This window comes from Netta rufina (assembly GCF_964035555.1).
Source record: "Netta rufina genome assembly, chromosome: 1".
NCBI classification, from domain to species: domain Eukaryota; kingdom Metazoa; phylum Chordata; class Aves; order Anseriformes; family Anatidae; genus Netta; species Netta rufina.
The window spans coordinates 172,734,717-172,806,805 of record NC_140123.1 but is presented as its reverse complement, the minus strand read 5'-3'; positions in this window follow the sequence as shown (position 1 = coordinate 172,806,805).

The following is a 72,089-nucleotide window of genomic DNA, read 5'->3' as shown; positions in this document are numbered from 1 at the left end:
TCAAAGCACTGCCCTTGGGCAGTGTTCAAAAGGAAATAGAAAAAGTGTTTGTTTATTCTCACTCTGTTGCTCTCAGTTTTTTCTCTTGTCAAAAGGTTTCTCTTTCCTCTTTATATCTTTTGCTGACTAGCACTCTCTGCTCTTCTTTGCTTTTGTTTTCTCCCCTCTTCCAACCCCAAAGAATTTCTGCTTTGCTCCTGACATCATTCCAAAGCCCTTCTGCAGCTTAAAATCCTTGTCAGAGGTTTAGACTTTGACACTGATGTAGTAACACTGCTGAACTCTGCTAGATGTTTAAAAGGAAATATAAATTTACAGCATGGAAAAAGGAAAAAAAAAAATGATTTAAAGGTGCGCCATTGATATGGTTTTGGCTGGGATGGAATTAATTTTCTTTGTAGAGGTTCACACACTGCTTTGCATTTTTGATGAATATAGTGGTGATAACACACCATGGCTTAGGTTGTTGCAGAGAAGGGCTTATACAGAACCAAGGGTATTTCAACTTCTCGTGCTATTGTGCTAGCAAGAAAGTTTTGTGTGCACAAGGAGCTGGGAGGGGACTTAGCCAGGACAGCAGATCCAGACTGACCAAAGATTCTATGCTGCATGTCATCATTCTCAGCAACAAAAACTGAGGTAAAGAAGGAGGGAGGGTTGATAGGGAACAGCATATATTTGGAGCAATGGCTTTTATCTTCCCAAGAAACCTACACGTGATGAGCCCTGCTTTCCTAGAAGTGGCTGAACACCTGCCTGCTGATAGGAAGTAATGGATGAATTCCTCATTTTGCTTTTCTTGTGTGCATGGCTTTTGCTTTACCTAGTGAGCTGTCCTTACCTCAACCCATGAGTTTTTGCAGTTTATCTTTTTGATTGTCTCCCCCATCCCACCTGTGCTAAGCAAGCGAGCAGCGGTATGGTACTTGGTTACCTGTTGAGTTAAACCACAACAGCTATGGATGTCTCCAGGAAACAAAGAAAGATATTTAAATAGGCAGTGAAAATAAATAAATAAATAAATAAATAAAATATTTAAGCTCGAGAAGTGAAAACATCATAGTCAAAAGATTTCTTTGAGGTCTGATGTCAACCAAACACAACTAATCTGGTGGTTGCTCCATTATAATGATTTTATAATGCTCTATTGAAATGGGAATGTATGAATGACATTAAAGAACCTTAGTGTCCACTTTCTGTGGTTCAGAGTCCTGTACAGCTTTGACCTAGACAGATAATGATTCATTTATGTTTCATATTTGGAAACTGATGTTGTGAGGATGGATACTGATAGTCTACATTTTTTTAGCTTTGGGAAAATGTCATTCTCTTAATATTTATTTTGAAGTTGATGTATGTTTATACACATGCTCAAATCTATGTGTTTTATCAAATTGCTGCACTGCAGCTGAAGTTGACTAATAAGAGGCATACAAGCTTTTGCCTAGTGCAAATAAAACCTTATTTTACCTGGAGAGAAAATATTTTGTATTAGATACTTATTCTCTTTTCTCCTAACAGTCATATTCTTGTAACTAAATTTTAAACCCCTGATTTTTCAAGTTGTATAACTATTTTCTTTTACCACATCTCCACCCATAAGCCTCTTACAGTAAATCTTTTATTTATCATAATAATTAAAACTGGAAGCAAGGATAATTCAATTCTAGTTTTCTTTTTCTTTTTTTTTTTTTTTTTCCAAGTTATTCCCATTATGATTCCTAAATCAATCTTTCTACCTCACTGTTAACAGGATGTCTTTAGTTGTCTCTGTCAACTTCCATACAGAACTGAACAATTCCAGCTGGAACATCTTATTCTGCCATTAACTTTTTTAGAGGTTCTTTGTATATATTGTCATTTCTTAAGGAAAATAATTATTTATATTCCTTGTAGCTTAAAACAGGTGATGGCACATCATTCAGATAAGTGGCCATGGGAAAAATAAAAAACAGAAAGAAGATCAGGACATTTCAAATTGAATCTCTCAAAAAGGCACATACAAATCCTTTTCCTAGCATCAATGGCCCATACATATAACCACATTAGTGAGTACCTTGCTGATGATTGTAATAGAAGTGCATGTGGTTCTCATCATTGAGATGGGTCTGGTGCACTGATAGGGCCTCTCTGAATTAATAACAGATTCTCAAATGAACATTTTGATGAATGTATAAGTGAATTGTTGTTGCAATCATATATTTTAACAACTCTCAAGTTGTGTGAGAATTGTTTTCTGGAAATGTTCTTTGTTCTAAAGTAAGAAAGCTGATTGTCAAAGTGTAATTTGAATGTGAATCTTGTATTAATATTTTCCTTTTTCTTTTACTCATGTGCAAAGTACATGAGATAAAAAAGGGAGAAGAGAGCCCTAAACAGTTTTGGATCTTTACCCTATGACAATTCATGCTGCAGTCCAACAAACGAGACATTAGACCATTATACCATGGGTAATAAATAAGAGTATTTTAGGTCCGTTGAACACTGTGAATATTTCACAATTGATTAGATTAAACTGCTGAAACCTAGGTGTTTTTGCATGCTATGAAAATCCAGTGTTTACTGGTCCTCAAATTCTTACTTTCGCCTGTGCAGGGTGCTCATTTAGTAACACAAAACACAACAGTTAACATATGACCTGCTAATATTATAAAACATAACTGATGTTTATGTTATTTTGTTTATAAAAGAATAGTTACAAAATAACACATTTTAAATAGCTTGGATAGACAGCATTTAATTTGGAGACTCCCATACCACACATGCAAACAAAGAAAATGTGTAACATAGCAACAGTGATTGTGTGGAAGTAAGGAATACATTTAAGGAATAAACTGAGTAAATCAGCACAAATTCTTCACAGTCAGTTCACGGAACTATCAGGAAAGAAGCAAACTCTCCAAATCTGCTTGAAGCAAACATAAATCTCTGAGAAAACAAGCCACAGACAAACTCGCTCTTTTATGTTGCAGTTTTTAGAGATGTTCTACTGTGCTTTTGCATCTCCTGTTTCTAATTAGGTCAGCAACATGACATGAGAAAAATATCCTTTTCCATCTGGTATTTTGAGATTGTTGGGATAGTTTTTCATAGTCCAATGCACAGAAATAATTGAAGTAGTTTGAAGTAGTTTGGGTATCCAACACAATGTCATCTTCTCCTGGAAGAAGATTCTGTACTTATAAATCTAAGACCAAAAGAATCAGAAGGTAAGCTACTGAAACTGTTTTAGGAGAAAAACAACTAAGCCTCCAGCATATAGCCAACAGGTCAAGGGAGGTGATCCTTCTCCTCTACTAAGCACTGCTGAGACCACACCTGGAGTGCTGTGTCCAGCTCTGGGCTCCCCCAGTACAATGGAGACATGGAGCTACTGGAGAGAGTCCAACAAAAGATCAGAATGATGATGAAAGGACTAGAGCATCTCTCCTATAAGGAGAGGCTGAGAGAGCTGGAACTGCCTAGCCTGGAGAAGAGAAGGCTCAGGGGGATCTCATCAGTGTCCTGAAGGAAGGTTGCAAAGAGGCTTGAGGCAGGCTCTTTTCAGTCACACCCAGTTCGAGAGGTCCCTTCCAACCTCAATTATTCTGTGATTCTAGATGCTACCATGGGAAATATATAAACATTTTGGGAGATTATTGGATGATGAAAACAGGACAACAACAACAATAACAACAGCAACAAAACATATTTCTTCAAAGGGAACCTTTGTTTTGATTGCTTATAATAATTTGCTTTAACCATCAGCCAGAATCAAGCTTATTTTGCTTGCTTTTTTGACTTCTGCATTTTAATCCTCACAGCAAACAATCCCTGTTTCGGAGTCTGTTAGTGTCTGCAGTTAACCCCTCAGCCAGCTTTCAGGACAAGAAAGTGGAAAGTTGAGCTCTGTAGAAGAATGAGTGGTTAGAAGTGTTGTGAATGTCAGTGGAGGGTTTATGTGATTTTAGATTTAGACAGCCTCGGGACTTATTGTTTTCTGTTATGGGGTGAAAAAGTGGGTGAATATCACTGATCTGAAAGACGGATAAGAAGATGCATAAGAACGTATATTTTTAAAAAGTAAAGAAATATATTATAAAAGACAAGAAACTTTCCGAATAGTCTCAGATGCACTTTTCAGTAACATTACTTAGTATTATAAATACATAAAAAATCATAATGGATCAGCATCTTTATTCTGAATCATTCTAGACTTGTTACTTAATAAGTTGCTTAAGCCTATTGGTCTGACCTCAGTGCCAGGGAAGATCATGAAGCAGATAATCCTCAGTGCCATCACATGACATGTACAGGACAGCCAGGTACTCAGACCTGGTCATTAAAGGTTTATGGAAGGCATGTCCTGCCCTTCTACAACAAGATGACATACTGGATGAGGAAAAGGCTGTGAATGTTGTTTACTTAGACTTCAGGAATGCATTTGACACTGTTTCCCACAGCCTTCTCCTGGAAAAACTGGATGCTCGTGTCTTGGACAGATGTACTGTTTATTGGGTAAAATGTTGGCTGAAGATCATTGCAAACAGAGTTAAATCTATGCAGCAAATGGTCATAAGTGGTGTTTTGGTTAGTATCTTTACCTATTATATTGATGAGGGGATTGAGTTTGCCCTCAGTATATTTGCAGATGACACCAAGTCAGGTGGGAGCGTTGATCTGCTTGAGGGTAAAAGGGGTTCCGTAGAGGAATCTGAATAGGCTCGATTGATGGACTTCATTGAATCACATGACATTCAACAACTTGAATGCTGGGTCTTGCGCTTGGGTCATAACAGCCCCATGCTGTTATGTATAGGCTTGGGGAAGAGTGGCTGGAAAGTTGCTTGGCAGAAGAAGTCCTGGGGGTGCTCATCAAAAGCCAGAAGAACACAAGCCAGAATTGTGCCCAGGTGGCCAAGAAGACCAAGGGCACCTGGTGTGTATCAGAAATAATGTGGCCAGCAGGACTAGGGAAGTGATTGTCCCTCTGTACTTGGCACTGGTGAGAACACACCCATGTTCTGTTTTTGTGTTCCTCACTATAAGAAGGATATTGAGTTGCTTGAGCATGTTCAGAGAAGAGCAACAAGCCTGGTGAAGAAACTAGAAAACAAGACATGAGGAGTGGTTGAGAGAATTAGTGCTGTTTATTCTAGAGAAAAAGAGGCTGAGGAGATGTAGTGGGTTTACGTGGCAAGGTTTTGGCAGCAGGGGGCCATAGGGGTGGTTTCTGTGAGAAGGATCTAGAAGCTGCCCCATGTTTGGTAAGGGCCCCATTGTTGACCTGAGCTGAGCCAATAAGCGATGTTGTTTTGTGCCTCTGTGAGAGCATATTTAAGACAGGGAAAAAAAACGCTGTGCCACACAGCAGCTGGGAGAGTGAGAGGAGTGAGGAACGGCCTTGCAGGCGCCAAGGTCAGTGCAAAAGGAGGCGTTCCAGGTGCCGGAACAGAAGTCCCCTGCGGCCTGCGGTGAGGACCATGGTGAAGCAGGATGTCCCCCTGCAGCCCATGGAGTACCACGGTGGAGCAGGGTTCCACGCTGCAGACCATGGAGGAGACCACAGTGGAGCAGGTGGCCCTGCACTGACAGAGGCTGCTGCCTGTGGAAGACCCTTGCCGGAGCAGATTCTGGGCCGGACCTGTAGCCCGTGGAGAGGAGACCACGCAGGAGCAGGTGACCTGGCAGGAGCTGCTGCCCGTGGGGGAGCCAGGTTGGAGCAGTTTTCTCCTGAGGGATGGACCCCGTGGTACAGACCCATAATGGAGCAGCTCTGGAAGAGCTGCTGCCTGTGGAAAGCCCACGCCGGATCAGTTCATCAAGGACTGCATCCCGTGGGTGGGACCCCAGAGCACAGGGGACAAGAGTGACCGAGAAGGAGCGGCAGAGAAGAAGCGCTGTAGACTGACGATAACCCCCATTCCCCCGTTCCCCTGCACCACTCGGGGGAGGAGGTGGAAGAGGGTGGATGGGGGGGAAGGTGTTTTTGGTTTCTTTCCTTTGTTTCTCACTTCTCTAGCTTGTTAGTTGTAGGCAATAAATCTTACTATCTCCTTATGCTGAGTTTGTTTTGCCCGCTACAATAATTACTGAGTGATTTTCTCGTCCTTATCTCAACCTTTGAGCCCTTTTCACATATTTTCTCCCCATTGCTCTTTGAGGAGGGGCAGTGAGAGAGCGGCTGTGGTGGAGGTCGGCTGCCCACTCAAGCGGAACCACAACATATTAATCTCTATAACTACCTGAAAGGATATTGCATCAAGGAGAGTGCCAGTCTCTTTTCTCAAATGATAAGTGATATGACATGAAGCAATGGGCTTCAAGTTGCACCAGGGGAAGTTTAGATTGGATATTGGGAAGAATTTCTTGTTGGAAAGAGTGGTTAAGTGTTGGATTAGGCCCCCCAGGGAGGTGGTGGAGTTGCCATCTGTCATGGTTTTGGTTGGGATTGAGTTGATTTTCCTCCAAGCAGTAGTGTTGTGTTTTGGATTTAGGATGAGAATAGTGGTGATAAACACCAATGTTTTAATTGGTGCAGAGCAGTGCTTATACTAAGTCAAGGGCTTTTCAATTTCTCATGCTGCCCTGCCAGTGAGGAGGGAATGGAACGAGGACCCAGACTGGCCAAAAGTCTGGGTCCTGAATCCATACCACATGATTTCAAGAATAAATATGGGATGTCTGGCTAGGGTAGAAAGGGTGGTCTGCTGGGGGATGGGATGAGCATTGGTCAGCAGGTGGTGAGCAATTACATTGTGCATCACTTGCTTTGTATATTCTTTTATTATTATTATCATCATTATTTATCACTATTATTTATCACATCAATTATTATCACTATTATCATTATTATTATTTCCCCTTCCTTTTCTGTCTTATTAAACTTTCTTTATCTCAACCCACAGGTTTTTAGCTTTTTCTTTTCTTTTCTTTTTTTTTTTTTCCAATACTCTTCCCCATCTCACTGTCAAGGGTAGTGGGGTGTTGGGGTGGGGACAGAAGGATGAGCAAACTGCTGTGTAGTACTTAGCTGCCTGACAAGTTAAACCACAGCACCATCCATGAAGGTATTTAAGAGATGAGTGAATGTGGTGCTTAGGGTCATGGTTTAGTGGTGGACTTGTAGTGTTAGGTATATTGTTGGACTTGATGACCTTAAAGGTCTTTCCCAACCTAAATGATTCTATGATTCCATGATTCCGTATCTAGGACAATTTTGCTTAGTATGAATGAGAAAGATATTTCACAAGGAAAATTTTATTTATTTATTTATTTTCATTCAAAATTTCTAAACAATATCAATTACAGTCAGAGTTATCATTTTTAGTGGAAGATTCTCAAAAATGGTTTTGACATGATGGAGACCAATATGTTATTTACAAACATATGTAAATAATTCTTCCTGATATTTTTTAGACATTATTACTAAATGGCATGGAAGGCCTAATTACTTTTCTGTAAAATATGTCAGTGCCCAAACGTCAATAAAGTTCAATAAAGTCAAGAGACTCTTTCAGTAGATAAACTACTTTTTCTTCAGTTAGGTCACTAGCCTTGAACTACAGGCCACAGTTCAATCTGTTTTATTTTTGGATCAAAGAATGAAGATAATAAATCATATAGTTTTACTTCACACAGTACTTGGACCCCATAGGGTTTAGAACTTACATTCAACTTTTGCATTAACTCAAAATACTGCATTCACTATTCGTTACTGTAGTGGTTTCATTTTGTACCTGATCTATACTCAGGATATTCTATGATTCTATGATTCTATACGATTGTGCTATTGCCACTTAGGGATTTATTTATTTCATTATTCATTGTTGTTGTTGTTTGGTTTTTGTTTTTAATAACTTGAAGTCACTCTTAATATTCCCAGAGGACTGCAATTTATACCCAGGAGCTTGCTGTTAGCAAGTTATGCCTTGAGGAAAAATGAATATCTAAATTGGGCTTTTCAATTATTTCACTCTTGAAAGCACAGAGATTCACTTGAAATTTTGGAAGTAGAATTTGGGGGAAGAGATGCTACCTCTGTGCCAGAATATGCATTTTTCTTTGCTCCTAGGGAAAAGAACATAAGGTATGAAGAACAAATTAAAGCAACTAATCTCATGGAGAGGTTTAAAAATAAAATGATCTTAAAAATGCAATTCTTTTTGCATAAATATACCAATCAAATGAGCCCAGGCTGTTACTGGGTGAGACAGAATATTATGTTTATCCAGGTAATTAATTTCCATTATTCACCTCTACTGCTCAGAAACAAACAAGCAAGCAAAACTCATTAATTCCCAAAAGAAACAAACAAAAACAAGAACAAAAATATCTTATTGCTTAGCACCTAAGTGTCTAAATGCTTTATAATAATCCTTGCTCTAAACAAGCAAGGATTAAAATCTGGGAATGGGACACAAGAAACCAAGCAACAAGAGAGAAATAAAAATAGGAGGGTTGGGTTTGAGGATGTTAGAGGAGGTTTGGCAGAAGTTTGTTGCAGGAGTTGGTGCCACTCACATGGGCATTTGAGAACAGCTTCCTCTGTCAGAAGCAATTGCAACTGGGGAGGAAGATGATGAGCAAGATGCACATCAGTTCTGGCTTTCTTTGAAAAAGGCCCTGTTACATCCTCTCTGGAGTCTCTGCTAGAAGGCCTTGATGCTAGCTATGATGTTGACTCAAAGCTTTTCAGACATTGCTTGTCCTTTATAGACCACTATTCTAACAACTTCATCATGGTCAAATACATGTTGTACTGTACTTGTCTTTGTGGGGGATGTCTCACATTTGTCCAAACAAATTTAAATTTTGTGTTTCAAAACTTAATTTTTTGGGACCAGGCAAAATGCTACAAATATTGTATCTTTTCATGATATGAAAAACAGTTTTCTGAACAGCTTTTCTAACAGGATATGGAGATACTTTTAGATATATGTGGATATGTGTGTACTTCAGAAACATTCTTTTGCTCCTACAACCTTTGATACCATTCAAAATCACCATTTGAAATGAGATGTGTGAATTATGGTAAACCTCCAAAGAGGACAAGGTGTTAAAAATGTTTTGTGAGTGTTTGTGTTATGAATGATGTGGCTATTTATAGCAGATATTTTCCAGTTTATTTAAGATAAGTCTCCCTCCAGCTGGCACTTGTCATAAGACATGGAACAAACTTGTGAAATTGCTGCTTACAATTGACAATTGTGAAGATGTACATATAATTTTAGCTATTCCTTGGCATATCTGGGCATGTAAATCATGACAACTTTCTAACAGATGATCCAAGAGTAAAATAAGCTTAGCCATGGATGTTTGAGTCAATCTAACTCAGTTCTACTGAAACTCTGTCCTCTATGCAGCCCCCAGATAGACATCATGCAGCTCAGCTCCCTGAAATGTTTCATTTCACATCTGAATGAGCACCAAGACAGTTCTTGCAAGTGCTATCACAAGTGAGTGACAGGATAACCCAGCTGAAGGAGAGCTGAAAGAGCAGCAAAGAAATTCCAGGGCAGCTTTTAGAATTTGCTGAGGAAAAATTATTTTAACTGATCATTGTAAGGGGAATTGAAATGTGGAACGTTTAGAAAATCAAATCAAAATGTTTTGATTTGAATCCTTAAAAAAAAAAAAAAAAAGTATACATTTAATTTGAAAAGACATATCAAACCAGAGAATTCAGATACTCCTCTTCCAAAATGTTCAAATAGGCTGGGGAAACTGAAACATGAAGAGGTGAGAAATAAAAGAGAAATGAAAAATAGATAATTTTTCCTCAGTTCCTTGGTATGAAATCAGTTGCCTGTCCTTTTCAAATGGTACCTCCTTACAATACTAACTTCAACAATTCCAACCTTCGATGTTCCAGTTACCAAATTATCCAACCTATGTAATAGGTGATTTTAAAACACACAGTTTCTGACAGGAAGATCTCAATGACTGATAAATAACATCTTTTATCTACTTCTATTCATCATAGCAAAGATGAATCCCAGAACAGTGCTTACACCATCCTTGCAAATGACAATGTACTATTAATCAGGTTTCCCTTGTAAAATTCGATCCTTTATTTTAACATTATGGATGAGAATTATGTTGAAGCCAAAGACTGGTAACTTCAAAGAAAGAAGTTACTTGAAGGAATATTCTTGCTACTTCCTTTTGAATTTATAGCTAGATTATTTGGTAGAGTTACATATGCATATATATATATATATAATTAACATAATATAATTAACTATTTATATTAATATATCAATTATTTAATATAATTAATTTATGTATTCTTTCACTTCTTCAACACAAATAGTACTAACACAATAAGAAATAGCACTGGCATCTAATTTTATTTTAAATGGAAAATGGTCACTTTTTTTTAAGTGACTTTAAAAATGTAAGCCAAAATTTTTACTAATATCTGTTGCAGGAAGCACGGCCGAAAGCACGACAGACACCATTAGAGTCAGGTCATGCTCCATTTTATTGCCTGAATAGCCTAACTTTTATAGTGAACTTAACAGGGGCGGATAGTGTCTCACACAAGATTATTGGTCAAAAGCACTCAGACAAACTACAAGAAAACAACCCCACCTGCAAGAAAATAACCCCCTTGTGATTAGCAGTCATGTAGACATTGTTCTTGAAGCCAGATGCTGGTAACAATATTTTTCTAAATTTCTCAATTGGGCGATGTGGGAACACTGTCATGGGAACTTCTCATAGTTGCCCTGGTAGCTTGGTTTGCTCAGCTGCAGCAAGCCATGGGATTTTTCTGTTTCAAAAAATCCCTCAACAAATATCTATATTTCATAAAGAGAATAAATATGTTCTTGTTTTTATTAAAAGACTAATTCATCATAAATCTATGAGGGATGTAATTTCTGCATCAACAGCAGTTATTAGTCTACTAGTGAATACATAAATTTAAAAAGTCAGTTCTATTTTTATTTTTATTTTTATTTTTATTTTTTTATTTTTATTTTTATTTTTATTTTTATTTTTATTTTTATTTTTATTTTTATTTTTTTATTTTGTTGTTGTTGTTTGTTCTTAAAAGAGGAAGGAATTAAAATGAACAGTGATCATTCACTGAAGCACTATGGTACTTCCATAACAAAAAGTTCCTTTTTTGACAGGATTTTGACATTTTATTTTATTATTTCATTTCATTTATTTATTTTTGGCACAGGTGGGATAGAATTTTTGTAGTTCATTCTTATGACTAACTAAACCATGGTAGTACTAAAGTTTAATAAAGTAAAAGTGACTGGCAGTACATGTTGAGCTTTATATATAAAGCAATCCCTTGCAATCTGATTCATTATCTTCTTATTGCAATGGCTGAATATCTATTGTCACTTAATATGAGCTCAAACTTCCACTTAAATCCAGACTGCCAACATACTATTTGAAAAATGGTTCAAATTGCTCTCCCTCCCCCCCCCCCCCGCTTTTATTCTTCTTTTTTCTTTTTTTTCTATTCTTCTGAGCTATGAGTTGATAAAATCACTTGTGAATTTGAAACTAGAATGAGTTCATCTCTTGTTCTATCTAAAAGAAGAGTTCTATCTCTTCTTTTTCATAATCTTGTCTATAATTGAGGAAAATGAAAGTCAACAGGACTCCATTGGCCCAGAGAACAGGCAAACACATTTCCAGTTTAAGTAGGACTTCAGGGTACAGAAACTATGTCCAGACTATCACTATTAAATATGAGGAAAAATAGAGAACTGTAGCAAAACACTGATTATTGGTTTCATAAACAATTAAATGAGATAGAAGAATACTGTGGAAAAAGAAGCAATGGTTGAGTGTCTTTGACTAAAATGTAGTGAATTAGAAATCAGTAGTATCTTGTCTTTTTGTGCTGTAGGCTTATGCAGAGTTATGAGTTATGCTGTTCAGAACTGTGTATCCTTAAAACTTTACTTTCAAACAAATGGTAATTTAAAAAAAAAAAAAAAAGTTTTGAAGATCATGATCTCACATAGGATCTCAGACAGGGAGATTTTTGAAGAGCTAATCCGAAAAAGTTGCATTAGGGACAGGAGGCTGTTCTAGATTGTTCTGTGGCTTATGTTACCCCTAAACTAATGTCATATTCTTCTGTAAATAGCCCAGAATGAAACAAAACTGAACATTTATTTTATTTTTCAGTAATATTAACTTACCTAATGGAAGATTTTTAAATATAATTAATTTGTACTATAATAAAGGAGAAGGTTAATGTGGCCAGAAAGCACAGTATTTGATATTTAAAGGGAAATTGAAAGCAATTAGCAACAGCCTTGGATTTGAACGAAACATTTTTTCCCTTTAAATTGAACACTTGTGAACTCTTATATTATTTTCCTCCGTGTAGAAATGTACTAAATTACACTACAGACGGTATTTAGGATTTTTTTTGTATTAATTTATTTTCTTGGTGTGGTGGCATTTCCATGCAACATGTATCATAATAATAGAAACAATAGAAATATGATCATTCTACCACTTAACATATTTTGTTTGAAAGTCACAAGCCTAATATTTCTGTTATTTTTCACTGTTTCCAACAGCTGTTGTTATATTAAAATGCTTGACAGAAATGTTTGTATTAATCAGTCATCTGTTTTTTAAATATCAATTAACCACTGAATTTGATAGGACATAACAGATTCCTAAGTTCAAGACCTACTCAATGTACTGTAAAGTACTTGGAGTTGAGATCTTGACAAGTACAGGCATTGTTGCCCCAGTTAAAATAAAACCAATATAAATATTTGTTTTGTCCATTACTGCTGAGCTGAGTCTGAAAATAAAGATGTAACCACACAAATAGTTAGAATTTATTTTTATTTTTGACTGCAACTTGATGAGAGTCTCATTATCTTTATGTATATAACAAAATACTGCTTATCAGATACACACAGAAAGTTCTCTTTTCAATATTTTTCACAAAAGATTATTTTGTTACTATATATATGTATATAAATATTCATTCTAGTTCTATTTTACATCTGGTTCCTTTGTTATAAGACATTATTTTAATATTCATTTTAAAGAATGATTCAGCAGTTCAGTCTTTTGGCAGTGATTTGAAAAGCTTGCTACTTGCAGAGTTTCCAAAGGAAAGCACTTGTTGTGTAGGAATTGTATGAGGGTGAGCCTTTGGACTGTTAAATTGAATCTTTTCAAACCCACTTTGGGTAGTTCATTTCAGAATTGGAAACATAATCTGTAAAATAGATTTTTAAGGGATTTCCTAGTTATGGTAAGTTTATAACTATAAAAGCAATTTACAAAACTAAACTTATTCAGCTATTCCCCCTGGCTGTGTAAGAACTGTTTCTGAACTGTGTAATAACAATTCTTTTGATGTAACGATTTGCAGTGAATGAGTCTGAAAAAGCAAGACTACTTTTGGACCTCTTTTAATACAAAAAAAAAAAAAAAAAAGGCATTGAAGATTCAGTGTCAAAAAAAGCAAGTAGAGTACTGGCCCACTCATATCAGCCTAACCATTTCTGACTGACAGTCAAAGAACACCTCACCTTGTTGCAAAAATCTAGCTGATCTCACTGTACCTGATGAATTTCTGTTACATAGTGATTGGTATAAGATGCAAAGTAAAGATGAAATCTTGTAATGATACAGGAATCATAATATAATATTAACATGATACAAAATGGAGCCTGTTGTGAAACATACAATTTCCAATCTTCTATGTCTGCACAGGAAATCAGATGTAAAGACATATTTTTTGGGAGCAGGTGACACACAAAAAAATAAATATTTAAGATGTCTGCATGTAGTCAAAAATCTGTGAGAGTGAAGGAATGGCATGATGTAAGACATACTTGTTGAGATCTAATTCTTTAAGAGAGAATATCATGTATTAAAAATGATTATAGTGAGTGCAATAACATGCAACTAGAATATTTTCATATGTTCTTATGAGCTCTGTAAGTCTGGAAGGACTGTTGAACAACTGTTTGGGAAATCAAAACAAATAAACCTAAGGTACCAACCTGACATCTTGGATCACATTTAAGCTAGGACTAATACAGAGTAAAATATGATTGATATACTTTCCCTCCCCTCCTAGTAATGTGTCTGGCTTAGTTTTCACTCTGCACTGGAGATAATCTGAGATCTGATTATTATTTTTGTTTGTTTGTTTGTTTGTTTGTTCACACTGCCATTTATAAAAGGTATAAGAGACAGGCATTCCTTTAAAAAATAGTTAAAATGACAGTCACTCAAGATAAGGGAGATCTTGATTCAAGTGTTTGTCCTCTTTCACGAAGGGATTCGAACCATTAACTACTCTAAAAATTGCATATTGCAGTTTTCAGCCTCTGAGACATTCCCAAATGGGAGTGTCACACCCATTTTCTGTACTTCAAACCAATCTATGGAGTGAACTCTGTGTTTAGCAACCAGTATTATCCTTCTGAGTCTTCTCATGCTTTTTCAACAAAAGTTTATGTTGGAGCTGAATTTTCTCAAGACTCACTACTCAATCCAAATTGCAAAATTGAATCACACAGAATCACAGAATTTCTAGGTTGGAAGAGACCTCAAGATCATCGAGTCCAACCTCTGACCTAACGCTAGCAGTTCCCACTAAACCATATCCCTAAGCTCTACATCTAAACGTCTTTTGAAGACTTCCAGGGATGGTGACTCCACCACTTCCCTGGGCAGCCTGTTCCAATGCCTCACAACCCTTTCAGTGAAGTTCTTCCTAACATCTAACCTAAAACTCCCCTGGCTCAACTTAAGCCCATTCCCCCTCATCCTGTCACCAGGCACATGGGAGAACAGACCAACCCCCACCTCGCTACAGCCTCCCTTGAGGTACCTATAGAGAGCGATAAGGTCACCCCTGAGCCTCCTCTTCTCCAGGCTGAACAAGCCCAGCTCCCTCAGCCGCTCCTCGTAGGACTTGTTCTCCAGGCCCCTCACCAGCTTCAACGCCCTTCTCTGCTCAAGCACCTCGATGTCCTTCTTGTAGTGAGGGGCCCAAAACTGAACACAGTACTCGAGGTGCGGCCTCACCAGAGCTGAGTACAGGGGGACGATCACCTCCCTAGCCCTGCTGGTCACACTGTTCCTGATACAAGCCAGGATGCCGTTGGCCTTCTTGGCCACCTGAGCACACTGCTGGCTCATATTCAGTCGACTATCCACCATCACTCCCAGGTCCTTCTCTGCCTGGCAGCTTTCCAACCACTCATCTCCCAGCCTATAGCTCTGCTTGGGGTTATTGCGCCCCAGGTGCAGGACCCGGCACTTGGCCTTGTTGAACTTCATGCAGGGGACCTCAGCCCATCGGTGCAGCCTATCCAGATCCTCCTGCAGAGCTTTCCTACCCTCAAGCAGATCGACACACGCACCTAACTTGGTGTCATCTGCAAACTTACTGAGGGTGCACTCAATGCCCTCATCCAGATCATCGATGAAGATATTAAAGAGGACTGGCCCCAGCACCGAGCCCTGGGGGACGTCACTAGTGACTGGCCTCCAACTGGACTTGGCTCCATTCACCATGACTCTTTGGGCCCGGCTATCCAGCCAGTTTCTAACCCAATGAAGCGTGCGCCAGTCCAAGCCTAGGGCAGCCAGTTTCTTGAGGAGAATGCTTTGGGAGACGGTGTCAAAAGCCTTGCTGAAGTCAAGGTAGACCACATCCACAGCCTTTCCCTCATCCACCCAGCGCGTCACTTTGTCATAGAAGGAGATCAGGTTCGTCAAGCAGGACCTGCCTTTCGTAAAGCCATGCTGACTGGGCCTGATTGCCTGCTTGCCCTGCAAGTGCTGCGTGATGACTCTCAGGAAGATCTGTTCCATGAGCTTCCCTGGCACTGAGGTCAAACTGACAGGCCTGTAGTTTCCCGGGTCTGCCCTCCGGCCCTTCTTGTAGATGGGCGTCACATTTGCTAGCCGCCAGTCAACTGGGACCTCCCCCGATATCCAGGACTGCTGATAAATGACGGATAGTGGCTTGGCCAGCTCCTCTGCCAGTTCTCTCAGTACCCTTGGGTGGATCCCATCCGGCCCCATCGACTTGTGCACATCCAAGTGCCGTAGCAGGTCACCAACCAGTCTTTCATGGATAGTGAGGACCACATCCTGCTCCCCATCCCCTTCCACCAGCTCAGGGTACTGAGTATCCAGAGAACAACCAGTATTGCCGCTAAAGACTGAGGCAAAGAAGGCATTGAGCACCTCCGCCTTTTCCTCATCTCTTGTAACTAAGTTTCCCCCCGCATCCAGTAAAGGATGGAGATTCTCCTTAGTCCTCCTTTTTGTGTTGATGTATTTATGGAAACGTTTTTTGTTATCTTTAACGGCAGTAGCCAGATTGAGCTCCAGATGAGCTTTGGCCTTCCTAATTTTGTCCCTGCACAGCCTCGCTACATCCTTAAAGTCCTCCCTAGTGGTCTGCCCACTTTTCCAAAGATTATAAACCCTCTTTTTTCTGCTAAGATCAAGCCACAATTCTCTGTTGAGCCAGGCCGGTCTTCTTCCCCGCCAGCTCGTCTTTGGGCACGTGGGGACAGACCGTTCCTGCGCCATTAAGATTTTCCTCTTGAAGAGCGCCCAGCCTTCCTGGACTCCTCTGCCCTTCAGAACTGCCTCCCAAGTGACTCCACCAACTAGTGTCCTGAGCAGCTCAAAGTCAGCCCTCCGAAAGTCCAATACAGCGGTTTTACTGGTCCCCTTCATGGCCTAGCCAAGAATAGTGAACTCCACCATTGCGTGGTCACTCTGCCCAAGACAGCTCCCGACAATCACATCCTCCACCAGTCCTTCTCTGTTTGTGAAGAGAAGGTCTAGCGGGGCACCACCCCTGGTAGGTTCACTAACCAGCTGCGTCAGGAAGCTATCTTCCACGCTCTCCAGAAACCTCCTAGACTGCTTTCTCTGGGCTGTGTTGTGCTTCCAGGATATGTCAGGGAAGTTGAAGTCCCCCACGAGTACAAGAGCTGACGATTTTGCAACTTCTGTCAGCTGCCTGTAGAGTTCCTCATCCGTCTTCTCATCCTGGTTCGGCGGTCTATAGCAGACCCCGACCAGGACACTAGCCTTGTTGTCCCTGCCGATCCTAACCCAAAGGGACTCGACCTTGTCATTCCCAGCCTCGAGTTCTACAACCTCGAAAGACTCTCTAATATAGAGAGCCACACCACCACCCCTTCTGTGCTGCCTGTCCCTTCTAAAGAGCTTATAGCCAGGCATTGCAGTACTCCAGTCATGAGACTGGTCCCACCACGTCTCTGTGATGGCAACCAAGTCGTAGCCTGCCTGCTGCACGATGGCTTCCAGCTCCTCCTGTTTACTACCCATGCTTCGTCCATTGGTGTAGATGCACTTCAGCTGGGCCATTGCCTTATCCTTCGGCCTTGCCATCGTTCCCCCTGGCACAGCCCCAACAATCCTAGCTTCAGCCCCATCCCCTTTCCTACCTAGTTTAAAGCCTTCTCAATGAGCCCTCATTGAGAATTCTCAATGAAGCAACAAAATTTTCAGTCATCGTCCCAGTCAGTGGTCAGTGACTGTGCATCATTATATTTGCTATTAATTTTGTTAAATATTATATGTTTGAAATATTTTTATGGCAGGTTACTCAGTTCAACCTCTTTTCCAATAAACATACACTTTACATACCTCCTTTGGACATTACAGTTCTGCAAAAGGTGAAGAATTTCCTGTATGCTATTGTCTTCTCACTTCTCTGCACTTCTCAGGGGCTGGTGAAACAAATCCCTTTTTCTTTACTAGACTGTCTTACTATAGTCTATCTATAGTCTGAAATGCCTCTAGGGAGCAAGAAAAAGGAGTAGGCCAGTGGTTAATTGTACTTCTGGTACAATTAACGTCTGTACTTTTTATTGGATGAGATTAGACATTATGATTGGGATAACTGCAAGAATATCCATTAACCATTTCCCTGTGTTTTACTTCCTTTTCTTTTCATACAGCAGTTACTTTCAATCTTATAAAAGCTCTTAGTAACATTTTCATAAGTGAAAAACAAATGGGCAACTGTTAGAACTTAAAACCAAGAAAAAAAGAGGTTGGCAATGATTTGCAGTATAGGTCATTAAATTAATGTTTGGTTTTTTTTGACTGTAAAATGAGGTTAGAGTATCTCTAACAATTTAGCTGCTCTCCTTTGAGCTATTCTCTGACAAACAGTACAAGTTGCTAAATACACAAGGTAAAGATAGAGAGGAAAATAGAAAACCAAAATATTCCTCATCATTTTTATCCATAGACAGAAGCATTTTATTTTTATTTTTTTTTCCCCCAATAAAACTAAAAGCTCATGTCAAAACAAAAACCCCTCTAATTTCCACTGGGTAATGTGAAGTCTAATATTCATGTATTCTGAAACAAGTCATAGCCACTTGAAATATTTTGCTTACTGTGCTCTGCTAATATGTCTGTTTTGAAAAGTTTGACTACAGGCCAAGTTAGTCTGCTCTGTGGCAGCACCCCACAGAGAGCAGTAAAACTTCTGCATGCTTGCATTCTCAATTACATATCAGACTTGTTGTTTGGTCTACTCTTTCACTGATTATATCTTGCTGTCTCCCATCTTGCCAGCCTTGGTGTTACATTTAACACAGAAGTGACATGACAGCAATAAACCACCAGTGTCAGAACACAGAAAAAATGGTGCTCAGTGCAATACAAACACAGCTTTTCAGGAGGGACTGTGGGTGTTAAAGGATAAAACTAAATAATGTTCTGAAAAAAAAATTCCCTTGAATCACAATTTTATTTTTTGAATTTAATATTTAAAATGAAAAAAAAAATCAGTTCTATATTTCTCATATACACAAATTCCTAAAGATGGCAGAAGAATTTCAGACAAGAAAAGACTACTAGAATGTTTTGCTTCTTTTAACAACTATGTTTTGCTGCACAAAAAATAATGTACATACAGCACGGCTGAAATTGCTTTAAACTTTTGAATGTTTCCATGAAGGAAGTAAATTTTGTCACACAAAAGCAATATTTCTTGCCTTTTTTTTATTTATTTTTTTTGGATAACATCTTCTCAACATCTTAAGTAAATGAATGTATTGTGGAACTACAGCCCTGGCCCAGGCTCCAGAAAGCAAAGGCAGGGACTAGAAGAATAATGAAGCACTGAGGGTAGGAGAAGATCAGGTCCAAGACCATCTAAGGAACCTGAGCGTGCACAAGTCCATGGGACCTGATGTGATACATCCACAAGTGCTGAGGGAATTGGGGAATGTCATTGCTAAGATGCAGGGAACTACAGACCAGTCAGTCTCACCTCTGTGCCTGGCAAGATCATGGAGCAGATCCTCCTGGAAACTCCGCTAAGGCACATGGAAAATAAGGGAGTGATGACAGCCAACATGGTTTCATTAAAGGCAGATTGTGCCTGATGAATCTGGTGTCCTTCTACAATGTGGTTACAGCATTGGTAGATAGGGGAAGAGCAGCTGACATCATCTACCTGGACTTGTGTAAAGCATTTGACACTGTCCCCCATGATATCCTTGTCTCTAAGCTTTGAACAACCCAGTCTACTGAAAGGTGTCCCTCCCCATGGTGGGGGGTGGGAGCGGGGAGTGGGGAGAATTAGATTATCTTTATGGTTCCTTCCAAGCCAAATCATTCTATGATTTTATGATTTCCTGAAAATGCTTATTCTACATCAGATAAATTCATCTCTTTCATGCCTGTATTAAAATCTGACTAGCTTGTCACTCTATCAGAACAAAATAAACAAAACCAAAGAGAAAAAAACTTCAGACTAAGCAGGAATCTGGTGAAGATGATTCTTACACTGGTTATAAGATGTTCCTATTCTGTATCCTACTCCATCTCCCATATCCTGCAGAAGACTTGAGCAGTCTCTCTTCTGGAATTTCTCTTTTGTCTGTGAATTCCATTTTGGGCTTCAGAAATGAAGTTTAAATGAGCTTGTTTGGTTGTTGCAATGAAGTTTAGGTTTTAATAAATTCAGATTTTAAAGCAAAATTCCTATCATATTTCTCCTTAGGACAAGGTATTATGCCACACTTCTTCAGAGATGAAAACATGAAATGGCAGGTAGAATATCAAGAAGTGAATGCTTAGCATTTTGAGAGTGTTAATTAGATGCCTTCATGCTTTCTTTGTGATGAATATTTTGCCAATGGTTGCTAATTATTATAGCAATTAGGTTTAATAAGTTGGGAATTTCACAAGCTTAGGTCTTCTGGGTTACACTTTAGCCAATAGGGAATGGGTGTTAATTAAGGACAAAGAAGAGAAGAATTAAGAAGATTTGATGGGTTTAAGGAAACAGCAATTAAACAAAGTGTTAGAGTGATTTGCATATTTTAATAAGTCAAGAACTCTTGGATGTTTAGGAAAAAGAGTTGTGTTTTCATTATTCACTGCATTTTTTTCCAAAAGGTCTTTTCAGATTTTAACACTTTGTCTCCAGAAACATGAGCTTTTGGGTACTGAATGTTATTGTAAAGTCCTTATTATTAGTGTTTGGAATTTGGTTCTAGACTTTAAAAAAGTAGTATTGGTACAAATATGAGCAATTGTAAAGCTTTCTCTTATTTACAGAGAACCACTGTGTTCTTCCAAGTATTGCATTTTACATAGAGAGATCATCCAGAATACCTCATCTGCATCTATGACACACTATGAAGCACTCAGAAACTTTATGTCCTGTCTCAAGCAGATATATGAACATAAGAAAATAATATTTCTGGTGAAAGTTACAACAGAAGGGGCTTGTGGGAGAATAAACTTATCTCTTCCAATAATTAAAGAGTTAGATCATTATATTCATCAATGTTTAGAAGTAGGACCGTCAAACATTAATATTGTCTTTATTCATGGTATAAGAAATAAACACCCCTGTTGATGTTAGGGAAACCCATCTAAAATTAGTTCCATATAGCTATGCACTGGCTAAAAAGCATGCTGATGTGATCAAAAGTAGTTTTACTTAGAAATCAGCTTTATTGTTCCAACAAATAGTTCATTATACAGGCATTTTAATTGTTAAAGAGTTTGCAGCCTAGGAAAAGATCTTACAAGGCTTGTTGTAATGAAAACTCAAGTAGCACATTCCACTAATAGTGAATGTTCAGAACTAGCTGATCAACACTGAATCAGTGTTCCAAAATGTTAGCAAGTAGAAGCTGATCTGGATGCAATTCATGTCAGAAGCACTGACATAATCTTAATGATGGTGTTCTTTTATGGCAATTAAACATTAATGACATTAGATATACCTGAGCCAAGAACAGTGTAAACTGTTGTGCTATGCTAGCAAGGAGCTGATGTGAGGAGCTGAACTTTTGTGTGCCAAGAATTACAGGACTATTGAAACCCACTAAAATATCAAACTTTAAATTGCTCAAAATATCACATATATAGGTGGGGACAAGAACATCCATGGAGCTCAATATAAGCCAGTTTTTGAAGTGGGTGTCAGGCTAATTCATGAAGAAGTGAGAGGAATATGATGAGGAAGAAGAGATGAAGAAGGACAGAAGGTAGACATAAAGAAATTTCCATTTCAGAGAAAGAAGCCTGGTACAGTAGACAGCAATACACACTGTCGAGTGTGCAGGATGAGAATGAAGATGTCTGCCTGTACCTCTTCCTCCCTCCCCCCCCCCCTCCCTCCCACCCCCAAAACCCAACAGTAGTTTTGTTACCAAAATTTAGCAAAAATGTAATTGTGTGGGGGATTATGCTTGTAGTCATAATAACATAATAATCTTCATTTTTAGGAATAACTCAGGCAGAAATACCTTGCCTTCTAGTGCTGTAGCCATTAATTTGCCACTTCTCACAGAACAGACTGTCACAGGAAGTTTTAATGTGGGAGCACAATAAGAATAGGTATAACCAAAATAGTACTCCATAAAGTTGAAAGTTATCTGATAGAAATAATAGTACCAACCCATTGCTAGTCATACAGGTTTAGCCATCTGCTGCTACAGTTACCATTTTTTTGTTGATTTGTCTGTATGTGTTTGTGTGTGTGTGTGCAGCTTTAGCTCTAGGAAATATAATAAAGCATTTGTTCCATTTAGAAAGATGCAGTTGCAGTAATTTTGCTACAGGCAAAATAATAATAAAATCACCTTCTATTTCTCCAGTTGCTCTTTAGCTAACCACAAAGTGATTTCTCTGCATGCCTTGCCATTTCAAAATCAGACTCCTGCTGAAGTCTTCTTCATTTCTGAATCACATTTATCATAAATAATAATTTATAAATAATAATTTATGCAGAAATGATCCCATTTCAGATACAGCAAGTGAAAACATCTTCTGCTGACCTAGCTGATCAACAGGGAGATGCTCAATCAAAGAGAGATGTAAAAGAAATAATGTGTCCTTTTCCACTGTAGATGGTGTGAAATAGAAATGTGCTGCCTAATCAGATAAAACTTAGAGATCTATAAGTAGGGTTTATATAAAACAAACTTTTTTTTTTTATTATTTTTTTTATTTTCAGTAAAATCTTTTCATTATGAAAATTTGATCAAGTAAAAAGTTATCCTTTAAGAACACTTTATAATACCTGATTTCAGGCTTTGGATATCACTGATATTTGGCATTTCCCTTTCACAGAACTTCTGTGAAGAGTTCATTGTCCCTTCCCAGTAATGAGAATTGAGGATGCCTTACCAGTATCATCTCATCTCACTCTCCTGTTTCTCTGTGCAGTCTCCCATCTCCTTATAGCTGAAGGCACTGATACAGATTCCGTCTTGTGAGGTGGAAAGGAGGTGCATCAGAACACCTCAGTACTCAGTGAATGCAGTGTCTCTTTATCAGCGAGACACTTCGAATAAGAAAAGGAAAAGACTTCTCTTTCTTTCATAACTATTCAAAATAAACCCCCAAAGTATTGTTCCATTGAGTTGACAGTGTTTAAAAAAAAATGAACACAAGCATACAAATATATGTAAGGGAAACGGGCAGAGAACAGTGTCAGAACAGTGAAGTCCCTTAAAAAGAAATATTTACTATTCAGTTTTTTTATGACTTTGAAAGGGTATTAGCTGTTACAGTTAAATACCATCATATGAACAACATTGTTACTAATACTGCACTTACATGATTATATGAACTGAATTATTGATCTAATGTAAGAATTCTGTGAAACCAGGGAAATTTTGGATGGAATCTGATGGTATGGTCAAGGCAAAACTATACATAGTGCTTAAGGACAGGGAACAAGGGGACATTCTCTCAGTAAATAATTAGGTATCTGCTTGTAAGCCGTAAAAATCAGCTTCCACTCTGATCCACTCAAATGTCACTCTAATTTACCTATAGCACAGATCACTTAAACAATGTCTACCTTGTGTTTGATAACACAATGCCAAATTTTATCTATGTGATTATTAAATATCTGTTGTACATTGTATGATAAATTATTTTCCTATTGTCTGTGATATTGGGTAGACAGAAAGTGATTTTTAGTGACACAGTTGCTCAGACCATTAAAATTATTTGGTGATAATTAATGAGCTCATGACTTCAGGCTGAGGACTTCATACTTATGACTACGTCCTGCTTGATATTATAAATTGTTAGAGAAATGACCTTTAGTGACCTATGATAAAAATGTCAAATGTCATGTTTCTTCTATTCTGCAGTCAACAGTCCATACTTAATGAATGTTCTAAATTTCAAGACGGCAGCTCAAAAGGGTACTTGAATGGTGGAAATATAATAAGGGACACTGAAGACCTCTTGATAACCTCTCATGGAAAGGTCAAATGCAGGAACCGCTCATTTCTGTGTAGTGGTTCATAATGGCTGGTAGTTTTGCTGTGCAAGGGTTATCTGTGTAAGGAAATTGCATTGGTTCATTTAGTGATTTACAGTCTTTCCAAATGAGAGCACATAATTCCTGTCAAGAAAGACAATCTACATCCTCTCTCATTACACGTTTAACTTTTTAAAATCTGCAATTTCCCTTGGTCATCTGTCTTTCTGACAAATGCCTCATGAACCTACTCTGATATTAAAGGCAGGCTTGAATTAAGAGATAGAGGTTGTGTTTTAAAGATAAGATTTGGGCTATGATCACCAAGGAAAGAACTTAGTCAGAAACCTTCAGATACTTTATCATTCAAATCTGAGAAGTGCCTCTAATGGAGGAGGTGGAGTTGCTGAATTTTTTTGTGTGAATACTCTAGTACAAATAACAACTCTGCAAGGAACTGTTTCACTGTTGTTATCTTTATAATTTCACTCTAATACAACTCACATTCAACTGGACCTCTCAGTTTATGTGTTAAATGGCACTTGTCAGATAAAGTCATTTGGGCTTTCTTTTCCAAGAATGACAGAACAAACAAAGGTTATTGGAGAATCTGAAATTATAGTAGGGAGGAGGTAGAAAAGACACCTTTGTTTTGTCCATTAAGAGATCAAATTATCAAAGTGCAGATAGTGAAGTTCAGCTGTTAAATCTTTCCTCTGAGTTCCCTATTCTTGACATCCAGAGTGTGTGCTCATGACAGGATAGAACAGACAACTCCATTTGTATCCAATGTCTTTAAATTACAAACATGCCACCTGGAAATACCCTGAGTGCTCCAAAGCCCCCCAGACCACTTATTTCTATATCAGTCCATCAAACTCTTATTATCTACAGCATTCATGTTTACATCACTTATTTGTCAGTCTTTCTGAAATTTGAGGCACTGACTCAACAGTCAGACTTTGCTTATTTTGTATTTCGCTTTCAGAAAGTTGCCATGTATGTGGTTTGGTATTTTATCGACCAAGAAAATATATTCATTACATCAGTGATAAATCTGAACTCAGTCACATCATTTAAGCAGTGTCTGATGAGTAAAACTGCATAGGAGGAGAAGATGAATAGAAAAAAAAATAATAAAAAATCATAAATATGTATTAAATCTGTGACAATACTGAAATATTGTTGTGACAAAAGAAAATTAAAAATTTATCCAACTAAATCAAAGTATAGAGTTTCCAAAAGAACAGAATTGTGTAAGGTAAAATATTGAATTTCAAATGATCTCTTGAAATAACATAATTTCCTTTTTGCTTCTAAAGAATATAATGATGTCACAAACCAGTATGTGTTGTGGAGGTAAAAGATTAATCTATCCACTACTAAAATAGAGCAACTCAGCTGTGTGTACAAAGAAAAAGTTTATTTAGTATAAAAAATGCATCTCCTCATTACTGAATACAGTGGCAATGGGTGAAGAGCTCACTGGTATGCATAACCAGTCAGTGGCTCTGTATTATCCCTGACATGACCACATCATCTAGCAGACTCTATCACCTCACAGTACATCCTACCATTACAGACACTGCTTAAGTGCTATTATTCACAAGGGATAAGATAAATGAGAATGTTGGGTCAGAGCCTTCCTCTCCAGTATAACAGACTTTCAAATTTATTCTTCACCATCTGTTTGTATGCAGAATTGCATTTCTGTACACTGAGAGGAAACTAAACCAGCGACAGCAAGTAGTGATAACACATGGAGAATAATTTATATATTAATAAAGATAAATTTTCTTTGACATTTCTGTGCTTATACACCTCAATTTTCAGTGCTACTGCCTATTTAAAAATTATGCATCTGTAGAGGCCAGCTTTTGCTATGTGCACATACACAGACTTGATGTAGCTTGTTCCTTGGACTGCCTGGCAATTTCTGTCTCACTTAGCTTGTAGCTGAAGGACAAGGGCCTATGATGTATGGAAATAACAGCAAACAGAGATAAGTGCTAGAGGACCTGTAGCCATTGCCTTACACTTGGGAAGCTCTCCATTTGTTTACATGAATACAAGACACTCCTGTTTTACTGGCACTTAATGCTGCTGTAGCATCCCTAGCTGTAGCATCCCAAGTGGGTTGAAATGCCTAGTATATAAAATAGAATGACAAAGAAAAAAAAAAGAGGTATTCTATTAAATATTTTAATAAATATTTTTATATTATTAAATATATATTATATACTAAATATATGTACTAAATACTATAAGTATATATACATATATAATATATATATGAAATACTATATAAATATAAATATAAGTAACATATATATAATATATATGTATTTATATTACTAAATATTGTTTTATTTATTTACTCATTATTATTATTTATGAGTTCTAAGATAACTTATTACAAAAAGCATAAGTGAAATAAGTAGAACTACCATGCAGTAACTGTGTTCACTGTTCTCAAACAGGTCTTTCTGGATGTAGCTATCTTGTTATGTCAGTTTGTAGTCACAGACTCCTTCATCACTGAAAATAGACTGATTTTAGCTCATGCTCTGTCTCTGTGTTGAAGTCAGCCAAGAAACCTAGGCCTGAGAATTGATGTATCACTTCTAATTCCTCTGGTTACAGACTATATACTTGTCTCACAGGCTCGTTAGTCTTCAGCTGAAGAACCTACGCTTGAGATAAGACAAGCCAAGAGAGACTAGGACCCCTTAGAATCCATAGGAGATGACAAACCCATCTCCAATAACCCCTCAGAACAGAAACCCAGGAGAAAAGACATCATACTTTATTTCAGATTCATGTGTTTTGTGAATGTTAATTGAAAAAGAACCACCAAAAACTATGTAAGCACAGTGCTAATGATCAAACATCATCTTGCATAAAATATATGAAGAGATCAGAGACTACAGTTTTTGCAGTTCTAAGTTCTTGATTTACACATGTCAAGCCTGTTTCACTAACTTTTAATAGTGTCCATAACAATTATTTGCATTTATATTAATGTATTTTTATTCAATATAAACAATTCTAAATGTCCATTAGACATGCACTGAATGGTCACATCTAAAATGCAAAAAGAATCTACCTTTACTATTGTTTAATATTTTCTGTCTTCACTAGAGAAGATTCTGTCTTCTTCAGTCAAAATATATTTATTTCAGTAGAGAAGCTCTTTTACACGTAAGAATTCTGAAATCAGACTGTGTCTTTACATGCACTTTTTACATTGGTATATTTTTGTCTTTTGCAGTCAAACTTTCAGTTCGACCATGGCTGGGAACCTCATTCCTAACATCCAGAAGAACTTCAAAGTCTTCCATCCCTAGAAAATTTTCAGATTGTGATGGGAGTTTTCATTTTATGTGTGTACAAATAAATAAATAAATAAATAAATAAAATAAAATTCTTCTAACAACACAGCATGCCTCCCAACAACAATATATATTCAGAAAGGTAAAAAAGGTATTAATTACTTACAGAAGTCAGAACAGTGTTGAAGGGTACACATGTACCTTTGTTGAAAGTGAACTGATATGTCTTGACTAATATATATATTTTTAAATAATATATTATTTTAACCTTTAACCTCACTAATCCTCTCTTACATGGAGTTGTCAGCTTAATCCAAAAGAATCTTTCTGTTTTTTGTGTATCAACCTAACATTGTGAGAGGGTAGCAGGGTGGATATGCATGAGATAAGGATTTAAAACCACATCAAAGGTGTCCAACTTTGATCTCGTAGTACGCCTTAATTAAAAATGTTTCAGTGTAGCTAACATTCTGTCCACCAAATGCATTGCAACATCTTTATTAATCATTAAGGTGAAATTATCAGGCTAAAATAAACACTATGGTCAATTATATATACTACTGTGATCTCATCAGTTTTTAGAGGAGTGACACACATTCAATAATTATGTTGTTTCTGAAACCTCAATGCACAGCTGAATGCAGTTTCATACTGGGAATATGATGCTAGACAGTTGAGATATTGCTAAATAATGGGCTTGATTTCTCATTTTTACATTTCTGCTTTACTGAAAATTCCATAGGTAGTAATACTGGAATATTAGCTGGGTGTGACAAAAAGGGTGTTTAATCCTTAATGAGGCTGTCTTCACAGGGAAACAATCTTTCAAGTGGAGCAAACAAATTTTTCAAATCTACTAAATTTAATTCTACTGTAGAAGGCAATTGAGAAACCAACATATAGAATACGTTTTTTGCCATCATAGTAGAGAGAAAAACAATTATTTTAAAATTTTTTTTGTGATGTCTAAGCTCTCAGGGAGGGCTGATACACAGAAGATCTACATTCCTATGCTGTACCTAAAAGCTAGCAGCTTTAATTATTGTTTGGAAATTTCAAGGAGACTAGACAGCCATTTGTGGCCTAATCACAACTTCCACTGGCATATACAAGGGAAAAAGTACCTATAGTTCAACATTATTCAGCCAAGCATTCCATCTGTCTGTGTCAAGAGTCTATAAATATAATGTGTTTTGAAAGTTTTGAAAATTTTATAATGTGTTTTGAAAGTTTAGGAGAACAAAAATAAATTTTCCAATTTAGTAAATCCTCTCCACGTATAATAGAGCATAATTACATAATCATACTACTTATGTTAATGAAATCTTAGTGTATCATGGAAAAATTGAAGCATTTAATAAATCTTTTTATTTTTTATTTTTTATTTATTTTTTTTTGGTTATCACATAAGAATTAAAACATTTCAAAGTTATCAAATATGCATGATCCTATCAGTGACCTATTAAAACAAAGACAGCATGTAAGACAGTTTCACAAGATAAGTTATTTAGGAGTTTTGCTGGGACGGAAAAGTTCACGAATCCAAATAATCCTAGAATTAAATCCATCTATTTCTCTGTCCTAGCCAAGGTTAGGTCATATCTGCTCTTGGGTGATACATGGTCTAACAGTTAGACATTTTGTATTCTGACTTGATTTAACATCCTAGTATTGTAGGGAAATAACGGAAGGAACTATATAACATAATCATTTAGTAATGTTTCTTAGAAGCTGTCAGTTGCTGTCAATAAGCTGTCACACAACAAACTGTTTCTTCAGCTTTATTATTTAAAGAGATAGGGAAACAACATATAAAACTGTACCGACAGAACAATTTTATGGTTGGAAAATAAAATGCTTAAAATTATAGATATACCTGTATAAAGATGTCTTATACAACACAATTAGTGAAGCGATATTGTGGATAGGCTACAGAATTGATCATATACTTCTTTCCCTACAGAACTTCTTCTGTGCTCAAGGACATTAGGTGATATTGGATATTTTCTCTAGTAGCTTGTCACAGAAGTTAAGGAACGAGGTGAGAACTGCAAGGATCTAGGGCTACCACACTAACATGGAAATTCAAGGAAGAATCTAGGCTCTTTCCTTTATAATATAATCTCATTTAGCCTATGGAATCTAAATCCATTTTTTGCTGCATTGCAAACACTCACAGTAGCTGATCCAGAAGATACAGACATCTATACTGCCTATGTCTCCACTGCCATCTAAACAATGCAGACAGTCATCTGAATGCTGTCATCATGTTCTCCCAGACTGAAAGGAAAATCCAGTTTCTAACCACTCAGCCTGTGGCTGACACACTGAAAACCCAGCAGAGTTCCTGATCTACAGTTTATGCAGGTATTTGACAAAAGAACACACTCTCCAACTCCTGAACATAGAGTTGAACTGCTGTACTGAATTATTTTCAGTAATCGAAGAGGACTTGTAAAAAAAAGATGGAGAGCAGCTTGTTGCTTGGGCAAACAATGGGGAAGAACAAGAGGGGGTTTTAAGCTGAAAAGAGGTGAGATTTAGATTAGATGTTAGGAAGAAATTTTTTGTTCAGAGGGTGGTGAGGCCCTGGAACTGGTTGCCCAGAGAAGCTGTGGATGCCCCATCCCTGGAGGTGTTCAAGGCCATATTGGATGGGGTCCCGGGTAACCTGATCTAGTGGGTGGTGTCCCTGCCCATGGCAGGGGGGTTGAAATTAGATGTTCTTTATGTTCTTTATGTTCCTTTCCAACCCAAACCATGATTCTATATGTACTTCATACATGTCATAGGTAACTGCTGGTAATTCCTATCTTGCCTCTGTCTTGCCTTCTTTTTTCTAAACTGGAAAAACATTCGTTTTCAGCCTCAATTTAGTAATTGATTAAAATTAAACTTTACCTATCTAGTGAGAGAGTGTTTTCTAACCACAGACAACAAAAATATTTTTCCTTGAAATTTGAACAAAGATGTACTAAGTGATCTATCTTATATTTTATTTTTATGTTGAGTCATCCAAGTTTATCCTTTATTTTGGAATTAAACTATCATTTTTTGCCTTTATTGAAGAACAGGCAGGAGGGAAATAAAAACAAAAAAAATAAAAAATAAAAAAAGAGAACGCATTCTGCCATCAAGCTGAAAGAATAATTTAATATATTTCATCAAAATTAAAGGGGAGTAGAATTCAAGAAAGGGAAGAATCTGGAAGAAAGTGATCTCTAATGAGCAAGGTTGGTTACTGCATGCTAGTATGGTATGTTAGTATTTTTGAAAGAGCTGGTGATAAGATTAATAAGCAAAACTTTATTAATGTCTATGTAAATGTATGCATACACTAATTGGAATACTACAGTAAAGTTCAACTTCATTAATCGAGAGTTTCAAATAATATTGCAGTTACTTTGAATTCCCCATCTTCTTCCAAACAGCCAGTTGTCCTGAGACTATCTATGCCTAATGACTTTGGGAGAGCACTAAAGCTTTCACATTATTCACAAATTAATTGTGTAATCATTTGTGATTATTTTCAAAGTGTATGACATACTTGGATATAAGAAGGTCCAAGAAGAGAGTTTCTTGTGCTCCTGAATAAAGGTTTTTTTGGGTGTCTGTTGGGGGTAGGGTTGGAAGGAGGGAAGGAAGGTGGAAGGGGGTGTTGCCCAGTCTCCCGTTAACAAAGTGGCTGGGATTCCAGTAGGTGATGAGACAACGGTGTGTAACAGTGAGTCTCAGCAAAGCACCTGAAAATAAGAGGTCATTCTTCTTGAAAGAAGCTATTCTGAATTACATAATATTGCAAGAGAAATAAAGGGAATTTCAGTTCTTAAAATGGAAAAATGGTGATGGGAATATTGTTATTACATGTATTTTTACCTACTTCAGTTCTACCTGTCTGGGACAGGTTCTACCTGTTATCTCCAGCTGCTGGAAGCTAATAATGAGCAGAGATTTTGAAATGGTGAAGCTGGGCTGTCATCTGGGATTGGATGATGGTTTTTCTGCAGTCCTTATTCTCATCTGAGTACCTGATGAAGCAATCACAGGGGTTAAGAGTATAGGGCAGATGAATGTCTTATGACTCGTCTAAGAGCTATTCTTATTCTCTAATCAATGACTACGTAAGTATTTTATACAAAGTAGAACAGCTTCAACAGGAGGAATAAAGAATACACCCACAATCAGTCTTAACTCAGTATTAAGGTACTTTGCCATCAAATAGCAGATTTCCTTACAGAAAGAAAAAAAGCAATAAGGTTCATTCTGAGCTTTCTGAACTGCTAAAGCCAAGCTGCAGTTTCTGCCAATATATCCTCTCATTTTTCTTTCCATCCAAACTTTTTGTGTACTTTAAATTTATAATAGCTTAAGGATGATAAAAAAAAAAAGTATGATGAAACCCTGAAAAAAAAGCAAAATCACTTCTTATAGACCCATACCCCTGCCTTCTGTAAAAAGTATGATAAAAATATAATATTTTACAACTGCACTTTTTCATCTGCTTGAAATGACTGAAATGTATAATGACTACATAGACAATCCCCTCCATTTTATGGGCCTTAACTTCCTAGCAGAAATAGTAGGGAACCCTCATAGAGAAAAGAATGGTGATTTACAAAAAATCTGTAGATAGCTTATCTCATTCCATTGGTAGAAGCATATAGTCAATAAGTAGAGACATCAGTAAACTGGGGTGAAAAAATGAAGAAACTTAAATTAAAATATTAATTAATTTAAATAAATTAAATTAAATTAAATTATTTTTAATTCAGATATGAAAGGAAGAAACATATAAGAATGACTTTTTTTCTACAAAGAATGAAATCATTATATGTTGGACACAGAATGATCTTCACTAATTATTAAAATAAGAGAATAAACTAATTAGACTGTTAAGTGATGAAGAATACCATATCAGATTAAATATGGATCCACCTTTTAAACACAAGAGGAAAAATCAGTGGTTCAATTTTGAATTAATGCAGATATTTGGTACACAAATATTCCTAGTTAAAACCTATGTTTTATGCTTGTCTGAAAGGATTATCAGGTAGTTTGAAAGAGTGAATAAACTGTGACCCACAAGTTTATTTCAGTGAGTGTTCTGATAGATATAATTTAGTGTGAGACATTATATAGAGTTGATGCATTCAGTGTCTCTGCTGAAACTTTGCACGTGACAATCAACATGAAGTAGTCATGAACTGGCTTGCAGCTAATGCAAGACTAGGAAATCCTTTCCTTTTAATGTGAGGAAAGGAGAATGGACATCAGTTTCCAAGTTATTTGGGAACTGATACATTCACTTACAATTCCCCTTTTTGGAAGCTGTGATCCACTAGATCTTGGCTACTCAGGCTACTACATCAGGCTACTGAATTTGTGCCCAGAGCAGAAATGGAGACACAAAGGGATTCAGATACTTATTCTGAAGTTAAGAGAAGAGTTACAAATGCTTAAATGTTGAAATTTCTTGTCTAAGTTCTTCCACTTTCTTTCTTTCTTTCTTTCTTTCTTTCTTTCTTTCTTTCTTTCTTTCTTTCTTTCTTTCTTTCTTTCTTTCTTTCTTTCTTTCTTTCTTTCTTTCTTTCTTTCTTTCTTTCCTTTGTCTGATGTATAAGTAGAAGACTTGTTGCAGTCAGTCTAATTTATTTGGAATCGAATCTGAAAGTTTGTGTTTCAGATTTTGATAATGCAGGCTAACATTTATTTTGGAGTTTAACTTAAAGTGAGTAGCTGAGAATCATATGATGCAGCTGGAGGAAAGTGAGGAACTTGATTGTTCAATGAATGTAATGCTCTGGAATATTATAGTTAGAGAAAAGTTGTCTAAATAGCTGAGCATAAAATCAACTTAGGTTTTCCAGATTTGGACTAGAATTACACAACTGGAGAAGAGAGAGAAGCATGTGCTTTTTGCAGCATACTATTTGTTGTATTAGGATTTTGCTTGTTAAGATGCTATTGATCTGAGTTGTCTGCTGGATTAGAAGCATTGTGTACAATTACAATTAATCAGGAAAAAAAAATATTCTTTCTGGTGGCTGAGGCCCAGTAGAAGTATAACTGTATTTTCCATATGGTAAACTTTCACTGAGGAAATTAGTATAAATCTCTTATAAATCCACAAATATGAATGATGGAAAATATTAAAAATCCAGGGCCCTGCTCTGAACAAATGGGCTATGCCCTGACATCTGTCCTTCAATGTATTTCTCCCTGAGGGTTCAGAACCACAAAGTTGTGCCATAAATAAAAGTGATGTGCAAATGCTAGCAGAATATTACTTCTATAATATTAATTTCATCTCATCCTGGTGGTGTAGGCTGTGTGAAGCAAACAAACAGCTCTCCATTGATAGAAATATCAGTATCAGCTCTACCACTCTCTATTATTTCTCTTCCTGGAAAGAAAGTGTTCATGCAGAGGCCATATCAACACAAGCATATGTAATGTATAGAATACTGCTTATAACTTCTCCATGTAAAACCTTCACTGAAATTCCATTTTTCTTCCTAACATTTTTTTTTTTTTTTTTCTAACAGTTAACAGCTGTGCAGGGTCTGTGCTTACAGCACAGCAAAGCAGACGATTATTGCTCTCTACTACATCAGGTGCATCCATATGAAATATGGAAATGCTCAGGTATGACAGTCAGATTTAAGACAGTATTTTGAAAGAACGTGTTCCTCCATCATGGTATTGACTTACAGTAAGTATGCAATAGGCTTAGGAGCTAATGATCCTTTTGTAAACCTAAAAGAGAATAAATTTCAAGGGTTACAGACTGGGAAAAGATGATAGAAATACCAACTCCAAGGTGAAAGACAAATGAAAAATATTTGACATAACTATTTATTTATTTAGTATTATTAATTATTTTTTTTCCCCAATAGAATGGTGGAACAAATTTTCAGGTTTAGCAAGGATCAGATAGATGTCATAACCCTGTTATGTCATCTTTTAAAAATCACAGTAAGTTAATAATACCAAACACATTAACATATGAAAACAAATTAAAACTGTTATTATAATTTAGGAAATCAATTTCCTTATGAAAGATGTATTTTATACATGATATTATGACTTCCTCTTTTCCTCTTTTTTTTTTTTTTTTTTCTACTTCATACTCCTAGGAAGGTTATTTTTATTTTGAAGCAAATAGATTTAGACTTTGATATCTGCCCATACTTTTTGTTGTACATGGGTATTCCTAATACATAGCAGCAACAAAGTCATAAAATTAATGATAAGGGTGTGTTCCCTCAGTGTCACAGAGGCTCAGGGTGCATGCATCCAGAGTTCTGGCAAGGCATTCAGAACTTGTTAACAGAATATCATGCTGAGGAACTGCTGAAAATCAAGTACTCATGGGCTTTCTATAATCTAGGTAACAATGTAAATTAGAAATTGATCATTATCTAAAGCATGGAGTACCTAACTCAAACTTGTATGCCTGGAAATCCTAAATGTAGTATAAAAAAGGTAGATGCCATACTTTATGATAGAAAATTATTACTCAAAAGATTTTATTGTAGTCTTCTGCACAATTAGCCTAAAGATTTTCCCTGGATGAATTTTGTTCAAATTCATGAATTTCTTCCTCTCTTCGATCTTGAATATAAGTCTTTGGATGCTCTACCTTTTCTTAGAATATAGAGGCTCCCTAAAAGGTCTGTTTGAACACCCCAACAGTAAAACAGTAATTTACACTTTTTTTTTTTTTTTTTTTTTCATACAGAAACACATCTAATATTTGGTGAGCTACAGTTGGGCAAAAAACAAACAAAAACAAAAACAAAACAAAACAAAACAGCAACAAGGGAATTGAATCCAGTGCCTATTTAGATGGGCACACACACACACACACAAAAAAAAAAAAAAAAAAGATGAATCTAATAGATAGACATGTTTTACTTCCTAAGTTATTAATTATTTTCAACATTACTGATGCTATTACAGAATAAAAAAATTTGCCTCAGCATGGTGCAATCATACATTTTTCCATTTGAAGTACTAAAACCTCAATGCATCACAGTGTATTGTTAATTTGAGTGTCAAATGGTCACAACATGAATAATTTTCACTTATTTATATGAGAATTTGTTTTTTGATGAATTACAAACCTTTCTGTGGACAAGAAGCAAGAGCACAGAGGTAGAGTATAGGGATTTGGATCCATCTTATACCAGTCCCATGAAAGATGCCTTTACTGAGGACAGATTTTTCTCCATGTGCCAAGAGTGTGCCAGTCCTAACATAGCTGAGCAATTGATTTCTGCCTGGATCTGGAGTAGTGTAGTCTGTTGTGTCTTTTCAGAGGGAACATAGTGCTTTTCTACATACCATGGTAATGGCTGCAGCCTTATTGTTTTAACTTTGAGAGAATATAGTACAGTGTTCTTTTCTGCCTGCAGAATAATCAGAATTCCTCTACCTGAGGAATTTTAAAGCCATGCCTTTTACATTTAGTCATATAACCAAAGAAAGGTGCTGTTGCTTCTCACTTTATATTTTATTTAATTTTAATTTAATTTAATTTTATTTTTGTGGCTGCATGTGGTCATCTGGCCACAGTCTGTAGGACTCTTTGGTCAAAAGAAGGAGGCTATGAATAGTTTTACTGGTGGTCATCTGAGGAGAGATCTCCTAGTCCAGCAAACATTTGTTCCTGCTCTTGCTCTTTAACATCTCTCTTGCTCTTTGTCCAGTGTCCATTTAGATAAAATACAACCAAAACAGGGGAGGATCCAAATGCCAACAGCATCCTGGCTTGTATCAGAAATAGTATAGCCAGCAGAACCAGGGAGGTGATCGTCCCCCTTTACTCTACTCTTATGAGGCTGCACCTCAAGTACTGTTTTGGGCCTCTCACTACAAGAAGGACAATGAGGCCTGGAGTGTGTCCAGAGAAGGGCAACAAAACTAGTGAAGGGTCTAGAACACAATTCTTATGAGGAGAGGCTGAGGGAACTGGGGTTGTTTATTGTGGAGGAGACTCAGGGGAGACCTTATTGCTTTCTACAACTACCCAAAAGGAAGTTGTGGGGAGCTGGGGGTTGGCCTCTTCTTTCAGAAAACTAGCAATAGTACGAGAGGGAATGGCCTCATGTTGAGACTAGGGAGTTTTAGGTTGGAGATTACAAGAATTTTTTATCAGAAAGAGTAGTCAGGCATTGGATGGGGTTGCTAAGGGAGGTGGTGGGTCTTCACTGTCCCTGGGGTTGTTCAAGAAAAAGTTGGACATGTTGCCTAGGAACATGATTTAGTGGGTAACATTGGGGGGGGGAGGATAGTTGGACCAGATGATTTTGGAAGTCTTATACAACCTTTATGATTCTATGATTCTATGGTGGGGGAACAACTACAAACTGCAATGAGACAAAAAAAAATGAAATAAAAGACACAGGATATATGAAAGGCTTTTTTGTTTGCTTGTTTGTTTTGTTTTATTTTCTGTTTTAAATCTTTTCAGTTTTAAAAGCTATTTCTTAAGTTGACAAAAGTTTCCCCAATGCAAAAAAAATTGCTACTAAATAGTTTTATAAACAATATTTCTCCCTAAGGTGTTCTTTAAACAGAAATGTGTTTGAAAGAAGATTTTAAAGGGTATTCTTTAAAGCATGGGTCACTGATCATCCATGTCTTCAGCACTTACACTGTTTTGTAGCTCCATGTTCTCAATTTACTTTTTGCTTAGGGTGCAAAGCACACCTTATTCTTTCAACAATGAGTTACTTGAAAATCAGGGGTATCTCACTCAAGGTTCCCAGAGGATTTTCAGGCACATAAGGCTGACTCTGAATCATTAGTTCATCGTTCTGGTAAGTAGAAGTACATTCAGCTAAGTGCAAAGTGTTCAGCTGCCTGTCTTTCAGTGGGAAATGCACAGATGCACTCCTGGACATTAGCCCAATAATATACCCATGGGAATCTGAATTTTCCATTACCACTTGTATCTTTTCAGCTTGCTTTTCCATTACCACTTGTATCTTTTCAGCTTGCTTTTGCACTTTGCAGCACCAAAGACTTTAGAAGCAAATTGATGGACCAACTGTAGAGTCAGCCTAGGTAAATACCACGCTTACTGTCACTTCTAACAGTATAATTAAACACGAGTTAGAATTTGCAATGTGTTGACATTTTATCAGTTAAGGATAGGCAGGGGAGAGAGAGGAAAAAAAAAAAGGAAATAAAGCTTCTGTGATATTATTTAATTCCATGAGGTCACTCAGAATTATGGTTTTTTGTTATGTTTGATATATAAGAAAATCAGTTTATTATTATTATTAATTATTAATAATCTCTTATGCATTTCTTTTGTTACTGTTGGTCTTGGTTGTGTTTTTTTTTGTTGTTGTTTTGTTCTTTTTTTTGTTTGTTTGTTTTTTGTGGGGATATAATGTAAGAAGTTCAATAGATTTTTATTTTTTTTTTCATTGTGAATTTTCATTTTATATTTTGCTTCACAGCTATGCTTTTCCAGCTGTTGCTGGAAAGTAATTACAATTCAGTCAATTCAGCTTATGCATGGTATCTGCAGTTTGGTAAATTCTCTAGTGCATCTTCTGAAAAAAAGATTTTCAGCTTACTTAGACAAGATTAGATTCTCCACCTGCTCTACTCCCCGTAAGAGTCAGCATCTTTGTGATAGGTAGTTTTGAGTATAAATGTTGGGACAGAGTCTCTTGGCAGGATTTGCCACAGAGGTGACACATTCTCCTCTTGGCAGTTGACACCATGGAGATGACACATTTTCCACCAGCAAATACCTAAGGGAAACCTATAATTAGTTAGCCTTCCATGATCACCATAGTTGTTATAGTTTAGTTACAGCAGTACCCTGAAGCTGAACAAGGATACTGATACATGTTTCTAGGCAATCCTAGTTATTTTTCCTCAGGCATTAAGACAATGGGAGAGAAGACAATTGGGTTCCTTGAGTTGTTTCTGGGAAGAGGAAAATGCTACCAGCTTAAAGTTGAAAAACAAAATGACCAAACATATAAAAACACGGAAAAAGTGAAAGCAGGCAAAAAATGAAAGATATACTCAGATACTAGAAGAAGGTGTTCCGGCTTGACAATCTGGAAACATTTTACTTGATACAAGTTTAGGATAAACTGAAACAGGTATGCAAGTATACCCAACTGGCTTCAAACTGGCTTCAGATGGGATGTTTTTTTATTATTATTATTGTTGGTTATTTTATTTTACTTCATTTTGTTTTTATTTTTTATTTTTTCCTGTGGACTTATGAGTTGTGATTCCTTCCTTTTTCCTCAGAGAAGGGGAAGGAAAAGAAATTGTGAAGTTCGGACTGATGGAAGTTTGGAGTATTTTGTCTGCAAAGTATAGCTTAGTATATATTTATCTAACAAATCACATTACTTATTGCCTGATTACAGTTTCATTATATTTTGTCACCACTTATATTTATTTGTAAACTCTGACTTTAAAAATTCCTCTGTAGACTTCGACATAGCCAATTCCAGATTCCCATCTGCTAGCAACTCTGAAATATTATTACTGTTTTCTATGTAAGAAATTAAATGAAGCATGCTGTAAAGGGACAATAGCAGGAGCCTAGAGACATTAAGAAAGCAACGTACCTTGTCAGGTTAGTTTTATTTCCTCTAAAATGAAATCTGTAGGTCAAGACAGGCCAGTCTTGTCAATCAGGCCTTTCTTTAATCCCTGTGTTAAAGTAGTAGATGTAGCTGGAACACTGGCCTGGCTAGGCAGAGGTGATAGTGCATTGTAGTGAAGGAAAAGAAAGCTCTTTTGTCTCAACTGTGTGGTGCCAACACCCTGTTGTCATACTGCACTTCATTTTTAACTCCGGAGATCCAGCTCTATCTGGAAGAAAATACTGTTTCAGTATTACACCAGCAGACACAGCAGACACTTTATAGACTTCAAAATGGTCTATAGATGCCCAAAACTGCTCCAAAGTTGTAGTAGTTTGTAGTAGTCTTTTTTTTTTTTTCCTAGTTCTTTCACTTTTATTACTGCCAGATCTTATTATAATAGAAACCACATTTCTAACAATACAGTATGTTGAACTGAATCAATAAGAAAGAGAATTAATGAATAAAATATATTTATTATTCTCTAAGACAAAAAAAAAAAAAAAAGCTATCTTCATATTTGGATTACAGGATATATTACAATAATTACTTCAATAGAAAAAAATGATGTCTGTTAATCAACACTTCATTTGAGCCAGCTTTTGCCTCATCTGAAAAATTAATGAAACTTTGTAAACTGATAAATTGCATTTTGAATACCAATAAAACATTTTAATCTTTAGTTTTTAAATGAGTGACAGTTGAACCAGTTATAATGAGAATCTGTTTTGAAGAAAATGTTAAAACTGAAAAATAGAGAAAAATAAAAATTAAAACCATTACAGAAAAGTAAAATATTGACTTTGGGGAAATGGAACACATAAAATAGAACATTTATCATGACATGACTTTGGACATAAAACTTGGACATAAGTTTTATATTTTCAGGTGTTATCTATTAGCAGAAATCTGTAGTTCTCTACACTGAAACAAATAGTTTGCTTTCTTTACCTCACTTACAAAGTTATATCTTGGAAGGGGGCTCAACAGGCCTGCGAAAAATGAGTCTGGCTTATGAACATAACAGTATTGCACAGAACTATGATAGAGAGGCCATCAGCCTCTCTGACTTAGTGCTTTTTTATTTGTTTGTTTTTCTTTAGGAATTACAATGGTGTCATACTCTCATACAGTAATCTGGCACATGAATGAAGAGAACGGATGGGGGACATCTTAGAAGAATCTAGTAATAAAAAGATACCAAAATATCTTTATATTTTGACTTCAAATATAGACTTCAGATAAATTATTATTTAAATTCTCATAAATTATTATTTAAATTCTCATAAATTATTAGTAGACAAAGTACAGTCTAGAAAGCCATGGACAGTGGATCCCAATCTAGAACCCATTTTAGAGTACATGTAACACTGAGCTCCTCAGTCAACAGACATGAATCACCTGCTGAAAAGTATGTTTGTTAAGAACAATTCTCAGTCCATATACTTTGAAACTAGCGAACATAATGTGAATTTACTGCACAGTTATTTCTCTGAGTATTTTTCTTTCAAGTCAGACTGAAGAAATATCACTATCAGAAATATATTAATTAGTGACTGCTAGGTTTACATTTCAAGTACCAAATGCTGTTTCAGATATAAGTTTAACAAATGCTAATTCAGAAAAAGGATAGATAGAGCAAAAAGACTACAGGTGTCATTCAATTTTAATCTTCTATTTTTTTTTTCAGACACACATATCATAGGGTATCATGCATAAAATAAGCTCAGCTTAAAATTTAGATAGTTTTTCTGTTCCCTCTTTTCAAACTTATTCCTTAGATTACCAAAGAAATTGGTTGTAGACCTTGGAGCATTTTGTACATGGCATTAAATACAGGCATTTCTGAAAAAGGTGGTTTGGTGTTCTCTGACTGCTTAACAAACCATTATTTATTTATTTATTTATTTATTTTCACTTGTGACATTATTTAATGTGCAATGAAATTTCTGTTAGGAGATTTTTCCAGCTGAAGATATGTCCCAAAGGGAAAGTTTCCTTTGAGGTTGTTGGATAATACACAGGAAAAAATGAAACAATTCATATCCCATTGGTCAAAACTAAACTAAACAAAAAGAAGTGAGCAAACAAATCAACAACAACAACAAAAAAACTACAAGGATGTACTCCCATCATTTTTAGCTTACATTGCAAACAACAAAATTATTAAAAATTTAGACTGTGTAGCAGATGATTACAACTCTGTTTAAAATGATGTTTCTTTTAACATGTCTTATAGCACAAAGTGAGCCAAAGTGAGCTCTCAGTGCAACATTTTTTTTTTCTTTTTTCTTTTTTTTTTTTCTTTTTTTTTTTTTTTCTGTATCAATGTATATATTCCATTAAAACATATGGGAAGTAAAAGGAATTTTGGCAAGTGTGCCTCTACAGAGGAATCAAGTCTGTAAGAAGACTTGGCTGTAGAATTTATTTCATGTCAAAATGGATTACAGATTCAATCCAGTAGGCAAGAATTCTCATGTGCTAGCAAGACTTTTTTTTCCAGAAATGAATTAATTTTTGAAATGTTGTTTGGCTAAATTTGTAGTAGAGTATGTAAATAGGCATACGCTTCTGGACTGAATAAGATCATGTTTTTAACTCATTCGGGTTGGAATCAAAACGGAATAATTTTAGCAATCTTACTAAGCAGGGATATACCATGTTTGTAAAAAGTATCTGTGTTTATTCAGATAGACTAGTGGTATTCCAATTGGATTCCACTGAATATTGGATTTCCATCTTTCTTTGGAGATATATGAAATGAAGCTTATTCTGAGAGACAGTATGTGACACAATATGACTGACTGAAATTCTAGATAATTGCACCAAAAACGGAGCTAAACATTAACACTCAAAAGAGAGGACTTCACTAAGGTGGCAACAAAATTAGCAGAATGAAATTCTACCTTTTTTTTTTTTTTAAAAAAAAAAAGAACAACTTAGGGATACTGTAGCAAGATAGGATGAGAGTAACTTATAATTAAAAGATGATGGAAAAGCAGAGCAATCCTCATAGATTTTCCCTAAAATAGCCTCAAAGCTGTCCAGAGCTTCTTTTCCTAAATGTTTGTATGAAAGTCACATTCAGACCAAATATTATAGATTTTTGTGTTTCAAAATGCTAAATTTTAATCAAAGTATAAAATAAAACTAGTGAACTCTCACCCAGAATTAGAATTTGAGGAGCAGATTATATTTTTTATCTCTTTTAGACTGCTCACACAAGCAGGGTAAGTATTTTTTCTCTTCTCTTACATGTGCGATAAGCAAAAGTTTTTACTTTCAGAGCAGCTAGACTGGGTAAGTAATTTACTATTCTCTGTAGGAAAAAAAAGTTTCAGAAGGTTCTGTGTAAAGCAGTGAATATAAGTCCAAGCATAATAAGGAATACTAACAAGATCCAGATTAAAAGAAAAGAACAAACAACCAAACATTGGTGTTTCAACTGAAAAGCAGGAGTACTCAGGAGTTTACCCTGTATTTCACATATGTCATTACTGATTTGGGAGGCAAGATTGCCACAAAAATATTTGCTTGGTTTAGAATGATGTACAAATATTTAATCATGAGCAACATGTATATTTTGCAGAAATTCAAAATGGAGACAGGATTTATGAATGCAGATGTTTCCCCCAGGTCCTTTGTTTTATCCCAAAGAATTTATCATTACACAAAATATCACAAACCAGATTTGTTAAAAGTTAAATAACCATATTTCTATAGTCCACTCTCACCATGGAAAATCTACTAGTTCTTAAAATCCCTATGGTCTAGAAAGGAAGTTTATTTATTTATTTAGTCTTCCAGGAAGCTTACTTCAGCACAGAGACTTGGATTTATTGCACTAGCTTAAATAATTAAGTAACTAAATTAGCATATGACAGTCATAAATTTTCCATAATTACCAAAGTGCACCCCAAAGCAAGATTCTGATCTTAGATGAAGTAAATTTGACATCTGGAAATTATCTGTTGCTACTTAAATGAAGCTTTCTAAACTGAATCTGTGTGTCCGCAGAATGACAGTGAAGCTAGTGAAGGGTCTAGAAAATTCAAGAATTAAAGTTGTGTTTTTGCAGTGAAAAAATCTACTAACCTTGAATATTCAATAGTGATTGCACAGTCAAAAGAGTAAGCCTTATGAGGAGTGGCTAAAGAAACGGGTTATTTAGCCTAAAGAAGAAGCTCAGGGAAGACCTTATGTCTCTCTACCCACCTCATGTCTACCCACCTCATGTAGAGACCTTATGTCTCTACATGTCTCTACAAGGTTTGGGTGGGGATCAGTCTCTTCTCCCACCCAAACAACAAGCAATAGGACAAGAGCCTCAAGTTATGCCTTGAAGTCTAGATTGGATATTAGGAAAAATTTCTTCACTGACAGGGTTATGAGGCATTGGAACAGGCTGCCCTGTGAAGTAGCTGAGTCACCATCCCTGGAGGTATTCAAAAGATGTGTAGATGTGGTATTTAGGGATTTGGTTTAGTGGTAGATTTGGCAGTGCTAGGTTAAGGCTTGGGCTTGATGATCTTAGAGGTCTTTTCCAACCTAAATGATTTTATGATCCTATGAATAATAAAATGTGCAGCTTTTAGCACTTACCGATTTTTGCTCCTAATACAGATGTTGCCTGGGCTAAAGACTGGAATTATGAAACTTTTTGGATGCTACCATATAGATCTCACGCACAACTGAGTTGTTTGAATTGCAATGTTCTCTTCATGTCTTCTAGAAATGTCTTGTGACATTCCTGTGTTGTTTTTTGTCAGTTTTTGTATTTTTTTTCATCATTGGAAAGGGCTCTTTGTGTTGTGAAGAGTATCACCTAAAGCATTATTTTCCTCATGACAAGAAGATTGCAGATCCCACTTTGCTCTGAACATAACCTAATTTTCCTTAGTTATTCTAATCGATATACCTAAAACACAAAGCAATATTTACCAAGCTATCTCTGATTATATTATGTGTTCTTCAATTTATTTTTCCAAATTCATAATGGAAAAACAGTCTTTCTGAAAGCTCCACCAAGTGAACTTTACTATAAAAAACAGAACCCTACTGCCTGAAATAATTGCTTGTAAATCGCAGGATCAGGACCAAAAAATTAATATTCTTAGGCACATGCAGGAAATCAGAGGAAGTGGAAGAAAACTAGAGGATGAAACTGAAACATAAACGTCAAGACGCAACATATGAAGTACTAAGTAACATGTCTTGGATTTTGGATATCTGGACCTGCTTCAACAATCCCACATCCTTCTTGTGCTGGGGGCCCCACACCTGGATGCAGCACTCCAAGTGGGGCTACACAAGGGCAGGGAAGAGGGGGAAAATCACCTCCTTTGACCTGCTGGCCACTCCTCCATTGATGCAGCCCCTGATGCAGTTGGACTTGTGGGCTGCAAGTGCGCACTGCTGGCTCATATCAAGCTTTTGATCCGCCAGAACCCCAAGTGCTTCTCTGCAGGGCTGCTCTCAATGAGTTGTCCACCCAGTCTGTGCTCATGTCTGGGATTGCCCTGACACAGGTGCACCACCTTGCAGTTGGACTTGTTGAACCTTATTAGGTTCACATTGACCCAGTTGTCAAGCTTGCCCAGGTTCCTTTGGATGGTATTCCTTCCTTCTGGTGTAGCAACTGCACCACTCAGATTGGTATCATTTTGCTGAGGGTGCACTTGATCCCACTCTCTATGTCATTGATGAAGATATTAAACAGCACTGGTCCCAGGACAGACCCTTGAGGGACACCAGTCATCACCAGCCTCCACCTGAACATAGAGCTATTGACCACCACTCTGAGTGCGGCCTTCAAACCAATTCCTTATTCACTGAATGGTCCACCCTTCAAATCCATACCTCTGCAATCTGGAGAGCAGGATGTCATGTGGTACCTCCTGTGTCAAAGGCCTTGCAGAAGTCCAGGTAGCAGGAGTAGAGTATGATGGAGTAGAACTCCATCATAGAAGGCCACCAGATTGCTGAGGCATAATTTGCCTTTGGTGAAGCCATGCTGGCCGTCTCGGATTACCTCCTTGTCTTACACATACCTTGACATTGTTTCCAGGAGGATCTGATCCATGAGTTTCCCAGGCACAGAGATGAAGATCACCAGCCTGTAGTTCCCTGGGTTTTCCTTTCTACCTTTTTTTTCCTACTCTTTTTTATTGGGAGCGATGTTCCCTTTTTTCCAGTCACCAGGTACTTCACCTGACTGACAGGATTTTCCAAATATGATGGAGAAAGACTTGCTGACTACATCAACCAGTTCCCTCAGACCTTGAGATGTATGTCATTAGGCCCCATAGACTTGTACCTCCTCAGTTTCATCAGGTGCTCTTGAACTTCGCTTACAATGGAAAGCACTTTGCTCCCTCAGCCCTCATTTTCATGGTTTTGGAAATGAGAGTCGAAAGAAGTCTGACTGGCAGTGAAGACTGATGCAAAGAAGTTATTGAATACCTCAGCCCTCTCCGTGTCTGTTGTTACCAGTTCTCCCTTCTTGTTACACACAGAGGCATTAACTCACGGAGAAGCGTTGATAAGGGTTGCATATTTATTCTGTAAACTTGGTTCATTAATTATTTCACACTATGTTGTAGATCACAGAATCACAGAACTGAATGGGTTGGAAGGGACCTCCAAAGATCATCGAGTCCAACCCCAATCCAAAGCAGGTTCCTTAAAGCAGGCTGCCCAGGTAGGCATCCAGACAGGCCTTAAATATCTCCAGAGAAGGAGACTCCACAACCTTCCTGGGCAGCCTGTCCCAGTGCTCCTTCACCCTCGCTGTGAAGAATTTCTTTTGCATGTTGGTGCGGAACTTCCTGTGCTCTATCTTGTGACCATTACTCCTTGTCCTGTCCTCGCAAACCACTGAAAAGAGGTTGGCCAAATCCCTCTGTCTTCCACCCCTCAGGTATTTATACACATTGATGAGATCCCCTCTCAATCTTCTTTTCTCCAGGCTGAACAGATGCAGGTCTCTCAGCCTTTCCTCATAAGGAAGATACTCCAGGCCCCGTATCATCTTTGTGGCCCTCTGCTGGACTCTTTCCAGAAGATCCCTATCTTCTTTGTACCGGGGAGCCCAGAATTGGACACAGTACTCCAGGTGAGGCCTGACTAGGGCAGAGTAGAGGGGGAAGATCACCTCCCTTGACCTGCTGGCCACGCTCCTTTTAATGCACGCCAGGATCCCATTAGCCCTCTTGGCCACAAGGGCACAGTGCTGGCTTATGGTCAACCTGTCATCCACCAGGACCCCTAGGTCCTTATCCTCAGAGCTCCTCTCCAGCAGGTCATCCCCCAGCCTGTACTGGTACTTCAGGTTGTTCTTTCCCAGGTGCAGGACTCTACACTTGCTCTTATTAAATCTCATTTGGTTTCTTCCTACCCATCTCTCCAGCCTGTCCAGGTCTCGCTGAATGGCAGCACAGCCTTCTGGCGTGTCAGCCACTCCTCCCAGCTTTGTGTCATCAGCATATTTGCTGAGGGCAGACACTATTCCCTCATCAAGGTTGTCGATGAAGATGTTGAACAAGACCGGACCCAGCACCGACCCCTGGGGAACACCGCTAGTCACAGGCCTCCAGCCAGACTCTGCTCCGCTGATCACCACCCTCTGAGCTTGGCCAGTCAGCCTGTTCTCAACCCACCTTGCCGTCCACTCATCTATCCCACACTTTCTCAGCTTTGCTAGTGGGATATCATGGGAGACAGTATAGAAAGCCTTGCTAAAGTCAAGGTAGATGACATCCACCGCTCTCCCCACATCTACCCAGCTGGTGATGCCATCATAGAAGGCAATGAGCTTGGTCGAGTATGACTTCCCCTTGGTGAATCCATGCTGACTACTCCTCATAACCTTCTTCTCTTCCAATTGCTTGGAGATGGCATCCAGAACAAGCTGCTCCAATACCTTTCCAGGGACAGAGGTGAGACTGACTGGCCTGTAGTTTCCTGGATCCTCCTTCCTGCCCTTCTTGAAGATCAGAGTGACATTGGCTATCCTCCAATCTTCAGGCACCTCACCCATTCTCCAGGACCTTTCAAAGATGATAGAGAGCGGTTCGGCAATCACATCTGCCAGCTCCCTTAGCACACGTGGATGCATCTCATTGGGACCCATGGATTTGTGTGCGTTGAGCCCACTCAGATGCTCCCGAGTCACTCCCACGTCCACCAGGGGGGAGCCTTCCATTTCCCAGACCCTTTGTCCTATTGCCAGGGGCGAGGAGTTCTGGAGGAGAGTCCTTGAAGCAAAGACTGAAGCAAAGAAAGCATTCAGTATCTCTGCCTTCTCAACGTCTCCTGTGACCAGGACACCCCCCTCATTCAGCAAGGGACCCACATTATCCCTAGTCTTCCTTTTACTGTTTACATACTTGAAACAAAACAAAACAAAACAAAACAAAAAACAAAAAGCATTATCTTTTATCTCTTTTACAAACTTCATCTCTAGGTGGGCTTTAGCCTTTCTTGTCACATCCCTGCAAACCCTGATGACACTTCTATACTCCTCCCAAGAGGACAGGCCCTTATTCCACATTTCATAAACCTTCCTCTTCTTTTGATCTTATCAATGATCTCCTTGCTCATCCACACAGGTTTCCTGTTCCCCTTCTCCAATTTCTTACTCTTAGGGATGCACCAATCCTGAGCATGGAAGAAGTGCTGTTTAAATGTAGCCCAGCTCTCACATGCACCCTTGCCTTCTGGCAACCTAGCCCATGAGATACTCCCAAGCAGGTCCCAGAAGAGGTTGAAATTGGCTCTCCGAAAGTCCAGGATTGCAATCCTGCTTTTAGCCTTACTTCTACCAGGTTCCATCTTGAACTCCACCATCTCATGGTCGCTGAATCCCAAGCTTCCCCCAGCCTTCACATCCCTAACAAGCCCTGTTGGATAGCCCTGTTGGTAAAGACAAGGTCCAGGAGCACCCCCCACCTCGTCAGCTTCTCCACCACCTGTGTCAGAAAATTGTCTTCAACACATTGTAGGAACTGTTTGGACTGCACGTGCCTGGCCAAGTTGCTTACCCACAGATGTCCGGAAAATTAAAGTCCCCCATGAAAACCAGTGCCCGTGATCATGAGGCTACTACCAGCTGCTTGTGGAAGGCCTCATCGATCTCCTCCTCCTGACCTGTTGACCTGTAGTATACCCCCACAACAGTGTCCCCTATACCAGCCCACCCCTTAATTCTCACTCACAAGCTCTCCACTTGTTCATCACCCTCCCCCAGGTGGAGCTGGGTACACTCTAATTGCTCCCTCACATATAGGGCAACCCCATGATGTCCATGATTTAGTCAAATACTCTTCTGCCCTCACAAGTGCTCAGGTTGAAGATATATCTTTTTTTATTTGATATTCATGGGAGAAAATTGTTAGATAATGCATGTGAGACTGACCCCTTTTACAGTGTTTAAGCAATGGATTAAATCTCCTTTGAATGAAGTAGTAATAAAATAGAAACAAAAGAATATTCAAGGTATTACACATACAGCAGTAGAATTTACAAGAAGAAGGAAATGAAAAATGGCATAGGTTACTTTTTTTTTTTTTTTTTTTTTTTTTTTTTTTTTTTTACAGCCACAGTTGAAGTGGTGGTTTGGGAAGAATTATAATTCTATGTAATTCTATGAATTATATAGGTTTGATAATGCCTAGAAGATGCAAACAGTGTGAAAAATTTACCTTATAAATAGTTGCTGATATATTAAGAAATATTATAGAAGTTGTCTGAGAAACAGAAGTATGAGGCTGGACAAATGTTTGGCAGAACAAGGGTATAGACAAACACCTGTGAGTCATAAAAATCTAGTAGGAGAATTTCACGGTAGGGCAAATAATGTCGTAAGAAACAATTTCACAGGAGCACAGAGGCAGAAGATGAAGAATCTTTTGGCATCCCTTTTGAGAATGAGAATAAATCTCATCATCAAAAAGGAAAATGAAGGAGAATGAATAAGTAATAATCAGAGTGATAAGGGAACCCCAACATCAATTGTAACTGAGATGCCAGTAACCCTATAATTTGATTAGAAATTCTGATCAGAAGGATTGTTGATCAATGACAGAGGACATGCTAACACATAGACAGTACAGACAATCTTGAGGCAGTGTCTGAGTCCACATCTTGTCCCACTTGTACTTGGTAGTTATATGTCAACTTTGTTTCACAGATTTGTTGATACAAAAAACCACTTAGCATATATCTGGTCTGCAATTGTAAGATAAACATTAAGTATAAAGAGAGAATAAGAGGGACAGAACAACCATAATTTTTTTTTCTTTCCTTTTTTTTTTTTTTTTTGAAATAAATTGACTAATTTAATTAGAATATACAAACCAACTACCAATGCCCTATGTCCCCAAATAGAACTAGCATGCTCCTTTATATTAGTCTTTTACCTTTTTAAATTTTCTTTGTCTATTTCCAGTGTTCTCTAGAATTTGTCCTTCCTTCATTCTTCCAAATCCCATGTATGTTTTAAATCCTTACTCTTATCACCTACATACCATACTGAAATACATTTAAATATGATTTGCCTTAATCTTCAAACTTAACACTCAGCACTATGTTGTTGAGTAATTACTGGCTCATATGCTCAAAGATAAATTTATCTGAAAAAATAAAGTCTTGGGGGAAAGCAAACTTGAACTGTTTGACATTGGTCAATAGGCTGCAATTGCCTGGGTATGCTGGCAGTCATCCACTGAATCAGTCACAACATCCTGTTGACCCAGTTTGAATCCTGTGTTGAGATTATACATATTGTATTATTTGGATTCAGCTTTGGGTTGGGGAATACTGTTTCCAATTTATGCAAGTTTTAATTCTGTTTTCACAGCTGTTGACTAGCTGTCTCCGTACCGCTTTTATCTTGAGAAATTTATCATGTTCTGTTTCCTTTTGATGCTTTTATTTGCTGGTTAGGAATAGGTTTAGAATTCTTTGCCAACTCTACATTCTAAGCCTCACAGAAAATCCTTTCGTAGGTCTTCTGAGAACCCAATGTGGAGGCTACTGAGACGTTTTAGGACCACATCAATCCCTCTTCTAATACAACAGTTTTTTTTTCTTTTCTTTACCCTCCATGTTATTCATCTCCCCCCATTTAAATACCTTCTTACTTAGTCTTGGGGTACATAAATTGCACTTTATTAATAGTGGGGGCATATAAGGGCATATTCTGTCCTCCACCTTCCTCAATGTCTGTTTAAAATTAACACTGTCATATTTACTCATTGTTGTCTCCATTCAGGGAATAAATTCTCAAGTCAAAAAAACAACAATAACAACAACAAATAAAATATATAATATGAACTACTTATAAGACTGTTGGAACAAGATTTATAGATGTTGAATCAAGACTTTTGTACTGAGTCTGGCTGGGATGTTAACTTTCCCTGCAGCAGCCTATACAGTGCTGTGCTCTGCCCTTATAGCTAGAACAGCAGTGGTATCACACCAGTATTGTGTCTGCTGCTGAGCAGTGCTGGCACAGCATCAGGACTCTATCTAACCCTCCTAGAGGGTGCGCAAAAAAGTGAGAAAAGAAACATCATCAGGGCAGCTGACCTAAACCAACCAAAGGGATATTTTGTTTAGTTAATAAATTGTTTAGTTAATAATAATCTTTCCTTAATAATTACTTTTTTTTTTTCCCTTTAATTAAATTATCCTTATCTCAACCCATGAGTTGTTCTTTACTTTACTTCTTCCCCTCTTCATCTAGGGAGGTGGAGTGAGAGAACAGCTGTGGTGTTTAGCTGCCTAGCACAGTAAAACCACCACAACTTTGAAATGAAATCTATTAGAAATCCATTAACATGCAAGTGGGAGAGGGTAAATAAATGCAATTTTCTGGAGACAGGCTTCCGACTGAAGATGCTACTGTTAAGTTAGTGCAAGCAAGACTGACTTGTAAAGCTGTAGTTTCTCTTCTGCAGTATTCAAAACAACAACAAAAAGCAACCTGTGTGTGTGTCACTTTTTACTCTTATGCAATTGTTTGACTGTTGCTTATAATATATATGTATATATATATATGAACATATGAACTTGATTCATAGGAAATTAATTACTACTGAGATTGAGATAGTGGGATCATTTTGAGGAGTAGTTTTGAAAATAATTAAACTCAGTTCTGGTGCTGGAAAAAATATTGGGGAAAAAAAAAAAAATGTTCCTGTTATCTGTTATCAGTTTGTTTAAGCTGATATTTACTGTGATGTTTATAGCAATAGGTTTAATATTGGAGAGGAAAGGAGTGAAAAAAGGCCCAGTAGGACATACAAATAGGCTCTGTTAAACTTGAGAGAGTTGAGATTCTGGGTGTACAATTTAACAGCAATCCTGAAAAATCTGTAAAGACATCATCATTATTCAAACTTTTTAATAGACTTTATCCACATGTTTTGCAGTTACATTTTCCACCTAAATCCATCTTGTCAATTCCACCACACACTTCCCAAGGGCATGTCTTAAGCCCTAATCCCCTTACGTATTTCTATTTTCTCCCCATGTCTCTATCTACTCCTTTGATCTGTACCCTGACCAAGAGAGAACACATTGAAGAGACACAAAAGATATAGATTGTCTAGAAGTTTCACTAGGCAGCTATGAATGGTCAGTCCTTCACAATAACACCTTTGTTCATCTCTGCCCCCACCACAGGAAATAAAGACAACCCTGGCTTCTAGCCAGCTACCATTTTTCAGGAAACCTATAAGTATTTAATATCTTTGTAAAGACAGTATGTTACAAAACTTCTGCTAAGTTTTGACTGAAACAGGCTGACAGGTTAGAAAAATACTATATTGAGACAGATAAATTCTAAGTATAATAATGAGATAAACTATGGACTCTTAGAAAGTCAGCCTAAATATATTTAGATTTGTTTATATAAATCATACATAAATGAACCTACTGAAAAAACATAGTTCTGTCTGTTAGCTAACAAATGTAAATAATTCCTGAGATATAAGGGTTGAATAGTATTCTGCTTGCCTTTCACATCACCAAAATCAATAAAACTTTTACAATATGAACTTTAAAAAAATTTTCCTGGAAGTCTTATATGCCAGAACCCAAATCAGTTAGTTCACAGTGAAAATGCAGTACTGGACATCTGAAACATAGCAATAACATGTTTTTGATACTACAACTAACTCTAGCTTACTGAATACAAATAATGAGGTGACAAAAAGATACAATTGTGCTTCTGGTCACAGCCAAACTCTACTCGACTGAGCATTCACTTTTTTTATTGTAGCTGTCACTTATAGAATCTTCAGTAGACACAAAACATAAAAAAAAAAAAAAAAAAAAAAGTCAACACTAACTTCAATGGTCTAAGCATATGTATGCTTAACTGTTTTTTAAAATAAATGTAGACTTAAAAACACATTTCAAAATAAACTGTAGGCATCGTTGACTGTTTCTGAGTTAGGGTTTTAATTAGTAGAGTTGCTCACACATATCTGAAATTAATGCTACAATTATGTTATTATTTAAGTGTGGCTTCCTACGAAACGAAAGTCTGCGTAATTTTGTGCTGTGTATTTCTTTGTAGGTGAGTATGTGTGGTCTCTCTGTTTTTTTTTTCTCTATTCAAAAACTTTTCTGCTGAATGGCCCAGTTTAACTATTATTGGGAAAGAAAAGATACATTTAGTCCCTAGAAAATTCAGGAAAAAACAGCAGCCATACACTGAAATAGACCTGTACTTGTGCTCACCTTAAGAGAAAGGCTTCAACCATATTAGATACAAGAGAGTACGTCTACTCCCACCATTGTGATTGCTATAATAATAACAATAAAATGACATTTTTTGCCTTGAATGAGACACCAGAACATGCAAACATGAGACAAATCATCAGAAAACAGGCTTCATTACACAGACACAACTATTAGTTCATGTTATTAGTCTGAAATTGATACTTTAGTCTTCCTAAACACAATACCTAAATTAAGAGCACAGCTAGTGCCCTTTCTTAAACAACCAATAATGAAGTATGTAAATTAGGAAAACAAGAAATTTTCTGAATGATTCCAACAGTGAGTCATAAAGAAATCACATAAAAAACAAACAAACAAACAAAAAAACAGCAAAAAACAAAAAACAAACAAAAAAAAAGTTCAGAAAAGTTCAGAGAAATACTAGCCAATGCAACAAAATATGTGCCCTCACCTTTTTTTCATATACATTCATTGTTGAGGTGCATATATATATATATATATATTTCCATATATATATATAAAATATATATAAAATATATATATATATGGAAATATATATATATATATATATTGGAAATCTGATCTAAAGGAGCAGCAATTTGTCTTTTTAAGCTCATGACATGCATCAAGGCATGAAGTTAAATTCCTCACTACATCTTCATTGCATTGAGAACAACATTCAACTCATACTGCAAAGTGAATGAGAACTGTATCAACTTTGAACGCGACCTACTTTCCTGGAGACTGGAGAGAACTCAAACACAATTCAGACAGCTCTGCGAACATGATTTATACATCTTTCCCAAGATACGTTGGCTGTATCCCTGGGTACACGTTCTCTATATTTTGGTACTGTCACGTTCCTTCAGCCTTTTGGTAGAAAAAATGGGAAGTAAAACCATAGCTAGTTGACAGAGTTACATTAACACTCTCGCTGGGATTTTCTACTACTACATTTTTCTTAAGCAGTAAACAGGAAGAGAAACTGTTACAAAGATTTTATCCACAAAGCACCACTCTGTCAAAAGGGATTTCAGGAAAATAAGTTTTTCTCCTCAAAATAATAATACCATATAAGTGTTTTCTACCGCAGTATACCTCTGTTCTTCTGTTTTCATGCCTGAAGCTCCATGTCTGAGCTTTCTGTCTTAAATTGTGATTCCAGATGTTACAATCCTCACTTGATTTGGAGCTGAGGAAGCCCACCATCCCACTGGGTCAGGGAATTACTTATATTTCACTTGCGTTTGTTACCAGGTTGTCTATGAAAGGGCAGTGCACTAAGGAGGATAAATGGGATATTTGGCAGCACAAAAAAACCTGAAATAATAAAACCCAGCAAAATGTAAAAGTACAACAACCCATTTCTAGTATAAAAATTTTCAAATTTGAATAACATTGAATAATTCAGTTACAGTAACCACAGTGACTAGCATCATGTTATTTTAAATCTTGTGCATGTGTTTATGTAAATGATATTTATAATACCTTAGTGTGTCTGACACAGATTAGAACTACAATTACAAATATAAATGTCATTTATGTGGCACTATAATTCCAAGATAGAATCAATCAAGTCATCTAAAATCAATCAAAAATATCAAATTACCTAATATTACTATTCTTTCAATCGATTTTCAGCAGACTTGACCATGTCCAAATTTATTTGTCAAAATATGTTTGTGCATGAAAAACTTTCCTTTTACTACCCTTTGAAAAATATTTCAGTAACAAATCCACAAACTGTCTGCTCTTGTGATCTTCCTTTATCTTATACCTGTTTGACATAAACATGTAAATTATGAATTGAATAGGTATTGGCTATCAAACAAAAGATATTAACAATGTATAGTATAGAAGTAACTTTGCCAGTGATATTTCAAGCAAAGATCAGAAAATAAAAATTAAAAAAAAAAAAAAAAAAAAAAAAGGTGGGGGGAAGGAGAAAGATTTGCACCTTCACACATATTTAAAAATTTAGAGTTCAGCAAATAAGGGAAATAATATTCTTGACAGCAGCTTAAGCTCATTTCTTTTTGAAAATGAATACTGTTCATTCACTGCAGCACACTGCAAATTCAGTAATGTGTAACTGACTAATTGAAAGGTACTATGAATTGAGATCCATATGATATAAAAGAGTATAAAATTCATGATATGGTGCTAGTTATATAAGAAATTAAATTAATAGAAAGAAACTTTAATTTTGCTTAGCAACAGTGTGAATTTTAAAAGACCTGTTTGTTAACAGACTAAAGTCAAAAATATTCAGTGAGGAAATCTGTGAATAATTCAGAGAAAATAAGTTAAAAAAAAAAAAAAAGAAGCTCAAAATCCATTCACCTTTCTATATAAATTATTCATGTCTAATTATTCAGAAAATCTTTCAGATAAGAATAATGGCTAATATGTATTTAGTAATATGTATTTATATGTAATTAGTATTTAAAATAAACCTCTGACATTTTCTGTTTTTGATTTTTAACAATCCTTGAGAATTTAGGTGTCAAGATCTCATCAGCACAGGCTTCAGGCACCTAATTCACAAAAGCAATCTGAAAATCCCATCCATAAATGTATACCAAGGTGAATAAACACATTTTCTTATAAGTAGGGAAAAAAAAAAAAAAAAAAAGCAAAGAAAAAAAAAGCTAATCTTCACCTGTTGATTTGTGTCTTTTATGCCCTATGCTCCACTTTCTCCACATACCCACTACGTAGCCTTCTTAATGGTGGGTCCATTGGATGGATTTTGACACCTGCTAATTTATGGGAAAGTAGCTGCCAAAAAATGATTGCATGATGACTGAGTTCTATCATCCTTTCAGTCCAGAAAAATATTTGCACTTTTAAAAATATGGCTGAAATTGGCTATCAGGACTTAGAAAAGAATGGACCTAAATACACATGGAAGATGTATGGATTGGTCCTTTACATTTGTAAAAAAAAATCTGAAATTATTGAATTTAATTGAAGATGTAGGAAAAGCTTGCTAAACTTGCTTTTCTTTTTTCTTCAATAAACAGTACCTTCACTAAAACAAACAAACAAACAAACAAACAAAAAACACACAGAATCACAGAAATGTCTAGGTTGGAAGAGACCTTCAAGATCACCGAGTCCAACCTCTGACCTAACACTAACAGTCCTCCACTAAAACATATCCTTAAGCTCTACATCTAAACATCTTTTAAAGACCTCCAGGGATGGTGACTCCACCACTTCCCTGGGCAGCCCATTCCAATGCCTAACAACCCTCTCAGTAAAGAAGTTCTTCCTAATGTCCAACCTAAAACACCCCTAGCACAACTTTAGCCAGCTCCCCCTCATCCTGTCACCAGGCACGTGGGAGAATAGACCAACCCCCACCTCACTACAGCCTCCTTTAAGGTATTTATAAAAAGTGATAAGGTCAGCCCGAGCCTCCTTTTCTCCAGGCTGAACAAGCCCAGCTCCCTCAGCCAATCCTCATAAGACTTGTTCCCCAGACCCCTCACCCCTCAAGCACCTTGATGTCCTTCTTGTAGCAAGGGGCCCAAAACTAAACACAATACTCACCAGAGCCGAGTACAGGAGGACAATCACTTCCCTAGCCCTGCTGGCCACGCTGTTTCTTATGCAAACCAGGATGCTGTTGGCCTTCTTGGCCACCTGAGCACACTGCTGGCTCATATTCAGCTGTCTATCAACCAATACTCCCAGGTCCTTCTCTGCCAGGCAGCTTTCCAACCACTCATCTTCCAGCCTGTAGCGCTGCTTGGGGTTGTTGCTCCCCAAGTGCAGGACCCAACACTTGGCCTTGTTGAACTTCATACTCAGCCCATTGGTCCAGAAAATAAAATGTATAAAAGTATATATAAATAAATGTATATTTATAAATAAATGTATTGTATAAAAGTATACATATTGTATAAAAGTATATAGTATAAAAGTATATATAAATATACGGGGAGATAGTATAGTATATATATAAATATAGTATATATATATATATATAGTATATATAGTATATATAAATATACGGGGAGATAAAAACAAATTCTAATATTCATGATATTTTAACAGAACTAACAAATCTTTCAGAATAAGAAAAAAATCTTTACATTTTATCTCTGTTTTCAATGAATATAAACTTTAGATCAATTGCTTAGTTGCTAAAATATAGTTCTTTAGATGTGTACTTAAAATTGTAGTTCCTACTGATGCAAGTCCCATATAGGCAAAGGCTGTGGGTCAGTTAAAGTTCTGAGAAGTTAGATTTTGTTATTAGTGACAATTCTGGCCAGTACCCTGTTACAGAAGCTCACTGTGTCCCAACAGTCTGACTGAATATCCCTCCAGCATTCATCGGTTAGATAATCTTCTGAGTGATAGAGGCTCAAATATTTGGAGATTACTTTCAGTCTTTCCTTTAGTTTTCAGCACTGCAAACACATTCACATTCTCTAGATCAGAATGTTATTCTACATGCAATTAAGTAATTCTTGTTTAAGCAAAAGATTTTTGTGACTTGAAAATTGCGTGGAACTTACAATCCTAAAATCAGATAATTACAGAGTAATCAGTGTTGCAACACAAGGTCAACAGACAGACTACTAAACCTACAGCTTCAAGGCAATGCATTTCAGGAGGAGTACCCACTAATGATGTATGGTCAGGCATTATTTATGCCCTCATACATTCTGTTGCAGTGTGTCTATCACTCTACTAACCACAAATTTGTGTATTTATCTATACTTTAGCTCTTAAGAGATTGTGCCTACTTTATTGTAAGAAGTCTTCTTGTACCCCTTCCCAAATGCAAACATCAAATACGTTGTCAATTTCTCTAACTCTGGTTGACAAATAATCAAAGGTTCTTCATACACTTGAAGGGACCTCTGTATTTGTTTCTGACTCTAGGGCCATATGCCCCAAAATAAAGAGCATTTTCAGATTTCAATTTTGCCTTAATTGTCTGGACATTGCATCAGATAATGTTAATAGCTATGTTGGATTAACTATATTAAATCTTCTCAGTCAGAGACTTAAGAAGATGAAGCTTGAAAATTAACTTTTTTTTTAACCCGGTATTTTTTTTTCTAGATATGTTACCCTTGAATTTAAATAAAAAGGAGAAAATAACTAGGTGGACAAAAATAAAATTATCTTTTTAGTGATGGTATTAAACTCAGAATACGTTTAGTCTAGAAACATTAGAATGGAGCGATAAAAGTTAGAAATGGAAATTATCAAGTAACTGAAATACTCTAAACACACTGAGTCAGTAGGACTTCAGTCACTGAAGTGCTAGGCCACATCTGCAACACTGGTAGCATGTTTTGTTATAGTCCAGATTATTTAGTAGATGGTCTTCTTCTCCCTCATTCCTATACTTGAATTTTCATGTACTGGATATACTGAAAGATATCTGTAACTAGCAATACCCATGAATTAGTTTATTCCTTCACAAAGATTTTATTTAAATTGATTACACTAGATAGATATGAATAGTCAAACAGTTCAATCTGAAATTGTAAAATTTGATCTACAGTATTCTGTCCTCCAAATTCTGGAAGTCATCAACAGCAGAAGAGTGAGGCCTTGAGACCAAGATAATATTTAGAGAAATCAAATATTTTATATATATATATAATTCTGGATCTGTTAGATTACTATATATATATATATATATATATATACACACACACATATATATTATAAGTAAGTGGCATTTTTGTCTCTTTTTCTTCATCTGAAAAAGGAGAATATTATTTTGCTGCTTTACAGGACATCATGATGATTACAGAGCATTCAAATTGTCAGATATGTGTAGGTTACGTGTATGGTAGCTGTGTAAGTTAAAGGGTACCTGTGCAGGTTTTTCTTTATTAAAATAAATAATCCACACACAAAATTTTATGTGGCCATGGGAGTCCGCCATGGAAAATAGCAGAAGAGTGACAGCAGAAGAGGGAATACATTCATGATCTATTGTGTTTAAAATAAGAAACATACTTTTTTATTTAGGACAGGTCAAAGATGGAATGATAATGTTTTCATTTATGAAAGAGGTAGAATTATTCCTTGAGAAATACTATTGGGCAGGAATATAAAATTTTGATCTGTTGTCAGAATGAAGATAGTTAGAACGTCCCATTTTTCTCTGGCTGCTTTAGAAGAAGCCATGGCGTGTGAAGAAAAGCTTGGTTAAATATTTACAAATTTAACTAAAACATTACAAAAATAGACATTGAAAAAATATTTTATTAGAATTAATAAGATTTACCAAAAAGGAAGTTTTAGAAAAAAATCATGGAAAGCTCTAAAGTAGCAATAACTTCAAAAATCCTTGAAATGTGTCATTAATTTTGTGGTGAAAGGAGATGAAATGGGTCCTGCAAGGAAAGTTTTCAAACTAGAAGAATACATCTGCAATGGCAGAATCATTGATTGATTAAGAAAAAAAAAAAAAAAAAAAAGAGAGAGAGAGAAAAGAGAAATAGAAAAAAATTAGTTGTTATGGGAAGATTTTAGAAAGAAATTATCAAGTATTTTCAGTGCCTATATTTTTCTAACACAATCTCTTCACATATTTTGTCTGACTTAAAGCAGTATTGCTAATACAGAACAATACCCTTCCTATAATTATAGGGTATAATTATAGTCCTTCTAAGCTGAGGAAGAATGGGAAGAAGAGAGGGGAGAGGAAAATGGATGGGGGAAAAAAAACAAACAAAACAAAACAAAAAAAAACAACTCTGAAGATATATTGATAAAAAATTTGAGAAATCATTGTTATGATTTCTTCAGTTGTAACTAAAGTAATTATCATTACAACTCATTTCCTTAACAAGGAAAATGTTAACTGATTCAAGATTTGACAGTTTCTAGCTCTGGAACATGCTTGAGGTCAACCACTGGTGCAAAATCTTTCTTTGTGTTGTAGGGACTTATTACTTCAAAACCTTCAGCTCCAAATTCACTTTTGAGACCTACCAATGCTCCCCTGCAATTCATCTATAGCCCTTTATAGATCCTAACTCTTACTGGCACACATAATACAACCTGAGCAGAATTACTTGCATGTGGATTTTCTTGTCAGAAAAAAACCAACAAACCAAAAACAACAAAACAAACAAACAAACAAAAAAACAACAACAACTTCATAACATCATAGATGTCATAGAGAATCCTAATAGATAAATCAGGAAAGTCCTTAGGTCTCAGTTTCAAGTTGCAGAAAAAAAAATAATAAATAAAAAAAAAAAAAAAAACAAAACCAAAGAAACAGTATTTCAGAAACAACAAGTTTTCTTTTGGAAGAACATCAAAGATGGAGACTTGCATACTATCCTTGCAAAAAATCACCAGTGCTATGATGTGTCCTGGTCTTGCCCTTGACATCTCTCAGCATCCTCACAAATTTTAGATTACATTCTTCAAATTGGTGACAGCTTAATGGAAGCTACATTTGGTAAACGTAAGTATTCTCATAGTTGGTAAAGTTTCTCAGTATGTGAAAGTAAGACCAATGCTACAAAAAGAAAATTGTAAAAGCATTACTGGATTACAAAACTGATTTATTTGAGGACTTCAATATATTCATTTGTAAAAGAAAGAACGAATGCAATCATTAACTACTGTGATCTCAACTCTTCCTATAACATTCTTAAACACTGTCAAAAAGATTAAATTTTCAGAATTATTTTAATGCAAGTAACTTGTACTGTTTTACTCCCTTACCCTCTTTCCACTTCTTCAGAAAATTTACTAGTTCTTCTGCTGATAAAAATTACTTTATCTTGTATCATTCAGCATTTAAGAGCACTAGGACCCAGTCAGGACTCCATGTTACTGTATTAAGCTTTTATTTGCCCTCTCAAGACATTATTATTCTGTGTTTAGTATATACACAACTAGCCCATAACTGTTCTCAATAACAGATTATGAACATTAATGGTGAAAATTGTTATGACAGCTTGAGTTTTTTTCCTCTCAGTAGTTAGTGGAAAGTTAGTGAAAAGTCTTTCTCGTTTTGAAAATTTACCTCCTGTCATCCAAGACCAACCTCTCAGATAACAAGGAGTTGGATTCTATTAGCTTTGTTCGTACTGTAGGGTGCCTCCTCAGCAAATATGACCTAATTCATTGCCATTCATTACTTTATTCTTAAAAGCATTAATTATTTCTCCCATGTTTTTGCATTCTTTTGCAAAGTTGTGAAGCTTTTCATCCCTGTTCCCCAAACCCAGTGTCCAGATTTCTAACTTATACTGTTCATATCACCTTACTCACCAGCTCAGAATTTCCATTTAACACCTTTTTACACTGTGGCAAGGTTAAGAAATCCCATTATTTCCTCTTGAAATTCATCTTAAGCCCTTGCTGTAAATGGTGCATTGTGCCATGCAAGAGACAGATCTCCAGAGGAAAAATAAAACTTCTCTATTTGGACTTCTTAACAACAAAGCAAGAGGAAACATTCTCAAAACGAGATGTAATCATGAGACAAATCAGCACCAGCTGTAATGAACACCTGAGACACCTAACATTCTATACAATGTTATTTGCCTCATCTAACAAAGTGAAAATGGGGCATTTGGGGGGCATTTTGTAACTTTAATTTGATTTCATCTGCAGCATACTAATTTACTGGACAAGGGCTCAAAGCTCCTACATGTTCTCTTTTAGTTCTTTTTAGATATACCAATCCTAATAGCTGGCTATAGAAGGTTAATTTTTGTGGTGTAAAAACATCACAGCTAACTATTAAACCAGCACATTAGTCTACTGTTTGGGATCAAGATATTTATTTTCACTGCAAGGAAAAATCTGACATTTTTCTCTAGGCATCATATTATTCTTATTTCATTGACTGTCATAGCATCAAGTAATGATCCAGGAATTCCTTTTTATGTTTGCCCTAGCTCTGTCACTGACCGTAAAAGAGAATACAAAAAAAAAATAAAAAAGTTGGATTTGTTACTGGTAAATAAACAATGAACAATTGCTTTTTTTTCTTATTCTCACTCACTCATTCAACTTAGAGTTACTTCAAATTCATGAAGTAGTGTGAGAAGAAGAATTTAAGGTCATCTCTCTGAGTTTAGATGTTAGTTCTATTTTTGGAAAGAAAAATTAACAAATTGAATAGATAAAGAAAAACTAAACTTCTGAATTATGCTGTAATCAATAAAAACATGAAAAACATGAAAATTTCTTTCATTTTTTTCTCCCATGTATTGTAGTGTAGTGGGCTTCCATTTTAACCTCTAGAGTGAGAAAGCACAACAGAAATTGTGCATGATCACAGAATCACAGAATGGCTTGGGTTGGAAGGGACCTCAGAGATCATCTAGTTCCAACAAGTCTGCCTTAGGCAGGGATGCCATCCACTAGATCAGGTTGCCCAGGGCCTCATCTAACCCGGTCTTGAACACCTGCAGGGACAGAACATCCACAACCTCTCTGGGCATCCTGTGATCTCAGCATGTGATTCAGATACAAGAATTTATGGCATTAATCACAGATTAAATGCCCTCTAAGACTTGCCTTGTCTGCTAAGAAGAAAATTATATTAATATTTTTAATTATCACCTATTTATAATTTTTTATTGAAAGGGAGTTTCAAAGGAATCTCTGAAGTTTAACAGTATTTTGGGGACCAAGGAGAGAACTTTGATGAGAATAGTGAATAATATCTTGGCAATAATATCAGCAATCTCCTTGCTGGATGTCCATTTTTCTGACTGAGTTTGTCTAACCCTTAACTTTTTCAAGTGGATTACTGTTAAAGAAAGATCAGTGAGGGAAGGGAGGTTAGTCAAATAGGAAAGAAAACAGGCAGAAAGAAAAGAGTGGTGAATGGCCTCAGTGTGGGTGAGCTAAGGCTCTAAAGAGAATGGTGTGATCTGGAATAAATAACTAGTCAATACCAAGAGTGATCAGCTTGAAAATTATACATATTATGGATAAAGACAATGTACAAAGGTCCCTAGATAACCAATAAGGTCCAGGCAGTTGAACTACATTTCTGCTGCTAAGATTTATCCATGTTAGTTACCCCCCAATCAGCATGAAAAGTTAAGGGAGATGCAAGAGTTAGATGTGGCTGCATAAAATTTGCCTTAAAAAAAAAAAATAAATTCTCACGACTCATTGAATGTGTCATAATGGGATTGGAATCCTAGTAAACTGAAACACTGTGGCTTGCTCTGAAGACAGACTAAAGAAGCCTCATTTCCTTTTATTGTCCAGAACAATGCACAAAGACTGAGATTCTCTAAAATGCTTTCAAGTTCACCCTTATCCCTATAAGCTATTTGATGAGAAAGTGACTCTATAGCTTTTGCTCTGCCAATATTCAGTTCTAAAGTTGAGATACATTACTAGTCTAAGTGTAAATGCTATTCATGGCTACCTGTCATCTCAAACCCATTTCTCTTTAACAGTCACAGTTAAGAACTTTGCTGGTTTGCAGTTATGAAATTTCCTTTTATGCTTTATTTATTTATTTATTTTATGTCTTAGTAAAACTCCAGAAGGAAAATAGAGTTTTTTCTTCCCAGGACATTTCCCTACCATCAACTTTTTTCAAAAAACTCATAAAAACTATAGTCTGAGAATAAGATGTTTTTGTAAGAAGCAGGAAAATATGCATTTACATCGTCCTAAGTGAGGAAAATTAGGCAAAGAACTCCAATGCTTAAAGGTACTATTAAAAAAAAAAAAAAAAAAAAAAAAGTGAATCCATCAAGAAGTTGAAGTAAAAGCGGAATCTTTTATTAGTTTTGGTATGAAAAGAAGTCAGTCTTTGTCTTCATGTCAGTCCCTGGTTTTGAACAACAAAGTGCATGGCAGTAGCATCATATTTCTAATAATTTCCCAACTGGTGACTTCAAATCTAAAGATAACTATGCTTTAGATCTCCCTTACTCTTTATTATTGTTAGAAGGAAAATGTATGCAGTAGACTGAGCAGGACTGAAGAATCAGCCTTGACGACAGCATCTTTAGCTTAACTGAGACAGATCCTTGGGCATAGCATTGACTGTATATCTTGTAGGAAGTTAATGGTTTAATAGTTTGTCTGGATATCTGAAAGAAGAAACCTTCTTTTGAACTTTTGACATGTGTCCCTCAAAAGCCTATCTCACCTCCATCCAAAGACAAACACACTCCTTGGAGTTTTATAAAATGTCTCATATGCAGAACTAGAGCAAGCATTTGGGAAAAACAGAAAAACACGTGCATAGGTGTACACCTCATGGAGGGCAAAAGTTTTTAATGTTCCAATGTATGTCTAACTTCTGCAGCTATAAAATAGAAGAAAAAAAAAAAAAAAAAAAAAAAAAGAGGAACATTTTACTGGTCTCATTTGCTTATTTATGTCCCCAGTGGGTAGGTGTATTTCATATACCAAGTTGATTTCATGAACAAAAGTTTCCTTTATCCCTCCCAAATGTTCATCAAGTAAAGACATTTATCAAATATGAAAGAATGCCTGTACCTCTCTTGTTAAAACCTTAAACTTAGACAATATTAAAAAAGGCTAAAAACTTCAAAGTTGTCTTGTTTTGTAGACCACACTGAAATCTGAATTTCGAGCCAACTGTAGAGAAAACTGATTCAATGATTTAGGGTCAGAAGAATTTTCATGAAACTTGCTGTATGTTTTCTTGCTTCTACTCAACTTCTAACATTGCCCAAATCCAAGAATCATTTGTCTGATTTCCTTCTTCAATGTTCAGAACTTATAAACTGACACTTAAACCACATAGCTGGATTGATAAGAGTTCTACATCACCACCCAGATATACAAAAGCAAAGGAAACATAATAATGAAGAAATAAAAAGAGAATAATAGTATGTAGTAATAGCGTTTATGTATTAAGCTTAACTGCAAAAGGAAAAACAGACTTTAAGAAGAGGTGCACCTATTGTTTTCATCATATTAGTTTCAGTGTGTTAGCAGTTTTGTTTCCTCTTATAAGAAACTGAAACCTGAAAATGAAGATATTTATTTATTTATTTAATTTTATTTTAAGAATAAATTACATTCTCTTCTCAGGTAATGATTTTTATCTTAAGGTTGTGATAGCTATTGATAGCTTGCTGCTGTGCCAGGTTTCTCACTTTTTTTTTTTGTTTGTTTGTTTTTAATACAACAATTAGGTAAAATAATATCCTCACTTCCAAGCTATTCCTGTTTTACAGTTCTTTGAGCACTTCAGTAAAACTTGATCATGTGCTTGCACTTGGCCTTTAACAGTGACAGCATCACTTTGGAGACTGTAAATAGATTCTGCCGAAGAAACAAATTTTGCACAGCTATTAGTTTTTTCTCTGTAACTGATATCCATATTAAATATATTTCTGTTAGTTGTATATATCTTTCATTCGGTGATTCTAAATTACACAAAAACTCAACACAGTATAAGTAAAAAAATAGTAGTTTGGGTCACTTTTACTTTAAAATGAATCAGTGCAGTTGGGTGGATCAAGCAAATTTCCTTACTAAAGGTTTCAGTTTAATTTTTCATTGTATTGCTCTTTGTCTGACTTCTGATCTCTTTCAGACTTCAGTCTCCTCAAGGCTCAGATCAGATTTACATTTAAAGGGTATAAAACATTTTTACCAATTTAAAATTACATTCTAGAAATGCTAAATAATCATCATTTGTTCACATGAACTTATTGATAAAATAAAGAGAAAACAATACAATAAAGTAAAAGGAGAAAAATAGGTTACAAATCAAAATACAGCAATGACTTAAGAAACAAAAAATAAGTGTGTGTTTCACAGTTCATCAACATATTTCAGTTAGTTTTAAATGAGCTTTATATGGGGTAACAAGAGCAGTACAGGCCAGGACAAATTAATACTGATGACAGTAGCTAGCACAACATACATGTATAATTAAAAATGAGGAAGAAAATATTTCTGCAATATATATATATAATTTCTCACTACCAATGTTCAAAAAAAAAAAAAAGCTCAAAAATATAATTTTTCTTTCCTTTAAAATGTTGTTTACTTAATTGATTTCAGTAAACATGTTCAGTCCAATGCATATGGTATTTTACCGCTTAGTTTCAGTAGAAAGAAGAGCAATAATCTCACATTGAAAAGATGGTGAAACACATGGCATATACAAGCATTTGCCATGAGATTATTTTCTCATATTTCCTTTGTCTCTCCATTCAAAAATTCCTCAAATCAGAAATGTCTTTTGTAGCAATATCTACTCATTGGTTACATCCAAAAGAGTTGTTTATAATAAATATAAATAAATATTTATAATAAATTCCTTAGTATGCAACATACACTTTAACCTTGTGTCTGCTACCAATTCTATTTCCTCCATTACCCTTCTAAACAGTAGTGTTGTGGTTAGTCTGTGTATCTTGCTCTTTTTAAGAAAGAATATAGCAGTTGTCAAAAGACATAAATCCCTGCAGATAATAATGCATTGTGCACACAATACTCCCAGAATCCCTCCTAAAATTATTTTTCCCTCTTTCTTTTCCTGTCTCAACCCTTCATTTGCTTCTTCCTTGAAAAAGGATTTATTCTTTTTCTATTTTTGTAGCTGTATTTTCAGGTAAATGGTGAGCTGCAAATATTTGACTTTTATGAGATGCTGTGTAAAACTTTGTTTAAACACAGCACTTTGAAAAGTGCTTATAACTTATAACGGAAGAGGCAGAACTTTTTCTTTCACTTTGCTATCCATAAACCAGGTCTAATACCTTGCCTTTTTCTGTATGATATGTATATAAAATTATTTTCAGGATGTTTCATCACCTTGTGAAGAGTTTAACTCATTCACTGCTTGAATATAAAGATATCAAAATATAATGGTAAAATGGGTATTCTTAAAACTAATGTTCTTCAAATGAGTTTATTCTAGCTGGAATGGTTGGGATGATTCAGACCAAATGCATATCTTTACATGCTGTGAAGAAGTCTAAAAATTAGTTATCCTCAAGAAGTTACCCTCAATAAGCCAGAATTCCCAGGGTATCACGTATATACACAAAGATGTGTAAAAACAAACAAACAAACAAACAAACAAACCAAAACAAACCAAAACAAACAAACAAAAAAAACGAGATACGGTCTCCATCTTGTATTTGTCTGGACTTATAACATATGCAAAGTAGAAACTTCAGTCACATTTGTTACCCTAGAATGTACCTATAAAAGCTTGATCTCTACCTGCTTTCCTCCTGTGGCTCGGCACCATTTAGTCAAAGTAACAGCATATTTAGCAAATATATTTTCCATGTGCAACAATTCAAATCTGTCTCTCTATTCAGCGCTAATGAATAAAAATGAAACCTGAGAAGCCACATTACTAACAGAGTCAACAAGAAGACAATGACCACTAATGTATAGATGAAGCTAAGGAGTGAAGAAAAGAGGAAGAAAATCCATCCAATCCAAGTCCAAACTGATAGAAAATCACACCTCTACAATAACTCCTCATCTGTGAGGGCACATACCGATAGCCAGTTTGACCCTGCTTGAGTCATTATCAGCTGGCAAGAGTTACAGGCACTGGAGTACAGGCACAATGAAATGTGATCCTCAGAAAAGCACAAGTGTAGATAAAGTGCGTCTATGGGCCCAATTTGTTCAGATTAGCACTGCTTGCGATACTGAGTAGAAGAGATCTACTGCACATGAGCACCTGATTCTTGGGTCCTTCTGTGATATTCATTCCTAAGGCCTGTAAACCAATGTCTCAAAAGAGCACTGGAGAGTTTAACATTGCTAGGCTAATGTTAGTCTGATCAATTACTTCCACGCCCTGAATTGTGAATACCTTATTATTGATTAATTTGATTATTGATTTGATTGATTAATTATTATTGATTTGATTGATTAATGATTGATTAATTCTTCTATTAAGATACGCAGGTCATTCCAAGAGGTAAATTTAATACTGTGCTGCATCTTTGAACAGGATTTGACATATTTCCTCCCTACTGCAATTATGTGGATAGAGTAGTAATCTCAGTTAGTAGACAAATGGATTGATTTAGGAAAAAAACAAAAACAAACAAACAAAAAGTCTTTTTTACATCTAATTCTTTGTCATAAGAAAATATACAATACTTTTAAAAATTATTTTGTGGACATGTATTGATTTGAGGACATCTGTTGCAGCCCCTGGGAGATGCTAAATGCTCAGATTGGGGCCCAGAACAGCTAGTGTGCTGAGGAAGTCACATATAGCAAATCAATAGGATACCCTAAGGAGTGGCTGAGGAATTAGATATATAAGGAGATGGTTCTGCTCACTTCAGATCCAGAGGCTGGAATCCTTTCCTAAGATAGGTCCTTTCAAAAGCCAAAGCCTTTTCTTTTAAAGTAAAACCATGGTACGATGTCATCGTATGCCAAACTCATGTCACTTTTCCCCTGAAGAATGCTCAAACAAATTATAGGCCACTTTTGTTCAGCAGCCTTCTCTGTCTGCTACATAAGATTCACAACTATACAAAATAGAATTCAAGACCCATTAGAAACACCCACCACTTGGCTCTATAACCTTGTGGGGCAACCACTCATCAGGGAAATAGGCAATTATGGGTTTCTTGTGGAGTCTGTTCATCTTTTTTCCCCAGTAGACAGATTACTAAAAAGTGTAAAAGGGCCTCTTGAAGTAAAGACAGAATTTATGAACACTATAACTGCCGAATTATAGCATAATGTTCTTTCTAGTGTTTATCTTCTCACTGCCCACCAATTTCTGCTTTCACCTCTTTCCCTATATTCCTATGAATCACATGTTTTCTGTAGAGTATCAGAAGAAGCAGTAGGGAGTGCTTCCCCTTGCCAGCCTCAGACGATGATATACTCTAGAAATGAAAGAAAACATCTACAGGAAGGTGCATTTTAACCCTGTAACCTGAGGAGAGCATTGAACCTGAGTGTATGAATGCTATAAATCTTGATCATGTTTTTAGTTCATTGTGAGCTCTACTGTCAATGTCATTCAGTTGTTCTCAGGAATTGCATACTGAATGACTTTGGAGACCTTTGGTACTTGGCTGCTCTTGGTATACAATTGCTGCTGCATAATTTATAGCATTTTGGGTATGCCCAAGTGAGAAAGTCACAGTAGGCACTGGAGAAATTTCAGTCACAAGAGGAGATACCTGTGAGGTTTAAACACCTGCAGAATAAGACAATTTATTATTATTGTTATTTAGAACTTCAGTCTGTAAAATCTGCCTATATCCTTCATTTGATACATGTCTTCTTGTCCTCAGGATACACACAGATCTAACAATTTACAATTCAGTGCAACACAGTAGAGAAAACAAAAACAAAAACATAAAAAAACATTTGAAGTAGAAGTGAAAGCAAAATAAAAACATGATCTGTTTTTTTTTTTTTTCAAGGCAAAACAATACATTATTTTTATTCCCTAGCTTAGTAGCAAGTTATTTTGCTTATTGAAATTGTTAAATCATTTTTTAGAACAAGCCAGAATTTAGACTGTTTCTTCTGCCTAAGACAAGCAGTCAATTTTAATTAACTCAATATGCAGGAGTCTTGGGTGTTTGTGGAAACTGGGCACACAGCCAATCCCCAAAGCACCTCTGATCAATTTGCTTGGAAAGAAGTAAAGAAAAGGAAGAGGTTTGCTTAGAGAGCTTAGAATTATAGTCTGAAATCTCAACAGCTGGAAATAAAAATAATTACACAGTTCTGCCTTCTTTACCTATCAGCGTAACACCATTAACATCTCTGAAGCTACTCATGTGAGTAAGCAAAAAGGAGCCTCTGCTGTAGAGATGCTGGTTATTATATGGAAATGTTGGTATACCAATTCAGATTTAATGTTTCTGTTGAAGTTCAGTATATCTATAGTACATACTATAATGATACTACACTATAATAATACTATAATTTATTATTATAAATAATAAATAGAATAATAAAATGATCATGTTTAAATTCATGCATGTCTTTGTGTGTATGCTCACATACACAGTATTTTAGACAATTTTTGAGGTGACAATAAAAAAAAAGTCTGAGATTTGATTTTATACTATTTGGACTGAATCCAAGAGGCATTATTAAGGTGGCAGGAGCTGTACATTGAATTTTCAAACAACATATTTTACTCTTTTATTGAATCCGAAATATAGAATCCTTAGTATGTACAACATTTCTTCCACTCTTATTATAAAGCAGCATGTGTATGAATGATAAACCAGCATGTGTGTGAATATCGGTAATTTATTTTACAATTGACTAAACCTAGAAATAATATGGTAACCTTTTAAGATTTGCAGTGATAGTTTCTCAAGAAAAAAATATTTTATCTAACTAATCAAATATTCACATTTAGCTCATCACAGAATATTCTAGCCTAAGAAAATGAAAGTTTGTTTTTCTCTTAAAAAATAGAAATCATTTGACATGCTGTGTGGCTGTGTGTAGAACACTTCTTGCATTATTCAAACCTTTTTTAGACAACAAAACATTTCCAGTAATGCAATTTAAAGCAAAGATAAAAATTGTCCCTTGATGCTTTTTTTTCTGCAAAATTTTACTGGAATTTTGTAGAGTATTAAAGGACTTAGAGAGAGAGAGAGAGAGAGAGAGAGAGAAAGAGCAATCTATTAAAGCAGATCTCAATTAAGTGAACTTTTACCTTTATTTCTGGTAGTCAATGTCAGGCCTCCCTAGATGTTTGATTGATTTATTGATTGGTTTTGCAAAACTGCTTTTGATAAAGTAGATTTTCATCACAGTACAAATGGAAAAGGTGTGAAAAGGGAAATTATTAATTTTGTAAGTGAGCAGAGCTAATGCAGACTCCAAAAGCTAATAACATTAATGGTCTTCTGTGTAAAGGGCTAAGAAGTTCACTCACTTTTTAGCTGCAAATTTGTGCAGAAGCTTCAAGCTCCAAGATTTGGCATTTCTGCCAGTGTATGTCAGGAAGGAGAGAATTTTCCAGAGCCTTCTTGAGCATCTTCATTTTAAAATAAAGCTTTAAAATTAATCTAGAGATTTGGGAAGTGGTATAAGATTTTTTGGTCTAAGCCCAGAAAAATGGAAGCTAAGTCTGGCCTTCCAATACAGGTCCTTGTATCCTTTAGCAGTTTAAGTAATTTTTTACAACCTAACTGTAATTTTTAACACCATTTTTCTCTAACTTTTTTGTCAGACCTCTTTCATCATTAAATTTGAAATGTACCTAACTTAATTGTAAATTTCATAGTGGTAAAACACATACTGTAAATTTAAGTCATGTTCTTTAATTTTTCTGTGCGTCTCTTTAAGAGACATAGCACATTACTGAACAATATAAACCATTACATAAATTAATCTCTTTATTACTTTTCAAATAAATTTTAATAAATTATTTCTCTCTCTCTTTTATATATATATATATATATATATATATATATATATATATATATATATATAAAGAACTGTAGATTTTGTGTGAACTGTCTGTGCTGTAGTTTCGAAAACCTGTAGATGACAGTGTAAAATATGCAAGAACTTCCATGCCTTGACAAAGGTTCTAGAAAAATCAGGCTCTAGTGTCTTCTTTCATGGTCCATTACACCATGGACTTACCTAAGACTCCAGATCAAGTAACTGGTTTATCACTGAAAGTTATTTACTGAGCCTACTATTCCATCAGCATTGTTCTGATGACATATGCCCAGCCAAAAATTAATCCTTCTGTATAAACATAAAACACACAGTATTTCTAGAGTGTATAGGATGAGGAAAGGCACATTTATTCTTGTTTCAAAACCTGTCACTATATCAGTATTAAATAAACTATATTAGAAAACCTGTCTTCTTGCATCACCTGATGCTTTGTCCTGGATGGCAAACTGGAGAGATATATTCAGTTTTGAAGCAGAATAGAGTATTGGTAGAAATCTTTTGAGAGATATCAGTAAGGTCATAGAGCATTGTTAACATTGCTAGCAGAGTCAGCATGGTGCTGTCTGACACATATCACATACATCTTACTCAGAGCATAGACAGAGTGAGCAAATGAATTCCTGCATTTGTCCATGTAGACTTTTTTTTTTTTTTTAATCTGTCTCCCTGTAGGACATTGCAAGTTCTCCATAGTAGAGATTGTCTTGCAGTGTGTATGTTTTGAACATTCACCAGATGACATAACACAGGCTTAATAGGTCTGTGATGAGGTTTAGAAAGCCAATGTAATTCAGACACACAGAAGCAGGGACCAAAAGAAACACAGCATCAATTAACAACCTGAAAAAGAGATGACAAGAGTCTGCACAATATAAGGTAAGTTGTACTCTATGCTGAGTATCATTTGCCATTTCCCATTGCATATCACATGTTCTTCTAAGCTCCATTTCCTACTTTGCAGAAAAAAAAGATGCAAGGCACAAGGTTAAGAATTTAATAGGTCTGTATCATGTTTCTATTCACAGTCAAGAGGTTCTTTAAGACATGAAATACAAGACAAAACAGTAGAAATGTATCAGCCATGGCATTCTGCACCATGTTTGCCAATCTTTCACATGGCTGTCTTTATAAAAACAGCGATTCTACCTTTTTTTACCTTATTTTTAAAACTAAAATTATGAAGCACTGATCCCAAGCTATGCA